This window comes from Dendrobium catenatum, unplaced genomic scaffold (assembly GCF_001605985.2).
Source record: "Dendrobium catenatum unplaced genomic scaffold, ASM160598v2 fragScaff_scaffold_1284, whole genome shotgun sequence".
NCBI classification, from domain to species: domain Eukaryota; kingdom Viridiplantae; phylum Streptophyta; class Magnoliopsida; order Asparagales; family Orchidaceae; genus Dendrobium; species Dendrobium catenatum.
Window position 1 is genome coordinate 2,353,870 of NW_021319746.1, and position 53,094 is coordinate 2,406,963.

The 53,094-nt window shown below is 35.8% G+C and overlaps 1 protein-coding gene across 1 annotated transcript; it reads right to left on the reverse strand.

Annotated features, from left to right (window-relative positions):
- Positions 1–23,390: 23,390 nt before the first annotated feature.
- LOC110102501 (serine/threonine-protein kinase Nek6-like) lies at positions 23,391–27,776 on the reverse strand. Its single transcript, XM_020830852.2, has 10 exons — positions 26,682–27,776; positions 26,559–26,604; positions 26,385–26,465; positions 26,033–26,075; positions 25,864–25,913; positions 24,757–24,838; positions 24,626–24,675; positions 24,455–24,528; positions 24,323–24,374; positions 23,391–24,256 (listed from the first exon to the last, which is right to left on the reverse strand). The coding sequence occupies exons 1-10, from the start codon at positions 26,756–26,758 to the stop codon at positions 23,519–23,521; spliced, it is 1,293 nt and encodes a 430-aa protein (XP_020686511.1). The 5' UTR covers positions 26,759–27,776; the 3' UTR covers positions 23,391–23,518.
- Positions 27,777–53,094: the final 25,318 nt, after the last annotated feature.

A 53,094-nucleotide genomic window follows, 5' to 3' on the forward strand; every position in this document is an offset into this window, starting at 1 on the left:
TAGTCGTACAGAGCGTCTCAGAAATACGAAACCCAACGACACCAAATTCAATTCAATCCGAGCCCAAATGAGCTCAAATCAAGTGCCCAAAGTGCTGTTGGAAAGCTCGTATCATAATTTGAGTTACCAAACGGTCTCCGATTTTAATGAGCTTATAGTCAAATCAAGTGGCTCGACGAGACAAATCTAACAAGCCCAAGATCACTGAATTCCGACATCACAAAAACCTTCAAATGTCTAACGAATGGTGCACGATCAAGGGATTCAATATGAGCCATTCATTCAATCACTCCCTATTTGCCCCTAATCTCACACCTATTTACAAGCTATGCCACTCAAGAAAATCTATAAATAGAGCCCTCTTTTCTTGTAAGAGGAGACTCAAGCAAGAGAAGGAAGAAGAAGAGAAGAAGGAGGAGAATCAGCTCCAGCTCGACCACCGCCGGAGTTCTTTCCGCCGCCTGAGTACGCCGGAATTCTGCTAGATATTCAGGAGACGCCAGAATTCTGTATAACTATGTAATTGAATTTCAATTCAGGAAAAACTTATTGTAATATGATCGTCCTGACTTGTGGGACGAATCAGCTTTTTGTAATTCACGCAACACTAGTGGAACTCTTCAACTGGGCGTGGCCCCATGGTTTTCTCCATCTTTCGGGTTTTCCACGTAAAAATCCTGGTGTTATTTTTCTTTCCTGTTTGTGTGCTAAATATTCATACAACACTCGAACGTAAAATTCCAAACTCTACCGCCGCGTATATTGTAGCCCGCAACAAAACTATAAGTGTTTATTAATATGAATTTCTTGTAAATAAAAAATATATTAAAAAAATAGGGGCACATATTTATCATGTTCACCCTTAAATCGGCCTTTCATCTTATATAAATTAATAATGACTATTATATTATTCATTTTCTTAATCTATATTATTTATGTGAGGATAATTAATTAAGATTTAAGTTTCATTTGGGACAATTTTCTTTCTGTTTCTTAAAGCTATTTTTTAATACAAAAGTTAAAATTTTTATATTAAAAAAATATTTTGAAAAACAATAAGAAAATCGTGTCAAATGAAACCAAGAGCACTTAATTTGTACATCATTAAGACACTTAAATGTTGCATGAATACTTTATAATTGAAGGAATCAATATGGGCGGTCCGATGATGCACTCCAAATTTTTCCTTAATCTTCTCCATATTTATAGAGTATGCCTCACTTTCCACATGAAAAGGGGCTTAGACTTTGAGGAGGCTTACAAGGTTCTGAAGAACAGGTTGGCCAATGAACGAGGTGAAAAGGAGGGGTTAACAGTTTAAAAGTTCGACCGCGGCTGAACCCTCAACGCAATAAATACTAATTTTATTTAAATTTAATATCATTGATGTAATAATGATGCAATCCATTAAAACATAAGATAAAAATAAATAATTATGATATGTATAAAATAGTGTAACATATATTATTTTTAAAATTAAAGACAAATTAATGAGTAACATAAATTATCATAATTTCTCCTCTAAATTTTATTTGAAATCTTCATTTCCTTTTATATAGTAAATGATGTTCTATAAATGAAATGAAAAGAAAATTAACCCCCAATAAGAGATATGCAATACAAATAGCATAATATAAAATACAATAAGCAAAAAATGAATGTACACTATTAAATTTATAAAGATGACAAAACTACATATTCATATTTATAAAAATAAATTATTAATCCACTTAAAAGTCCATATTTAATCATTTACTTAGGTTCACACATTAAAAAACTCAAAAAGACTAAGTGAATTTAATAATCTCCTAAATTTGTATCAACTAATAATGCATCTTCAAATCCTTCTCCCCTAAAATCTTCTACCTCAAATGCATCAACATCCTCACATCCAAGCACTTTGTCCTCATCATCAACATATTTCAAATGATATTTATGAGCAAACTAGGAATGCAAAATAATAAGTATTTATTTTAGTTTTCACCTAATTAAATTATATTTAATTAATTATAAACATACCTTGAGATGGTCTAGTAGAAGCTATATTTGACTCTTCAATAGGAGGTACTACATCATTTTTATAAATTTTTATCTCCAAATCCACTAAATTAAGTTATGGATTCAACTCTTCATCAAGCACCCAAAAGTCTTTCATTTTAATATTAACAAAATCTAAAGGATCAAAATTTTGCTTTTCAAGCTGTAGCCTACAAAGTTAAAATGAAATTTGATAATTGATAAATATGATATGCAATATTAATGAAAGAAATATAATAATATACATTAATGTAATACATATTCCTCAAATTGAGGTTATATTGTACATATACAAAATCATTAAATCTTTGATGTTTCTAGTGCTTTTGCCTTTTACTATGAATATGTTCATATACACTCTAATTTATTTCACATACAGATGACGATAATGTTTGGCTCAAGATTCGAACAACTAAGTTTAGTAAGTTTTGTGTACTATAGCAAAACATCTTTCACTATTCATCTACAATTTAAATAATATTAATAATTTTAAGCTGTATTTTATAAATTCAATATTAAATTATATGCATAAGTTCGTACCAGGCTATATTTCTTTTGCCTTTTTTAGAAGAAATGTGCTTCCAAAACTCTCCAAATTATCACGATAAAATCTCACCACATTCATTGTCAATAATGGTTTAGCACATATATCTTTATTACCAATCAGACCTACAAAACCTTGCATAACTTTCATTATGTTACAATAATTTTCTCTATCATACTAAAAAATGAGTATTATGGAAGTAAGCTATTGAGTGTATGCGTTGTCTTAACTGAGTATCTCATCTTCTCTTATTTATACTTGTGTAGGGCTTGTACATTTTTTTTTTATATTTTTGAATATTCTCTTTATAGGATTTCTTGCTCTATGCATGCCATCATAGAGATATCCTAGGGAGGGCTTTTCATAAGCATCAACAATTTCTTATTGCACTGGGCCTTACAATTTCTTTCCAACCCAGTCTTTTCTTGTCAGTTTTATAATGCAAGGCATGCTTCCAATGTCTTTGAGGATCAAGTTAATGCAATGTATTGCATATGATGACAAGTAAATATTTTTGTATTTATCGTTTAACAGCTCTCTAGCCTTTTTATAATTAAAAGCATTGTCAATTAGTAATTACACAACATTTTTTGGGTCAATCTAATAAATAAATTCACTAAATAATGAACAAAGTATTGTGGCATCTTTGGTTATATCAGAAGCATTAACAAACTTCAAGAAAGAAATTTCTTGTAGACAATGTATAAAAAAATTTATCAAAGTTTTGTTGCTTTCATATTGTTGACATCACTTTTATATGAGGTCACTATGACTTTATTTAGGCCCCATACCTACCTAGACACTAGGGTCACCCCAAACCCTAGAATCAATCTAGACCTCAAACCAGTTCAAACTTCAAGGACAATTCTGACCTTCAGTTAGCCCAGACTCAATCATTTTAACCTCTTATCCAACTCCAATATTATCTAAAAAATTAATGATCATTCAAGTGATTATTAATGATCGGGATAATCCATATCCATGCACTTAAATCTAGAATCCAATTTAAATTCAGAATATCCAGACCAAAATCCAGGGCTAAAGGCTTAGGTCCTGAGAGCCTTTCCTAGTGATTCTTGAGTTAATTGACCCCTGATTGAGAGTATATCAATTGCATATTGATAAGAAATGTGTCTGGGGTTAACCCTCCAAATTTGAGCTCAATCTTGCTCTAATTCCTATTGAAATTCTAAATCCATCTTTTTTGATATCACTCATACAAAATTTTAAGCAAAAATTTGTCACTATTTTAATCGAGAGTTTTCATAAAAAATTTCAATTTCTTATAATATAATTAACTATAAGGGCTAGTGCTCGTAGGAGATTTAGAATCCACATCCTCCTTTTTTAAAATCAATTTTCAAAACTCAAAATTAATCTTCTTTAAGAAATTGAAGTCAATAACGATCATTATCGTCATATCCCATTGATCAATAATGGGTGATATTTTCTCTCCTTGGAGGGACATATATATCATTCGCTATTATGATATGGAATATGAAATTAATGATCTCTCATCCTGATTATAATGGTTGAATATTGATAGAATCTCATTTTAACCCTTCAAGATCGTATATGATTCCTATTTGAATTCAACTATTATAATCGGGATGACAACTTTCATTTTTATCACCTGAACCCGTTAGTAAATAATGTCTTTTCTTTAAGGACAATATATCATTTATATATGAGGCGTTCGATTTTGAGACTATGAATTTAAAACTCAAATATCCCAAATAAGATTAACTCTTTCAAAAACCCCTTTTCAAAACTTCCACCAACAAAAAAATGGCACACCCGGTGGGAGTAAATCTCTCTCTCAATCTCTGATAATGGTGAAATTTTGTTTCATTGTTAGTCTTAACTACCTTTTCTTTTGTTGGTACCTCTACCTATTTCCCCCTTGGGTGAGTGTGGACAATATATAAAAAAAAAGACTTGTCAAAAAGAGAGGTGAGACCTCTATCGAAAAATTGGATTTTGACCTTCTGCCCCTAATTCGTTTGGTGGGGCGATAGCATCAAATTAGAGTTTTAAGATCTCCTTCCCAATTTTATGAACATGTGTTATATTGAATTTGACTCAATACATAGAGTTTTAAAATTGTAAGGAGCTCTGTTGATCTTGGTCCCAAGATCTTTAATTTCTCAATATTTTTGTCTTGACCTTCCATTTCCATTTGACTCATGGAATGGAGAGAGTTAGGCAACTAGTCTTTTTGAATTTTTGCCTTATTTTGTAAGCCTTCATATGTGATGAAAGTTTGGCCTGTTGTGTTTCAAAATTTGGAAGAAGTTCACTTTTAATTTCAAAATCAAGATCTTTTTAAAAATCCTTTTCAATCTTAATTTGAAATCTACACCATCTTTTACTATCCTTCAATGTCTCCTTGTGGGCTAGTATATGCTAAGAAGATTTCACCTCTCCTTAAACTCATAACTAACCTTTGTATTCTATCGTTATATATCAGTTTGCAGTTCTTTCAACCTGGCATATATGAGAAAACCTAGATTCTGTTATGACTTTCAATTTTTTAAAAGAAAAATTTTTCTTTAAAAAATATCTAATCCAATCCTCTTATTCAATTACAAAAACTCAAATTATGTGACAATGGTTGGCAAGTTGATCTTTTCCTTCGATAAAGGCCTAGCATGTAAGAAAATTGATTTGGGAAGCAAATACTGTATGGATGGGTTTCAGCACTCTTGAATTTTTAATGGATGGCCATAAGATAATTGATTTGGATGCTACTAAGGAAATCCCTCCTGTGGTAGAGATGATTGTATGGACGGGACCTATTCCCCTATTTCCAGTGATGAGGAGAAGCCACCTAAGTTAACTGTTGAGCCCCCTACTATTATTAAGTCTAGTTTTGAGGAGGGATCGAGCTCTTGGATCCCATTTACTAGTACAAATTAGAGAAGAACTACTTGAGAAGAGTAAGAAAGAAAATAGCTAAATCAAGGAAAGTTATTGCAGCCAAGACTTTAGGGTAGATTATTCTTGCTTCCTCTCCCCTCCTTAAAGGGAGTCATTTTTACGCCCTTGTCACTGTTGAAGGGGAAGAGAGGGAAGCTATAATAGCCAGCTCTCGACCATGCCCGTTTGACTACTCAACTAAAAGAACTCCTAAGGAAAAACATCTCCAAAGGACAAGAACTTTAAGGAATATAATCCATACTTGTGCTGCTCAATTTAGACAGATAAAAAAAGTGTACATGAGGCAGTTGAAGGGAGTTATCTCCCAGCTCTTCCAAAAGGAAATCTTGAAAGAGGAAAACCATGATACTAAAATACAAGTTGATAATTCTTCCCCTCCAAGTCAAAACTCAGCTGAGATCAATATGAATTTAAAAAAATCCAACCTTCCTGAATTGACCCTTCAAGGAGAAGTTGAGTTTGAAGCCTTATCAAAAAGTGACTTCCCTCAAATTGATTTTCAAGAAAGTCCTATCGTGATAAACCTCTCAGATTTTGACTCCCTTTCAAGAAATGATGACCCAATGCCCATGGTGAGTATAGGCACCATTTTAGTTTTCCCTCCTGAAGATGTTGAGCAGGTGTAACTTCATGGTGGTAAGGTATTACCCCCTAGGCTTTCCCCTCAAGATAAGGGAAAGTAAGCTATCTCTAAAGATCCAATTCTAAGTCCTCCTCAACAATTTGATTTTCCTTTAATTCTGCCAGGTTTTGAGTCTGTTATTCTTAAGGTTGACTATAACATTTTTGCCCATCTTAGGAAGTTCCCAGGCAAATTAAGTATCTACGACACCATCCGTATATCCAAAGAAATGAGGAAATCCTTAATTAAGTCACTTCTCGACCTCGAGATTTTCCTATCTCAGTTGGCTTCAACTTCAAAAGAGGAGGCACTCTACTTCAAGAAAATCCCCGGGGTGACATTTTCAGATGAATATTTACTCTTAGGAACTGCCGACCATAATCTCCCACTTTACATTATCGTAGACGTAGGCAATTTCAAGTTATCAAGAGTCCTTATTAATCTGGGTGCATCGATCAATGTGATGAACAAAAGACTCTCCCATACCTTAGAATTGATACTAGCAAGCTCTCAACCCACAATTTGGTGCTTCAAGGGTTCAATAAAAAGAGCAAGAAGGCTTTAGGCTCAATTACCCTTCTCTTAGAGATAAGAGATTTGAAAACAGAAGTGAAATTTCATATAATTGATTCGGCAATGTCTTTTAATGCACTTCTAGGTAGGCCTTAGACTTATGAATATAGAACGGTTCCATCTACCCTATACCAATGTATCAAGTACCAATGAGATGGCATTGAACATGTGATTAGGGATGATTTATAACCATTCTCCATTAAAGAAATTGGGATCTACAAGGATGATGCATATTTTATACCAAAAGGGTCCTCGTCCCATTCTAATATTGAGATCAAAATTGAGGAGAAAATGGGTGGATAAAGCTCCAACCAAAATCAAGAATCAAAAGAAAAAGAAAAGGAAAAAAGATCAAGAAGTGACAGAATTAGGTAGTGAAGATTATCTCGATATCATTATCCTTATGCCTCAAAACATGTTGCCTCAAAAAGGTGGGATGATGGCTTTAAGGGCACGCTGTTGAGGTTGTGCTTCATTTGAAAGAAGAATAACCCCTGCATACATTGATCTAGAATCAAGTTTCGATGAGGAGTTAGAATTATGGGGCGTTACAATTTCTTTTAATTACAAATTACAAATACTCCTCCAAAGTTTGATCTCACTTTAGATCAGGATAGTGACCATGAGGTTGATGTTCCAAAGTTTAAAAGTGATGAACCTGAATTAACCATATATGAAAAGTTTAGTAGAAGGATTGCGGCCCTATCCTTGATCTCACTGTCAGCTGGCAGGATCGTAGGGTTAGAGATTAAAGAGGCCCCCAACCTGAGTGGTGAAGTGAGGAAAGTCCAGAAATTTTTCTCTGACTCATCCTCCTTAAGGGATGAAAGTGATGTAAACCTCAATGAGGCAGATTTTAATGAGTTAATAGAATTAAGTTTTGACTACTTTCCTGTTTGTGTAAAAAATTCTTTTTCTAAAGGTCTTGTACAATATAGATGGACTAAGGGTCAATCTAAATACCACAAAAATATTTGGCAAAAAAAAATCAATAAAAATCTAACAAGTGGTATCAGTTTTGGTACCGTTAGTTCATTTGATGACTATGAATATTATTTAATGATAATGTACCCTCTTGAATCTCAGAATATCCCTACTGATGTCGTCAGTCCCCTTGATGGACTCTGTTTAGAGACTTTAAATGATCTCGATGAACTTCAAGTTCGGGATGCACCCTCTGAATTTGAGGAAGAGATTAAGTTGAAAGTCGATAGTTAAGAGAGATCAACTTGGGAACCGATGATTACCCTTGCCCCACTTTTATTAGTACCATGTTTTAGAGGATGAGTCTCATGTCCTAATTCAGCTTCTATCCGAGTTTAGGGATTGCTTCGACTGGATATATGATGAAATGTTGGGTCTGTACACCAACGAAGCAGTCTATAAACTTGGAATTAAATATGATGCCACTCTTGTTAAATAAACTCCTCGATGCATATTCCTAGAGATCGAGTAACAAGTCATTTCTGAAATTAAGAACTTGGCTGAGGCTAATTTTATCCGAGTGAAACAATATCCCTCTTGGGTGGCCAATATTATGCCAGGTTGAAAGAAAAATGTTCAAATTCAGATTTGTGTCAACTATAGGGATTTGAATAAGGCGTGTCCCAAGATGAATTTCCTTTACCCATACCTGAACTCATGGTGGACATAGCCTCCTAGCATTTTATTTTCTCCTTTATAGATGGCTCATCCGATTACAATCAAATCAAGATGACCCCGGAAGATAAGAGAAAGACTGCATTCAAAACTCCTATAGGAATCTTTTATTATAGGGTGATGCCCTTTGGCCTCAAAAATGCCAGTGCAACCTACCAAGGGGCTATGACTCATATCTTTGATGACTTAATCCACAATCAGGTCAAGTGTTACATCGATAATTTAGTTGTCAAGAACAAAGTTAAAGAGGCTTATCTGTATGACTTAAGAGTCATTTTTGTGGGTTGCATTGGTACGACCAAAAAATGAATTCTCTAAAGTGCACCATTGGTGTTACTTCAGGAAAGTTCTTAGGATTTGTAGTGAGGCACCGCATAAACGACATTGATCCCGTCAAAATTGAAGCCATCTTAGATATTCCACATGATGTAGTGGATCGTCGGAAGAATCAAACTGCAATAAGGATTTAATCTCAATCCAGGGAACAAGAGGAAGACAAGCTTTAAAGCTTCATAAAAGAGATAATATTCATTCAATAATGCCTTTCCTACTACAATGCATACATATATAAGCTATTTATAGAATCTTCTAGAAAAGCTTCTAACAAACTAGAGTAAGCTAGTCCTAAGGAACACTTAAGTGATGATGTTCCACATCATTCTCCCCTTGCTTCAAAAGAACTCGACTCTGTCGAGGCACGTTATAGAGAGGGAGATAGATGTAAAAATTATAATCAACCCTCCGGGATTGAAGATTTTGCATCTTCTAAAATTAACATATCTTTCCTTTAGGGACTTGGACTTTAGAAGGTCACCTAACATACAATTAGTAACACAACATACTGTGTGGAATATTGACCATCCTATCATATAAGTCAAATGCTGAGCTTGCCTTACAGCCTTAGATATGTCTCACCAACATATTTCATTTTCGTAATGCTGATCTAGATTCAAGTCAAGGAATCAACCATCAGGCCCATGAGCACCTTGATAAAGAGTGATATTGCCTCCCTTACTAAGCTGAAAATAATTACCTATAACTCTTTCACAGTTAGGACCTGCACCAACTCCTCAATAATTCATGCCCTGCTTCTCGATAAGGATATACTTAATTAGTGTTGCCTCGGGCTTGCAAGGTTTCTCATTATGACCAAGATTTGGGTAGATGCCTTCCACTTGATGTATTGATTTCTAAATTGTGTCTGGTGGTTGAGACAATATAGCAAGGTGAATAGACCGCCTTCTCTCCCAACAATTCCACCTTGCCTATGGAATATTGTCAACTTCGCACCATGTTTCTTGGCTATTTTTACGAGTTATTCTTGAGATTTATATAGTTGCCAAGCTAAATGCCCTTCATCTAGCTCTACTTCAGCAATTCCATCATGACCACCACCCATCCAAGAGGAGAATTGAATGAGGGGTGTATTGTATGGAATGCACTCATTTATCCCCATGTTTCTTAAAGGCGTATCAGCATAAACCTCTGTCAGCGCTGCAATGAACTTGGAATGCCCAACCGTGCTATCTTCTTGGTCCTCAAATGACTTGGAAGGTGTCATTTACATATCCAGTAGATCCTTCTCATTGACATTAGCTAAGAACTGCTCCAACTTTTCTTCCCCGGCTCCCATATCAACAACACCTACTCTCGGATGTTTTGATTCATCTGCTTCATTACCATGAAGACTTAACATCTCAAGTAGCCTCCTCACTAGGCAGCACAAAATTAGGATCTGACCCTTCATTGACATTATGTCGAACAACTTGGGAGCATTGCACAGGATCAACTTTATCAGTCAAATTCAAATGAGCTTTTTCATACCTGTAGTAAAAACTTTCCTAGTACCACTTCTAGCAGCTTTGCCACAAATTTCCACATCATATGAATTCATTTTAGCAATTCTGAGGGAAAGAAGACCGTGACATACCTCCATAAGATGGGCCTCATAGGAGATCGTGGGTAACAGCTGAAAGGAACTAGGAAGGGTTGGGGAAGGATTAGAAGTAAGAGGAAGAGTAGTAATCGAAGCTGGCGGTGGAGAACATGTAGGAAGATCGAAAGGAGCAGATGACAGGGGTTGTCTCGAATCTTGGGAGAAAGCTGATGCGGAGGTGGAATCCGGCCAAATGGAATCGGAGCCATCGATGACGTGAGTGTTAGAATGGACTAGAAGCGGAGTGTCGATAGCAGAGTTGGTATCACGGGAGCTGAGTGGCAGCGAAAGTGGGGGTTCTGTCTGTGTGGGCGGTAATGGCGGATTAGAAAAAACAAAATCAAAATGAATGTCGGGATAAAAAATGACATTATGCGGGTTAGGGAGTTCATGCGGACGGAAGACTTGGGCAACAGAACGATTGTTTACAGGAGCGGTCAGGTCAGGCGGGAGCGGAGGAGGTTTGGCCAATCGGACGAGGTTGGTGTTGTTGAGAGGACTCGTATTTGGGATATTATCTACCCCATCCTTCTTGAGCTAGAGCAGATCGGGCCGAGGATGGAATGCTCTCTAATGGCGGGAGCGGGAGTGGGATCAGCCAGTTCGGGTGAACTAAAATGAGTGTAAGCTCTCGGATCGCCACATGAGCGATGATTTGAATCATTAGAAGTGGTAGGAATAGAAGAAGATGGAGGTTCGGGAACATGGATCTGGCATTGAAGTGGAGGGGGGTCGTGCCACCAGAGCGGGAGTTTAAGTAAAGGGCAATCATGGGCGACTGCTGGTTGATTACAAATATGTTTGCAATCTCGTGAAGTGGACGAGAGGAGCGAAGACGAAGACAACGGTATGGTTGCCGATGACATTCACATTCTCCTTATGCATCGAAGGTTTCTGTCTATCTGATCAAGGTTTATGTCTACCTGATCAAGTGATTCATTCGCTTGAGCTTGATAGAAGGCAATCCAGCTTCGATCATCATTGACAACCCACCTTCTTGGGTGTCGATCATCATCGACCACCCTTCTTATTCTTTGGCTTCGATCGTCGTCGACAGCCAACCTTCTTCTGCAGTCCATCGATCTTCGTAAGCTTCAGGCTCTGATACAAACTAATATAGTGAATCATCTAAAGAATCGACCTGCAAGAAGGATTTAATCCCAATCCAGGGAATAAGAAAAACATAAGCTTCAAAGCTTCATTAAAGAGATAATATTCAACATTATCGTAGATGTAGACAATTTCAAGTTATCAAGAGTCCTTATTAATCTGGGTGCATTGATCAATGTGATGAACAAAAGACTTCTCATACCTTAGAATTGATACTAGCAAGCTCTCAACCCACAATTTGGTGCTTCAAGGGTTCAATAAAAAGAGCAAGAAGGCTTTAGGATCAATTACCCTTCTCTTAGAGATAAGAGAGTTGAAAACTGAAGTGAAATTTTATATAATTGATTTGGCAATGTCCTTTAATGCACTTCTAGGTAGGCCTTAGAATTATGAATATGAAACAATTCCATCTACCCCACATCAATGTATCAAGTACTATTGAGATGGCATTGAACATGTGATTAGGGGTGATTTATAACCATTCTCAATTCAAGGAATTGGGATCTACAAGGATGCTGTATATTTTATACTGAAAGGGTCCTCATCCCATTTTAATATTGAGATCAAATGTGAGGAGAAAATGGGTGGATAAAGCTCCAACCAAAATCAAGAATCAAAAGAAAAAGAAAATGAAAATGATCAAGAAGTGACATAATTAGGTAGTGAAGATTATCTCAATATCATTATCCTTAGGCATCAAAACATGTTGCCTCAAAGAGGTGGGATGATGGCTTTAAGGGCACGCGGTCGAGGTCGTGCTTCATTTGAAAGAAGAATAACCCCTGCATACATTGATCCGGAATCAAGTTCCGATGAGGAGTTAGAATTATGGGGCGTTACAATTTCTTTCAATTACAAAATTACAAATACTCCTCCAAAGTTTGATCTCACTTTAGATCAGGATAGTGACCCTGAGGATGAACCTGAATTAACCATGTATAAAAAGTTTAGTAGAAGGATTGCGGCCCTATCCTTGTCCCCACTGTCAACTGACAGGATCGTAGGGTTAGAGATTAAAGAGGCCCCCAACCTGAGTGGTGAAGTGAGGAAAGTCCAGAAATTTTTCTCTGACTCCTCCTCCTCAAGGGATAAAAGTGATGTAACCCTCAATGAGACAGATTTTAATGAGTTAATAGAATTAAGTTTTGACCACTTTCTTGTTTGTGTAAGGAATTCTTTTTCTAAAGCTCTCGTACAATATCGATGGACTAAGGTTCAGTCTAAATACCACAAAAATATTTGGTAAATAAAAATCATTAAAAATCTAACAAGTGGTATCAACTTTGGTACTGTTAGTTCATTTAATGACTATGAATATTATTTAATGATAACTTACCCTCTTGAATCTTAGAATATCCCTACTGATGTCGCCATTCCCATCGATGGACTCTGTTTTGAGACTTTAGACGATCTCAATGAACTTCAAGTTCGGGATGCACCCTCTAAATTTGAGGAAGAGATTAAGTCGAAAGTCGATAAGTTAAGAGAGATCAACCTGGGAATCGATGATGACCCTTGCCCCACTTTTATTAGTATCGTATTTTAGAGGATGAGTCTCATGTCCTAATTCAGCTTCTATCCGAGTTTAGAGATTGCTTCGACTTGACATATGATGAAATGTTGGGTCTATACACCGACGAAACAGTTTATAAACTTGGAATTAAATATAATGCCATTCTTGTTAAATAAACTCCTCGATGTATATGCCTAGAGATCGAGTAATAAGTCATTTCTAAAATTAAGAAGTTGGTCGAGGCTGATTTTATCGGAGTGAAACAATATCCCTCTTAGGTGGCCAACATTGTGCCAGGTTGAAAGAAAAATGTTCAAATTTAGATTTGTGTCGACTATAGGGATCTAAATAAGGCGTGTCTCAAGGATGAATTTCCTTTACCCATACCTGAACTCATGGTGGACACAGCCTCCTCACATTTTATTTTCTCCTTTATAGATGGCTCATCCGATTATAATCAAATCAAGATGGCCCCAGAAGATAAGAGAAAGACTGCATTCAAAACTACTATAGGAATCTTTTATTATAGGGTGATGCCCTTTGGCCTCAAAAATGCCAGTGCAAACTACCAAGGGGCTATGACTCATATCTTTGATTACTTAATCCACAATCAAGTCAAGTGTTACATCGATAATTTAGTTGTCAAGAACAAAGTTAAAGAGGCTTATCTGTATGACTTAAGAGTCATTTTTGTGGGTTGCATCGCTACGACCTAAAAATGAATTCTCTAAAGTGCACCTTTGGATTTACTTCAAGAAAGTTCTTAGGATTCATAGTGAGGCACCGCATAATCGATATTGATCCCACCAAAATTTAATCCATCTTAGATATGTCACCTAATGTAGTGGATCGTCGGAAGAATCAACCTGCAAGAAGGATTTAATCCCAATCCAGGAAACAAGAGGAAGACAAGCTTTAAAGCTTCATAAAAGAGATAATATTCATTCAACAATGTCTTTCCTACTACAATGCATACATATATAAGCTATTTATAGAATATTGTAGAAAAGCTTCTAACAAACAAGAGTAAGCTAGTCCTAAGGAACATTTAATTTATGATGCTCCACATCATTCTCCCCTTGCGTCAAAAGAGCTCGACTCTGTTGAGGCACGTTATAGAGAGGGAGATAGATGTAAAAATTATAATCAACCCTCCGGGATCGAAGATTTACATCTTCCAAAATTAACATATCTTTCCTTTAGAGACTTGGACTTTAGAAGGTCACCTAACATACAATTAGTAACATAACATACTGTGTGGAATATTGACCATCCTATCATATAAGTCAAATGCCGAGCTTGCCTTACAGCCTTAGATATGTCTCACCAACATATTTCATTTTTGCAATGCTGATCCAGCTTCAAGTCAAGGAAATAACCATTAGGCCCATGACCACCTTGATAAATAGTGATATTGCCTCCCTTAATAAGTTGAAAATAATTACCTATAACTCTTTCACAGTTAGGACCTGCACCAACTCCTCGGTAATTCATGCCCTGCTCCTTGATAAGGATATACTTAATTAGTGTTGCCTCGGGCTTGGGTAGATACCTTCCACTTGATGTATTGATTTCTAATTGTGTCTAGTGGTTAAGATAATATAGCAAGGGGAATAGGACCACCTTCTCTCCCAACAATTCCACCTTGCCCATGGAATATTATCAACTTCGCCCCATGTTTCTTGGCTATTTTTGTGAGTTCTTCTTGATTTATATAGTTGCCAAGCTAAACGCCCTTCGTCTAGTGCTACTCCAGCAATTCCATCACGACCACCACCCATCCAAGAGGAGGATTGAAAGAGGGGTGTATTGTATGGAATGCACTCATTTATCCCCAGGTTTCTTAAAGCTGTATCAGCATAAACCACTGTCAGTGCTGCAATGAACTTGGAATGCCCAACCGTGCTATCTTCTTGGTTCTCAAATGACTCGGAAGGTGTCATTTGCATATCTAGTAGATCCTTCTCATTGATGTTAGCCAAGAACTGCTCCAACTTTTCTTCCCCAGCTCCCATATCAACAACACATGCTCTCGGATGTTTTGATTCAGCTGCTTCATTACCATGAAGACTTAACATCTCAAGTATTTGAATATGGCTAAAACCAATAGCCTCCTCACCTGACAGCACAAAATTAGAATCTGACCCTTAATTGATATTATGTCGAACAGCTTGGGAGCATTGCACATGATTAGCTTTATCAGTCAAATTCAAATGGGGAGTTTTCATACCTGCAGTAAAAACTTTCCAAATATCACTTCTAGCAGCTTTGCCACAAATTTCCACATCATATGTATTCATTTTAGCAATTCTGAGGGCAAGAAGACCGTGACATACCTCCATAAGATGGGCCTCATAGGAGATCGTGGGTGAAAGCGGAAAGGAAAGGAAGGGTTGGGGAAGGATTAGAAGTAGGAGGAAGAGTAGTAATCAAAGCTGGCGGTGGAGAACATGTAGGAAGATCGAAAGGAGCGGATGACGGGGGGTTGTCTAGGATCTTGGGAGAAAGCTGATGTGGAGGTGGAGTCGGGCCAAATGGAATAGGATCCATCGACGATGCGAGTGTCGGAACGGACTAGAAGCGGAGTGTCGATCGTAGAGTTGGTATCACGGGAGCTGAGTGGCAGTGAAAGCGGGGTTCTGTCTGTGTGGGCGATAATGGCAGATTAGAAACAACAGAATCAAAATGAATGCCGGGATCATAAATGACATTATGCGGGTTAGAGAGTTTATTCGGATGGAAGACTTGGGCATCGGAAGGATTGTTTACAGGAGCGGTCAGGTCAAGCGGGAGCGGAGGAGGTTTGGCCAATCTGACAAGGTTGGTGTTGTTGAGAGGACTCGTATTTGGGATGTTGTTTGCATCCGTCCTTCTTGATCTAGAGCAGATCTGGCAGAGGATGGAATGCTCTCTAATGGTGGAAGCGGGAGTGGGATTGGCCAGTTCGGGTGAACTAAAATGAGTGTAGGCTCTTGGATTGCCACATGAGCGATGGTATGAATCATTGGCAGTGGTAGGAATAGAAGAAGATGGAGGTTTAGGAACATGGATCTAGCATTAAAGTGGAGGGGGGTCCTGCCACCGGAGTAGGAGTTCAAGCGGAGGGTAATCGTGGGCGACTGCTGGTTGACTGCGAATATGTTTGCAATCTCATGAAGCGAAAGAGAGGAGCGAAGATGAAGACGACGGTATGGTTGCCGACGATATTCGCATTCTCTTAATGCATCGAAGGTTTCTATCTATCTGATCAAGATTTATGTCTACCTAATCAAGTGATTCCTTCGCTTGAGCTTGATAAATGGCAATTCAACTTCGATCATCGTCGACAACCCACCTTCTTTGGTGTCGATCGTCGTCGACCACCCTTCTTATTCTTTGGCTTCGATCGTCGTCGACAACCAACCTTCTTCTGCATTCCATCGATCTTCGCAAGCTCCAGGCTCTGATACAAACTAATATAGTGAATCATCTAAAGAATCGACCTGCAAGAAGGATTTAATCCCAATCTAGGGAACAAGAGGAACACAAGCTTCAAAGCTTCATTAAAGAGATAATATTCATTCAATAATGTCTTTCCTACTACAATGCATACATATATAAGCTATCTATAGAATATTCTAAAAAAGCTTCTAACAAACTAGATTAAGCTAGTCCTAAGGAACACTTAAGTTATGATGTTCCACATCACCACCTCCTAGAATCCTTACTCAGTTGAGGTTTCTTCAAGGTAGGTTGGCATATATAAGGAGGTATATCTCCAATCTTTCTAGATGTCAAACCTTCTCCATCCTAGCAAAAAAGGATGCTAAATTCATATAAGATGAGAAGTGTCAGAATTCCTTTGATGACTTCAAATAATATCTTTCTAATCGGGCAGTTCTAATAGCTCCTGTTCCGAGAAAACCTTTGATTTTCTGTACTGCAATCCTAGAAGAGGCTTTTGGTGCCCTGTTAGCTCAAGTAAATGATGAGGGAAAATAATATTCTCTCTACAACCTTAGCCAAATACTCCTTCCTATTGAGATCTGATATCCTTCAATCGAGAAGCATTATATTGCTCTAATTTTTGCAACCTAAAAGCTAAGGCATTACATGTTGTCTAATTTGATCAGTTTGATTTGTAGAGTCAACCCTTTATAATATCTTTTGACCTGAATTACATAGTCAGGATGTTTGGCTTGGTGGTCTATGATATTACTCATTTTTTAGATCACTTTCATTCTCATGCATGTTGTGGAAGGACAGGCCATTGCCGACTTTCTTACGGTGCACCGCTGCCAGCGAATTCTCCTTTAAATGATGATTTACCTAATAAATAAATCATGAGTTTAAGATAATCTGATGACCCTGTCAGGGAATTACATTTTGATGGTGCAGCGTCCTCTCAATGAGGCACAACCCAAAAATCTATGATTCCCAGAAAAGATGTAATTAGCATGATTTTTGAAATGCTAGAAAAGGGAATAATGCATTTTTTTACCATTAATTAGAGCCTTATATGAACAATGAGGCTAAATATGAAGCTCTGATAACTGGTTTGGAACTTACAATCTTAATAGAGATTAAACATATTAAAATCTTTGGTGATTCTCAACTTGTGATCAACTATGTTGTAGGAACCTATGAGGTTTTGAATCCTAATCTTCTAAAATATCATCAATACACTACTCACTTGCTCAAGCAGATCCATGTCGTAACTTTGTATAGGGTTCCAATTGGATGAAATTATGCGACAGATGCCTTAGTGAAGCTTGCAAAGGAATTTGCATACTCGAAAAAAACTCCACCCCTATAGAGATTCAAGGTCATAAGGTCCTTTCCCCTATAGATTTGGAGAACATCAACAAGCAATATCCCCATATCATTTTTGCCTCTTCAATAATTGATGAAGAAGGCAACTGGAGATAACCATTGATCGACTATCTTCAAGAGGGAAAACTTCCCCAAGACAAACCCCTCGCTAACCAAGTTAAGAAGCGTGCCCTATCATACACACTAGTCAACAATATGTTGTACCATTGATTATTCGATCAGATGTGGCTACATTGTCCAGACAAATGAGAGGCCCTGAAGATTGTTAATGAAGCCAATTCTAAACTATGTTGTGCTCATTAATCGGATCCAAAAATGAAGTTGAGAATTAAAAGAATTAGATACTACTGGCCTGCAATGATTGACGATTACATGAATATTACAAAATATTATCATCATTGCTAGGTTCATGGTGTGGTTTTACATCAGCCACCTAATGTTTTGCATCCCATGATAGTATTATGTCCCTTTAAAAGTTGGGGTAAGAATGTTATCAGGCTAATTGATCATCCTCCTTCGAAGGGTCATCGCTTCATATTAGGTATGACTGATTATTTTTCAAAGTGGGTGGAATCAATTCTCCTACGTAATGTAACATCAAACCATGTTTTAAAATTCTTTTGTGTCTATATTGTATACTGATTCGCGTACCTTATAGAATTATATCTGATAATGGGTCCGCATTCAAGTCTACAAAAATTAATAGTTTTGTAAGACGCAATAACATTGATTAGAGATACTTAACAATTTATTATCCCGGGTTAATGGGTTGACGGAGGCCTTCAATAAGAATTTGGTGCAGATTATCAAGAAGACCCTTAATAATAATAAATGACAATGGGATGAGCAATTGGTGGAAGCTTTGGGGGTCTATTGTACCACTTATAGAATTCCGACCCAATCCACACCATTTGCACTAGTATATTGGTTTGAGGCAATACACCCCTTGGAGGTACAAACTCCTTCACTCAGAGTTGCAATCCAAAATCAAATCATAACTGAGCAAAATGCAAAACTCCAGCTAGAAGAACTCGAAGGCCTTGAAGAGCATCATCTCCAAGCTCAGCAGAGTCTAGAGTTGCATAATGACCGAATGGTTCAAGATCATGATAAGTTAGTGCGACCTACAACCTTCTAAGTAAGAGACTTGATCTTGGTTCTTCGGAGGCCTATCCTAACCTACCAAAAGATTGGTGGATAGTTTGAACCAACTTAGGAATGACCCTTTATTGTAGAGACTGTCTACGAAGGAGGCTCGTATCAGCTAGTGGATTATAAGAGAAACCACCCAATGTTGCCTATCAATGAGTGTTTTCTCAAGAAATAATATGATTGATGTAGCTCAATTTATGAATCAATAAAAATTTTCTTTTTCTTAAGTTTAAATCAAATCAACATGCTCTCTTGTACTTCTCAATATTCAAGCTCACTCTCCTTCTCCTTAGAATTGGGTCCTCCCTTCCCTTGGGGTTACGTCCACTATTGATGGAGTATGCACCTCATGGCTCCATCCTAGTTTCACTCTAGTTTTGATCATAGTGGTGGGCACATTATCTTACCCATCACCTGATCTTTGAAACTTTATGATGGTCGTATTATCTTCCCCATCATATGGTCATCCTCAGTCCTCTATGATGGTCGTATTATCTTCCCCATCATATGACCATCCAATTTCCATCATGGTGGTGGGTGAAATATCTTCCCCATCACCTGATCTTTGACCCTTTATGATGGGCACATTATCTTCTACATCATATGGTCATCCTTAGTTCTTTATGATGGGCGTATTATCTTCCCCTTAATATGACCATCCAGCTTCGATCATGATGGTGGGCGCATTATATACCCCATCACCTAATCTTTGACCCTCTATGATGGGCATATTATCTTTCCCATCATATGGTCATCCTCAATCCTCTATAATGGACGTATTATCTTTCCCGTCATATGACCATCCAGTTTTGATCATGGTGGTGGGAGCATTATCTTCCCCGTCACCTGATTTTTGACCCTCTATGATGGGCATATTATCTTCTCTGTCGTATGATTATCTAGTTTTGATCATATTGGTGGGCACATTATCTTATCCATGACCTGATTTTCAACCCTCTATGATGGGCATATTATCTTCCCCATCTTATGGTCATCCTCGATTATTTATGATGAGCATATTATCTTCCATGTCATATGACCATCCAGTTTCCATCATGGTGGTGGGCGCATTATCTTCCCCATCACCTGATCTTCAACCCTATATGATGGATATATTATTAGTTTAAACTTCAAGGACAATTCTAACCTTCAGTCAGCCCAAACTCAATCATTTTAACCTCTCATCCAACTCCAATCTTATCTAAATCATTAATGATCATTTAAGTGATTATCAATGATCTAGATAATCCAAATTCATGCACTTAAATCTAGAATCTAATTTAAATTTAGAAAATCCATACCAAAATCTAGGGCTAAAGGCTTAGGTTTTGTGAGTCTTTTTCAGTGATTTTTCAAACACTTCAAAACCCAATCAAATGACCCCTTATTCAGAGTATATCAATTGCACATTGATAAGACATGTCTCTGGGGTTAACCCTCCATATTTGAGCTCAATCTTACTCCAATCCCTATTGAAATTCCCAATCCAGCTTCTTTGATTTCACTCCTAAAAAATCTCTAAGAAAAAATTTGTCATTATTTTAATCAAGAGTTTTTTATAGGAAACTCTAATTTCCTATGATGTAATTACTTACGAGGGATTGAGCTCATAGGAGATTTAGAATTCACATCCACCTTTTTCAAAATCAATTTTCAAAACTCAAAATTAATCTTCTTTTGAAAAATGAAGTAAAAAATGATCATTATCATCATATCCCATCGATCAATAATGGGTGATATTTTCTCTCCTTGGAGGGATATATTATTCACTATTGTGATATGGCATATGAAATTAGTGATCTCTCATCCTGATAATAGTTGTTGAATATTGATAGAATCTCATTTCAACCCTTCGGGATTGTACGTGATTCTTATTTGAATTTAACTACTATAATCAGGATGACAACTTTCAGTTTCATCACCTGACCCATTAGCAAACGATGTATTTGCCTTAAGGGGAAATATATCATTTATAATGAGGCATTCGATTTTGAAACTATGAATTTAAAACTCAAGTTTCCCAAACTAGATTAACTCTTTTAAAAACCCCTCTTCAAAACTTCCACCAACACATATGTCCACCCATCAGCCATTAGTGTGCATATTTTTATAGGAATATACTAATAGTTTGCACTCATCCTTGAAATCTTATAGTAGGTTGTTGATCCCTAAATAAAAATATGCACAAAAAGGGGCAAAATTAGTGTTGTAATGCACTTGAAGGGTCAAACGACCTCTAATCGCCAAACAGACTGTGCCGTTGCGATCAGAGAATCTAATTAAACTAAGAGGGACCCCCTCACAGTCAAATCAAATGAGATTGATCAAAACAAATGACCAACACCCCAAATTGATGAGTGACGTTACTCAGACAACCTTCGTTCACAAAATGGACTCCTCCATTCCATTTGGAGCATCGTCAATACAAAAAATAGCCATGAATTTGTTCAATTAATATAGCGCGAGGAGATCAGCTGGATCCCAAAACAATGACACATAAATCAAGGAAATTGATGCACGATGTTGCACAAATGATGTCCGATCATAAAACAAACAACATCGATGTGTTCTAAACATTAACAATGTCCAAAATCGACAGTAATTTCACCCAAAGAAACTCAATCGAGGAAATTGACACCCAAAACGAGGCGAAAAGCATGCAAATTAAGGCAACAACACATTTTGAAATGTTTGAACTTTTATTGTTTTAAAATAATTATTTTAATAATAACAATGAAATTACCTCGTATGGTCAAAGTTCTGCTCAAATCTTCGATCAAAGCCCTGAAATCCCATAAGAAATCACGCTGAAATCCTCCAACACTGGTGACACCATCATTTCCCGTAAATCCCGCTTCTCAATCACTGTTATCATCTCGAACAAGGCTCTTTGTCAATTATCTAATTAACTCAAGATGAATAATCATTTTTTGTTAGAAGAGTTTTAATGTATAATATGTAAATTTTATAATACGTTCCCCTGTAGCATCGCCTCCTTCGACGGCGTTCCTTCTTGTCCCATTGGAAGTCAGACTTCCTCGCCATTCATCTTCATCTTTGCAGTCGTCATCTCCTCTAACCATGGCTTTCTCAAAAATAGTGATGGGAGCTCGCTTGCGATCAAGGTAACCTCCCTTTCACGCGCTTCTTCAGCCAAATCCCTTATATCCACCAAATTCCAGGATTTAATAGATCTAAGATTTATGACAAATAGAGGAAAATGGAGGATTTATTCTGCCGTGAGATCTATTGGCTGGCAGGAATTAGCATAAATCCCGCTCACATTTTGCATAAATCATTTCTCCAAATAGTCCCTAGATTTGACTTAGAGTTTGACTCTTAAGAGTACCCAATAGAGAAAAAAGATTCACGCAATCGACCCCATGTAGTGGGCCCCTGCTTTCCGTCGTTAGACCTGTGCACGTATTACCCTTCACCATCTTCTCAAGGAGTCATTGCTACTTATCCATATCCATCATACGTTCTGTTATTTTACTACCCACCACCTCCTCAGTCATTTGCAACTGGACCTTCAACCCTTACTGTAGCTAAACCTTCCACTTAGACTGGTACAACACCGACTACAAATCCTGATTTATAATGAGGGTGACTCGTACGCATGGGCGGATCCCCATGGTAGTGAGGGGGGGCAAATGCCCACCCTCAAAAAATTTTTTTTTTTAAGTTTTAGAGAGGATTTTGAAATATTTTGTATATTTTGGATATTTTGCCCTCTCTCAAAAAAATTTTTTGTCCTAATTTTATCAATCCTAACTATCTTTGCCCATCCCCCGCCAAAAAAATTTTTTTTTGCCCACCCTGAAAAAAGAAGCTGGATCCGCCCCTGCTCGTACGTAAATGTGTATGTTATATATTAGATATATTTGAGAAATAATATTTTTCAACTAGATATTTGTACAGATTTTATCCATCAAAGCAGCCCACACAAAAGATACTGGATATCATATGGAGCAGATTTGATACTCCATGTCTCTTGGAAGAAAATTTCGAAGAAAGTGTGTGACATTTGGTTCCAGGAGTTTGAGATTAGTAAGTTGTAATATTGTTAACAACTACCGTATTCTATTAAGATAATAAAGAATAAATTTTTTTTCTAATTAATTGTATTCAGTGAGATTTCTATTGGTTGCCTGGACATATACTCAAATCAAATATAATCAAGTTATAGACATTCCTTAACGTTTATAGTTAGTAGTCTTTCTTCTAAACAATCTTTACTAATTTACAAGAATGATTTTGGTAGAAGTGTCCTTATATTTAACACCAGTTAGCTGCTGTGAGGACTTCCCTATCAAAACAAAAGATTAAAAAACATAAATACCAAAAACGGGTCTGTAAGTTTCATTCATGTAGAAGATTATAATGTTTTTGCCGAGTTTATCTGACATGTATTTTTTTTTAATCCTGGTGAATTTCATGAGCAATTGAGAAAATCTGTTTATTAAATTTTGAATTTTGTGTTTGCCAAAAGTACTGGGGAAAATTTCTTTGTTTCATTATCTGTTCAAAGAACAAAAAAGCTAAATACAAGATAACCGCACACAAAAACTTCTTAAAGGAGTTCTTATCGCAGCAGATAATTGTAATTCCAAGGCTCTCTTACTGGATTTTAGCCTCCCTGTCAAATTTGGCATTAGAGATAAGACTTTTTGTAAGCCAGATTGCTGTTTCTCTTGAGGAAACTGCTTCCTCCCCAAATGGCCTTAGAACTCCAGCAAGTTCATCCAACCTCTCTTGCTGCAAAAGCTGAGCACATAGCTCCAGTAAAGACTCCAAAGCATCAGCTCTTTGTTGGATCACATTCAAGTTTTCCCACTCAGCCTGTGTGCTATCTGCGTGTACAATAGTTAGTGTGCTCGCTGATGATGCTTCTTCTGTGACCCCTCCCATCTCATCTAATTCAGTCTTTGTTCTTTGCAGATGTGGTAAAGTAGCTCCATCTGAGCTTTCATCTCCTCTTCTCAGGAGTTTTTCTGCCTTGTTTTGCTCTTTGGAATCAAAATTTTCTATTATTTTCTGATCATTATTTGATTTCCTTTGTTTTAGCTCCGTGCCAGGAAGCATGGGCACTACAAGAGTTGACTCCATTTCGACATTATTTGTTGTTTTATCTTGAGTTCTTAGTACTAATTCCATCGCAGGCGTCTCTGAAGAACTTATATCTGTCTCATTTCTTCTACTGGCTTTTGTAAAAAGTGGTTTTTCATCACTTTGCCTTTTGCCGTGTTTCTCTGGCGATGTTTTCATGGTAGGCTTTATTGGAAGGAAGAATGAAGAAGGATTGCAGGCTTTAGCGAGATATGGCTGCAAGTAGTTATCCCTCAACAGCTCTGCGGCCTAAAACTTCAATGCTGTAAGTAGACATTATTTTCGAGCTTTAGTACTGTTTATATAAGAACTTACCGTTGGTCTATGTTCTGGATTCTTTCTCAACATGCTTTTGATCAATCTCTTACTGTTATCACATAGAAAAAATCATCAGCCAAGTGCTTTGGATTCTTCCTTGGATATATTTGTTCTAATGAGGAAACTCACAGTGACGATGAGTATTTGGTTGGCATTGGAGATATAGATGATCTATTTATTTTGTTTATCAGTCCTGCCATGTCCTGTTTGGTTATTTTCAATAACAACAAAGGAAAGTTAGATCACTTCTTCTGCAATCTAACAAATAATCTAAGAAGAAGAAAGAACAAGCATACTTACTGGAGCTCTGAAAGCTGTTTGATGTGCTGAAATTTCAAAAATACAACAACCTGAAGTTTGTTTCAAGAGAATTGTTATGGGTAATCTCATCAAGGAAAAAACTTGAAGCAAATTAATGGTGAAAGTGTTACCTAATGACCAAATATCTGATTTATAGCCATAAGGTATATCTGCCAGGATCTCAGGACACATATAGTTTGGAGTTCCTACAATCTTGAGATTAAGCAACCAGAAATCACTAATAAATAACATTTAAGACCACAATATCATAACTAGATTAGTGTTTTGTGTTGGCTTAAAGGGATTCAAGAGCTCTTCATCTTGTTGTGATAGAACAATTGGAAAACATCACAAGAAACAGTAAGCAAACAACTAATTGTTGTTTTGAATGCAAAGATCTATTTTAGTTCATGTATGTAATAGGCATTATAGACACAGATGCAAAAGAAACACAACATTAATACCTTTTTTTTATCCTTGTGTTAGTACTTCGTAGAACACATGAGATTTAGGATTCCTTTGGTACAACTTTTGACCGTTTTATGTTCATGTTTTAGAAAGTAGTAACAAAGCTATCACAAACGAAGGCTTAGCATGCAACTTAAGCCTTTAGTGGAGAGCACTTGGTGCTCGCAAATGTTAATTTTAAAGGAATCAAAATTTTAAAACTAAGCATACTCTATTAGTCCCTTCTGTTGTTTCATGAAAATGTACACCAAAGAGTGGTTTAGGATTACTTTTATTTTATTTATTTATTTTTTTAATGTTTTTGTCTTATTTTATTTTATTTAATTTATGCTTTAACAAGAAATAAAAATTTGTTTATTATGTAAATTATAAAAGATTGTGATTGCAGGCAACAATAGTGGTCAACAATTATTGATAACTGATAGACAACTGTGGCGGGCCATTAGTGATTTATAGGGTTGTAAGTGAGCTGAGCCAACTCGAGCTAGATTCATTAACGAGCTCACGAGTCGAGCTTATCGAGCCACGAGTTTTAATTCGAGCCTAACTTGAGCTCAACCTGGCTTGGTTCGAAAGCTTATTGAGCCGTAAAAATAAATCAAGCATTATAAATCAGATCATTTTAATGTTATCTAAACAGAAACTAAAGTTTAAAAAAATATATATTTTGTTTAAAACTGAAATATTAGATCAGACATATTATAAGAAGAATATCATAATGTACTGAGAGATTCAATGCAACAAGTTCAAGCCAAGAGATTGTCCAGTACCGAGGAAGTGAGGTCTTCTGAATGAAGCAACTTTGCAAGTCCAAAGTCACCTTCAAACATCAAGGAAAATAAAAAATATATAGGCATCATTGAACTGTAAAATTTGAATGTTTGGTAGATCTGAATTCTGACCAAATATCTCTAAACACAAAGCTGGAAAGCTACTCACCTAACCGGACATCACCATCCTTTGTGAGGAATATATTTGAGCACTGAAATTAAATAGAAATTGGTCATTCTTTCATTTGTATACTCTATAATATAAATTTATATTGACATTTTCTCATATATATGATGTGCGAGAGCGACTCTTAGGCTTCATTTAGGACTGTTTTCTTAGTGCTTCCTAAAGCTGCTTTTTAGAACAAAAATATCTTGAAAGCAGGAAAAAAGTAGTGATCTAAAGCTGTTCCAAACGAAGCTTCAATCACTCTCTGATTCCACCACTGTTTGCTAAAATGTATTTTTTATATAGAAGCTAACAAATAGGCCATAAAAGGAGATCAATATCAGTTATTTACCTTAAGATCTCTATGTAGAACACGATTTGAATGCAGATAATCAACTGCTAGAAGCAGCTGGGTCAGCCATTTGCATATTCTCTGCAGTTTCAATACAGCATAGAAGAAAATGTGTTGTGGGTTCATTGGTTTGTAGAGTTCAGTATTGCAAAATTTTAGTTTCTCTCTTCTTACCTCTTCAGAAAAGAGTGATCCTCTTGCCTTCTTTATTTTGGCAGCCCTGCATCAATTCCTAAATATGGTGACGAGAAAGCAGATAGCTGAAAAGAAAAAGGATTTTTTGTTCTCATTACATACATGTCACCTCCCTCACAATAAGTAGTCACAATGCACACGTAGAAACCCTGCTGGAGAGGTAAAGAAGTGCTTAGCATTCCATGGAAATAGAAGGAAAATTACAAAATAATGAAGAAATTCCATTAGGGCGTCTCGAACCGAACCCCAAGCGAGCGTTTGCAATGGCCATAGAGCTCCAACCAAATGCCAAATTCAGTGCCATTTTATGCTAGGTGAACAGTGCGGTCTCAATATTGATGTCGCACTATTCACGTACGCCATTTTTTTTTCATTTCTTCTGGTTGTAGAAAAGAATATACTTTTTAAAGTTAAAAATAAAGTTCGGTTGGAGATGAATTACAACATTTTAGAGTATTACTATATTTTAGAGTGTAAAATGAAGTTTTCGGCTGCAGATGATTTTAGGGCATGTCCAACCGAAAATCTCATTTTTCATTAAAAAATGCAGTGAAACTCAAAAATGTCATCATTCATCTCCAATAGAACTCCATTTTGCGCGCTTCTGTGAAGATAACCGTCTTTCTCATTTTTCACGCATTTCTTCAGCAAATCCGATTGAGACAAAAAAAATCGCGTAGGTGAACAATGCAACACCAATATTGACGTCACACTATTCATCCTCCACTGATTAGAGATGTTTTTTCCTGTTCGAATGGAACAAATCAGCTATGCCTTACAGTTACAGAGAATCCTTTATCTTCTCATTTTTCAGACGGAAAATTTCCCAGAGAAGCATTTGTTCCTTCGTTAATCTAATTGATGTGATTGTCTTTGAGATGTTATTTATAGAAAAAAATCTTTTGACTTTCTTCAGAAATTTTTATCATACAGAGTATAATGAAGTAATGGAAGAATTTCGCTAAGACCCAAAAGCATTCAAAAAACAACCAAATGAGAAGCGCTTATTGATACACAGTTTCTGTGTTCTACAGCTTTTGAAATCGTTAGTTAGATGTTGGAAAGTATAATAATGCGCAGAGAATGTAAATCATCTAATTGAAACGCCTACTTTTAAGGAGTCTGTAAAATCATAAATGGATTAATATTTCCACTATTTTAAAAGAAAAAATTCCAATTATGGCTTCTTTGGGACAATTTTTTTATTGCAAAAAAAAAAAAAAAAGGTCATACATTTTTTTTTTTTGTTTGGTTGATAAAAAGTTGAGGGTGTTTTTGGATTTTTAAGCAGCTTTTTGTTTCACATTATAGCTAGATTTGAATAGAGAATTATAAGTGAAAAAAATAATATTGTTTCTACTGAAATTTAGGCTTCATATGAGATAATTTTTTTACTGTTTATGAAGTATTTTTTTAGCACAATTTTTTTTTTTTAATTTGAAAATTTTATACAAAAAATGCTTTAGTAAAAAAATTGTCCCAAACGAAGCTTAATTTATCTATTAATTATCTTGCAATCAAATACTGAATATAAAATTATAATGCTAAATGAATGTGTATTTCATGACTTCCTTCAACAAAATAGAGCCTAATGAATACTGTTTTTTTTAATAAAAAATGAATTTGCCGGGTATAAAAAATAAGCATGCATTAAAAGTGAGTTAAGCTAGATTAGATTGTATTTTAGGTGCAAGTCAGCTGAGTCGATTAGAACTCTACTCGTTAACAAGCTCATGAGATGAGCTTATCGAGCTACAAATTCGAGCTTGAGCTCAGCCTGACTAGGCTCATAACCTTGTCGAGCAAAACACAAGCTTTCCAAATGATATTCAATAATCAAGTCGTGCTCGTGCCTAATAATTTTTGAATGAGCTGAGTTCGGGCATAGTAAGAATTAAAAGATCTTAGCTTAATTAGGCAAATATTCAACTTGACACAACTCATTTACTCCCCTAGATTGTATTCCCTGCCTATTAATTTAGCAAATTAAATAATCTCTCTCTCATATAAATTGTTTTAATAAAATATCAATGTAAGGCTCATTTGATTGTTTGACGGCTTCTCTAATTTCTTTTTAAAACAGTTTTTTTTACCAAAATTTATTGCACTAAAAAAACTGTTTTAAAGAACAGTAAAAAGTTGTCCAAACAAAGTCAAAGTCAGACTACAGACTTTAATAAATAATTAAATAATTATTAGACTACTATTTTATTTGATATAGTCAGATGCTAATAGTAAGTTTATAATCTGTAAATACTGCAAAAAAAAAAAATTCCCATTTTTTTCTTAAATTTAACGTCCTAATTTTCATACAAAATAAGTGAAAATATTCCTTATTTTATTGAACTGTATGATGGCTCTGTTCGGTTTGAATGAATTGAAAGAGAAAAAACAAAAAGGAAATTAAAATGAAAATTGTAAAGAAACAGTTTTTATCAATGCCACCTCTTGATGAGCCGTGCGCTGGAACTTCTCCGTCTGCTGCGACAGCCTTATCTTCTTCATAACATATCTGCATCGAAAACAGAGAGCCATGGCTCCCTTTACTACACTACAGCAGAGATAGAACAGGTAAAAATATGAATGGAAAACTTACTTCTTCTTCTCTGTCTTATGAACCACAAGAAAAGCAGAGCCAAAAGCTCCTCTCCCAATCTGCTCCACAATCTCGTACGCTTCCTCTCCTCCTCTCTCCATCGTCTCTTCAACCATCCGCTCTGTTTCTTCTTCTCTCCCCATTTAAAACCAGAAACAGAGAGAGAAAGAGATAGATTAGAATCACGTTGGAGAAATGAATAAGTCAGATAGAGAGGAGAGGAGCTGTGATCGCAATAATGGCGCTGAAGTGGATGCTTTAAGGTTTAGAGAGTATTGTAATGTGAAAGGTGGAGCAAAAGTGAAGCTTGAAAAAGAAAAAAGGAGCATAGTAGTTTAGAAAAAAAGCTTGCTTCAGATAGGAGAATGGAGGTGAGGGAATAATTGCTGGATGGGACCATGGTTTCGGTTGTTGACCGTTTGATGATGGATGGACGGCAGTGATCGGTCTTGGGAGGTCGGTTGTTGCCTTCTGTTGATGTGGTGGGACTTTGGGTTTGGTTCGGCTATGGAGATTTTTGTGAGCTAATTTATGGCAATGGTAAATAGGAAATCTTTGGTAAGATTTTGTGGATGATTAGGACAGATGTTGGTGGGTTTGGTTGAGATGGGAGGGAGTTTATTTGCTAAATCTTGGGATCAAGAGGAATGAATCGAAATCATAGGGGTGTCAATATTTGTTGAAACTGAACCCGACCCATTTCGGGTTCGGGTTGACCCTAACCCGACTCGAACCCAACCCGAACCCGAAATGGGTATGGTTCGGGTTCAACATTTCGACTCGTTTCAAAAATTGGGTCGGATTCAGGTTAACCCGTTGACCCGAAAACACGATTTTGACCCGTTTTTTTTTTACCCAAAAAAGATGAGATAGACCAGTTTTTTACCCGAAAACTAGTAATTTTTTGTTGGAAACGGGTCATTCGAGTCGTGTCGGGTTGACCCGGACCCGAAGCGGATCGGTTCGGGTCAGAAAAACTGACCTGTTTTCAAAAATGGGTTGGGTTCGGGTTGACCCGAATAGTGCTGCGTCAATTTCGGGTTCGACCCGAACCGACCCGTGACCCGAAATCGACACCCCTACTAAATCATTATGGTGTGGTTCTATTTTTTTTTTAATAGAAATGGAAAATCGAATTGGACTGGTCGGTTCAATCATGTACTTGTCAATTGGCCAGTTCGGATAGCCTTAAAAATCGGTGTTATATCAAATCAACTACAATGCCCTGGTTTGACTGGGGCACTGATGAACGAACTTTTATTTCGTCCGGTGTAAGGATGCAGAGGAAGTTGTAGACAAAATCCCGCCTATACCGAGGTGTACCGAGTTTTTGGCAAAACCCCCGCCTATACCGAGGTGTACCGAGTTTTTTAAAAAAAACTCGGTACACCTCGGTATAGGCGGGATTTTTCCTACAATCGGATGTTCCTCTGCATCCGGTCGGAGGATGTAATAATTGCATGAACTGGCCTGTGTTATCTAGAATAGGCTAATTCAAATTAATTCTATTAGCGCTGTTGATTGAAGATCTAAGGCCAGAAAGTTTTATCATAGAATTTAAATATAAAAAATTTATTAATATATAATAACTAACTAGTTAATATAAAAAAACCACAACTCCATTTCCTCAAATTAATGAAATCAACATTAGCTGCTTTCCCTTGCATGCAACTTCGTTTGCCCATGATCTTCCCCATCTGAGGAGAAACTATTCTATGAGGAGTCCGGACAGAAAGTTCCCGTCCAGTTTGTGTCTGTACTTACTTTATATGAACAATGAGTACACAGTTTAAACTAAACTGTGTATAAAAATTATACACTCATAGTCCGGACGAGAACTTCCCGTCCGAACTCCGCACGGAATAATTTCTTTCCTTGAGGTGATCTTATTCCTCTCTTATCGTTGGACATCCGCCAACACAATTTCCTCGAAATTAGGGGTGTCAATATTTGACACGATCCGAAAACCCGACCTGAACCCGACCCGAAAATTTCGGGTTAGGGTCAACCCGAACCCGAAACGGGTCGGGTTCGGGTTCAGCATTTCGACCCGTTTCAAAAATCGGGTCGGGTTCGGGTTAACCCTTTGACCCGAAATTGACCCGAAAGTGACCCGAAAACCCTATTTTGACCCGGCAACCCGAGATTGACCCGTTTTTGACCCGAAAATTAGCCATTTTCTTGTTGGAAACGGGTCATTCGGGTCGGGTCGGGTTGACCCGGACCCGAAGCGGGTCGGGTTCGGGTTGACCAGAATAGTGCCAGGTCAGTTTCGGGTTCAACCCGAACCCGACCCGTGACCCGAAATTGACACCCCTACTTGAAATAATGCGATTCTCCTCCTCATTTGCTTTATACTTCAATTATTTATGTATAAGTTCAATTTATTTTTAATCAAATATTTGTAATATTGCAATATTATTGCATCACTATTATGTCAGTTAGATAATATTTAAATAATTTTAATATTTATTATAGTTCAGTCGAATATAAAATCTTGAATTTCTCCATTTATTTTTATATCAGTCTAATTTTCACAACTTTGAATATAAATATGTAAAGATTTTTTAAGTTTTCTTTTAAGATTTCGACACTTAATTTTCTTAGTTTATAATTCTATAGTAGGTTTAAGGTTTCGTTTGAGACAGCTTTCTTATTGCTTTATGAATCAGTTTTTTATAACAAATTTTTTTAATAAAGTTACTTTAAAACTCAATAGGAAAGATCTCTCAAACGAAACCTAAGTCGACAGTATGATGAAGAGTGCCCAAAATAGGTCTTAAATATCTATTAGATATAGCCTTACTTAATTAGCGAAAGACTTCTGGATTTGTAACATCACTTATGATTTCCATTGAGTGGATCAAATGCCTTTTAGGGGAAGACAAACAAGCTCCTTAGGTTGGAGAATCCATACTCTTTTGATCTTATTCTTGCTTGGTAACGGAAAGCAACCTAATCCACTAAGTGCTTTTTAAAACCATGGTGTTTAGATTTCGGCTTCATTTGGGACAATTTTTTTATTGTTTTCTAAAGAAGTATTCTGATACTTTTTTTTTTTTTTGAATTAGAAATTTTTGCACGAAAAAGATACTTTAGAAAGTAATAAAAAAGTTGTCCCGAATGAAGCCTTGGTCTCAATAAAAGATAAGCTATATATTGATTTAGAGATTTATAGGTTATTAGCCAATTGGTAATATACACTACAGGAAAATCGTAAGTTACCATAGGCAGTTTCCGGCGGTGTATGTCAATTTTTTGGCGGTTTTGAAAAAATATGTCAGTTTTAAAACCGTCGGATATTACAGAGTCCAAAACCGCGTAGGAAATAGAAGCCGGCAATATATTTCCAGCGATAATTTTTCCCGGCAGTTTCCGGTGGCTATAACAGCCGGAAATTACTGAGTCAAAAATCGCAGGTAAACCGTCAGAATATTACGGCGCAAATACCGCTGGTGTTTCTGGCGGCCAAACCACCGACGAGCCGCCGATTATTATTGATGGTAAAATAAAATAACCGTAGGTTATTATCTCTGTCTGATATCAAAGATTTTTTGGCAGTCTAACCGCTCGTAAATAGCGTCAGTTAGACTGTCTATATTTAGTGAATTTTTTGTAGTGATATCTGATTTCAACTTTTTTTTTTTCTTTAGTAGCCTTATCTACCCTTCCAGCAAATGGATAGAAAAAACATTGTCAATTTTATTGAAATGCTATTAGCTTTGTATAAGATTTACTCTTGTAAGCCTAATCATTTGTCAGTTCTAATCGTATTCCATGCATAAACATTTTAAGCACAAATTAAAAGAATAGACATTAGATTGTAAATAAAGTAAGCTAACATTAAAGCATTGTACTACTATTCACTTAGACTTTGTTTGAAGTATCTTTCTTACTACTTCTTAAAGCAAATTTTTTAATAAAAAATTTAATTTTGTACTAGAAAACTGTTTTAAAAAGTAGTTAGAAAGCCGTTCCGAATGAATCCTTAATTTCCATATTGTATTAAAGCCTTCTTAATACACTTCAAAAATAAATAAATAAATAATGAGATGGCTCCAAGGTTGTAGTACAATATCAAGACATCATTTCGGATAGTTTTCTTACTGCTTGCCACAACAATGTTTTACCACAAATTTCTTGAAACCAGTGAAAAAGCAATGACCGAAAGCTATTTCAAATGAAATTTAAATTACAAACTAAGGCTTCATTTGGAATGGCTTTCTTACTACATTATAAAGTTATTTTTTAGGTACAAAAATCTCTTAAAAGCTTGAAAAAACTGTTGTCTAAGGTTGTTCTAAACGAAACCTAAACCTAAGTAATTGATACAAATATTTTCATATAGAAATATCTTGGCCATGAACCTATAATCTCTTTATCATGGCTCTAACATTTCCTTACCTATTTCACATGCCTCTGTGGTACTACTAGAAAATAAAATTGCTAGGCATTTCCATCACATAAGCATAAAAAAAATTCCACAATTTAAAGTTAAATAACACATCACAAAAAATATTATATGCCTTTTTAGGCATAAAATTTAATAATTATGCCTTTTATCATAGCCTTTTAACAACATTTGAAACAATTTACATCTAATACATACAAAAATGCCAAATTACAAAGCCTACTAATGTTAATACAACACATTATAGAGCCACATTAGTTTCATAGGAATATCACATATTCGAGATTTTTATTAATGTTTTGTTTGGGACAAATTTTTAAATGCTTTCTAAAATAATTTTTTAGTACAAAAATTTTGGATTCAAGAAAATTTTTAACTAAAAAACCTATATTGTTTAGTCGAGATTAATTAGTTATATTAACTTCACAATTATTCAATTATTCATTAAATTATAATTTTAAATTGTATTATAATTTATAAATACGAAAATTCATATTTTTAGTTTATAAATTTGAATTTAAGATGTCATGAATAAACGGTTTACTACCATTTGATTAATGTTTCATGTGGGATAGCTTTCATACTGCTTTTTAAAACGAATTATGAAAATTGTTCCAAATGAATATTAAATTAGTTTTGATGAAATTTATCATTTAAACTTAGGAAATTTAATTTCTTAATTCTATTAAAAAAATTAAATTTTTGTGGGTTTCTGTTTATTAACTAGATTTATTTGACTTTAATAATTAACGTCTTTGGTTTTATAAGAAATTTAAAATGGGTAGGAAATTTATTTTCAGTTTTACTATTAATTAGACTGTCATTATTTTTTTTAAAATATTTAATTAGTAGCAACTTATGCAATTTTTATTTAAATTTAACTATTTGAAATTATGAGTGTTTAATAGTTTCAAAATTAGGATTTTATATTAAAAAAAAAGAATAGTATTTAGGACTTTCAACAATTTATATAATTTATTTTATTTTAGATGATTTATTAGTAATTTCTTAATGACATCTTGACGTATAAAATTAAAAAAAAAAGGATTTGTGTAATCATATGTTGAAAGTTCTGCCAACTGGCCCAATGTGGTTCACTAGATGTACATTGGATGTTTTTCATATAGTATCAAAAATCAATAATTGGCTTAAAAGAAGAAAAAGTGATGGACATGTGGCAGAAACTATTAATATGAGATTTGATACACATGGATTCAAATCAAGGGAAAGTGTTGGGGATTTTATACGCAAAAGAGCTTGTCAGTATGAATGTATGTATTATATGCTCCCAATTAGGCAAGTGGACATGCCGATCAAGTAATAAAATATATGAGTAAAGTGTCGATCCTGCTAGAAAATAAGTGTGATACTACTAACTCTAGTACTGTTTACTCAAATTACATAATATATCCTATACAACGAAATAAAGTATGATGTGTTGTCACTACTGAGAAATGCAACAAATAGTGAAGATAATCAGTTAAAGATGTTTTGGACTAATGATAATAAATAATCATATATTTCGCTAAGCAGACTGATCTACAATGGTTGTGAATCAAAGCTTATGCACCCTTAGATCTTTGTCGTGTTTGTAAGGGTGTGAATAAAAGTTTATGGCCTTTCAACAATGATTATATCTTCATAGACACTAGAATCATAATCATCCTATATCTAGGTATGAAAATATTCTATCTTATTTTTTCCAATATTCCTCCATCTAGACTACAACACTCCAGATGTTGGCACTTCGGTTAGACAGAGCACAGTCCGTAGTGGCATTCTTTTCTGGTGCTGAGGCACTAGCAGCGCGGTGCTAACACTTGTACAATCAGGGCGCTGAAGTAAATGATATTTTTATGTCATATATGGTTATGGCATCGAGGAGTTGAAGGCATTGGGGTGTAGGTGTTTGGGGCACTGTGCTGCTGGTTCAAACTTTGCAAATTTTAAAACTTTTTCTTAGATATCATTGCACAACATAAACTAAAACAAATATTTTTATTTGAATTTAACATAATAAAAGTAAACATAATTTTCACTTAACAAAGTATCATAGTTTTTTAATATTTGATCAAATGGTTATTATTAAAAATATTCACAAAATGAACTCAACATCTAATCCTAATCTTTAATAGCTAAAATTCTTATATTTTATGTTTAATACATCTGTATATCTTACCTTTGTATAAGTTGGAAGGTTTATGGAGGCTATTCCCTTCACTATCTCCTTCTTTATCATTCTTTCGACCAACCATGCTTTGGAGGCTCATTGGAGATGCTCACGGATGCACGTAGAGACTATAGGAAAAGGAAACAAGGGAAGCACTTGGGATTTACTTAGGAGCACTCATAAAATGAAATGGATACTAGTAATGGAACCAATTGATGCTGAAAATAAGTCTATTTATTGAAAAAGTTAGTGTCAATTTGTGCTTAAATGATTATGGTTAATTCATCTGTGTCTCTTACCTTTGGATATGTAAATGATTCCATGGATTTCATGATTTCATTTTAGCTTAAAAATGCTACAATTTCATCAATTCTAAAAAAAAAAAAAAACAATCGAATGGTACATCAACCACAAAAAGTTTTGGTGTGTGTTAATTGCACAATTAAAGCTGAGAGGAAATGTTACCTATCCAATGCCACATCTAAACAAATTTATTATTTGGACAATATGTGTAAGTTGGAAGGTTTATGGAGGCTACTCCCTTCACTAGCTTCTTCTTGGTCATTCTTTCGACCAACCATGCTTTGGAGGCTCATTGGAGATGCTCACGGATGCACGTAGAGACTATAGGAAAAGGAAACAAGGGAAGCACTTGGGATTTACTTAGGAGCACTCATAAAATGAAATGGATACTAGTAATGGAACCAATTGATGCTGAAAATAAGTCTATTTATTGAAAAAGTTAGTGTCAATTTGTGCTTAAATGAGTGCATCTTGATCCTTATCCAACTATTAATTCATTAAGCACTTGGGATTTAGCTTAGATTGAATTGACCACTTAATTACTAGGTCTCATCCATAGGCCATTTAGGTTAAGTTAGGTTTTTTAATCTTACATTAGGTGAAGTCCTATTTGTTCAATTAGATCAAATAAGTTGATCAAGTCCACTTAGGTCTATAGGGATTAACTTAAGTTTACTTTTGATGAAACACTAGGATGATAGGCTTCTATTGATTAATGGATGACTTGGGTCCCATTCAAGTTCATTTAAGGATAGATGTAATAAATTAGACCTTAAGATAACCTATTTTTTGGGTTGGTTTGAACCTTGGTTGATGTTAGATTTCGTAATGATAAGGTAATTTAGGGTTATTGACCACCTAGTTAGTTCATTATACCTAGGAACTATAATATCTTTAATTCGTAAACTATCTAGTTTTTTACAAGTTTAAGTAGATAAAATGTTATTTGAATCAACATAGGATGTGGCCGCATTAACTGTAGTTTTCCTAAGATGACCATGTCCTAGGTCAATATAGGATTAATAGCATTTCTGTGAAGCTTGGATAAGTTAACATAGATCGTAGGATTGTTTCTACGTTATTTGATTAAGATATTAGCTAAGATTCTTGCTATACTATGATTATTTCTAGAACTTATTTATATTAATGGATTGTTGGAGTCTACATAGTGTTGATCAATTATTAGGAGATTGAACGAAATGGGCCGAGTTCAAATCATAATGTCACTGGGGTCAACTTGAACCGAAAAAATTTGTGTTAGGGTCAACCTATGAAAGAAAAGAGTCGGTTTCGGGTCAACCCGATAACCCGTTGTCGACCCGACTAACCCGTATTAACATACCTCGCACGGCCATTCTCGTGTCTCCCATCTTATTAATCCCTTAGTTTTATTATATTAGGCATTTAACATTTTGGGGTTTCAGGTTTTTAGCAACTGCGCAAGTAAGGCTAGAGTCGTTCCCTCATTGGCCCTTATGGAGTTCTCATCTTCTTGTGATTCCTCCGGCTTCCTTTTTCTCGATTTCCCGTTGCAAGGTATATGCACCTCTTCTCCTATCTTGATCTGTATTATCTTGAATAACTCATCATGTTTTGGTGTTTTTGATTTCCATTGAATAACTCCTAATGTCTCTTTAAGATTTTGAAATTGAATTTTTTTTTTCGAAGATCTATTCTTTTGGTTTACCATACTTTGGCCATTTGAATTTTGGGATTTGAAAGTGAAGTTGAAAGGCTTTTGGAGATTATGGTTTTACTATTATACTATTTTAGATTTTTCAATTAATCAGTTATTGTACTTAAGGATTTTCGAAGTTTATAGGGGTTTGCTGTTGAGATGTTGTTGACATGTTGGTTTGGAGATTAGAGTTTGACGTTGAGATTAAGTTTTGTTGTTGAGTGATTTCCTTTTATGTTTTGCTGTTGTGATGGCCTAATGGGGTTAACATGTTGTTATGTTTATAATGAGCAGCTCTATTGCATAGTTGTAGGTTTTTTTTTTCGCACAATTGTACTATTTTTTTTTAAAAAGAATAGTCGTAGTGTTTTTATTTTTATTATTATTTTTTTTAAAGCGCAGTTGTAGTATAGTGTTGTTGTTGAGATTAGGATTTGCTACAGATTATAATGACATGCTCTATTGCACAGTTGTGTTGCTGTTGTTTCTCATATGGTTGAATGGTTCCACATTGATAATGTTGTTATTAATTGCATGTTAGACTATTTGTGCATTGACAGTGGTGTTAATATAAAACATATGCAGTTTTTATATTTCTTTGAGCTTCAAATTGCTATATAAGTGAAATAGGTAATTAGGCACATAAAACCTTTTTTTTTTTTGTTCTCTAAACGGTTCTTATTTGTATGGTTGAATGGTTCCACATTGAGAACTAAACTTTATGGATGATGTCATAAAAAGGAATCAAAGCTAAGCCTAATAAGATTATACTTAATTTAATTTTGTTTGATCCTTTGTCTTGTTATAAATGCAATTTCATATAGCTATAAAATTATTATTTTCAATTTAAGAAGTTACATTATCAATTTGATGACACTGACAGGAATCCATTGATGTTTTAAAATAAGTTTATATATATTTATTGATTTTTTAACCAAAATTTTAACTAAGTTAAGCTACTTATTTATTCCTTGCTAGAGTGGGAATACAGTCTATAGTCTCAGAATAAATTGCGAATATTCTACTCCATATTATATTTTAATGACCAAATTTATTCCTTATGATCTCTTCATTAAGTTCCTAATTATTGTGTATTAATTTTTTATGTTCAGTTCAAAGCTCGCAATCTTCATGATTGATTAATGGCTCCTTTGAACCATAAGTTTCAAACTTTAATTCATTTAATGATGGATATAATTAAGCAATGAAAAATTAGCAAAAAATTTTATATTTGAAGGAAAAGTAGAAAATTATCAAACACTTCAACTTTCATCAGTATTTTTGTTTTCATAATATATCAAATTTTGTTAATCCACAAGGCAATAATACAAGATATTAATGTTTCTTCTAGGATAGTTTTTTTACTATTTTCTAAATCAACAGTTTTTTTTTTTTTTAGTACAAAAAATTTTTGAATTAAAAATCTTTATACTAAAAAGTTGTTTTAGAAAAAGTAAAAGCTATTCAAAATGAAGCCTAAGGCTTCATTTGGGACAACTTTCTAGTTGCTTTTTGAAGCAACTTTTTAGTACAAAAATTTAAACTTTTATACTTAAAAGATGCTTTAAGAAACATCAAAAAAGCCGTCCCTAAGGCTTTGTTTGGGACAACTTTCTTACTCCTTTTCAAGGTAGCTTTTTAACACAGAAATTTCAAATTAAAAAATTTTCGTACTAAAAAGCATCTTTATAAAGCAGTAAGAAAGCTACTTTCTTTCTTCTACTTCAAGTAGCTTCTTAGTACAAAATTAAAAATTTTTGTACTAAAAAAATGATTTAAAACGCTGAAAGAAAGGCGTCCCAAAAGAAGTCTAAGGCTTCGTTTGGTACGGCTTTTTTACTATTTTCTAAAACGGAGTTTTAGCACAAAATTTTTTTTTTTGTACTAAGACTCCGTTTTAAAAAGCAGTAAAAAAGCCGTCCCAAACAAAGCCTAAATCTGCAGCTGTGCAACTATTAACTACCAGCATGATTAACAACTAATTTATTAGTTGTTCATTAGCACAATTATAACAAATCAATGTCATGTTTTGTCATTATGTTTGTCTTAATTATATAGTGTTGGTTCTAAGAATCTTAATTTATTTATTCTTATTAAAAATAACTTGAAACTTAAGCCAATTTTATTAATATATAATTTTAATTGTGTTGTCTATTGTTGTTTTCCTCTAAGCTTTTCACAAATCGCGTGATTAGGTTGATAACTTCATACGAAAGATTATTTAATAGAGAGCTACAGTAGAAGAGTTATGCTACGCATGTTTCGATTGAATTCTGCTATCATTGTCAGATAGCACTGTGAAGCTCTTTCTTGGATGTTATTACAAACAATCTATGAATTGATTTGCAAAATCGACTTTAATATTGCACAAATATTGTGTAGCTCTTGTAAATTCTGCTATATATATATAAGTGAGTGATTATTTGAGTGTAATTCCTTCTATGAAATAACTAGTTTATGAGAGCTCGGCTAGAGACGATCGGGAGACCACGAACAAAAACATAGACAAGAAAGAAAATGATTTCATTCATTACCTACGGTACAGACAAGCATATAAATAGAAATAGGGAGTGTACAATGTAATTGTGAAACAACTTAATTAGGTAAGTCCTATTTAGACTTAGGCGTATAACACCCCCTTGCAAACCGATGAGTCTGAGGACAAAGTTAGTTTGAGGTTGATGTGATGAAACCGAGCCATTAATAGAACTTTGGTAAATATATCTGCAATCTGATCTTTGGTGGAGATGTGGTGAATGTAAATTGTTTTGTTCTTGATGCATTCGCGGATGAAGTGGCAATCAACTTCAATGTTCTTGGTTCGAGCGTGGAATACATGAATACATGATTGCTGGCAAGGGAAATGGCATATGTGTTGTCGCAGAACAAGTTTGTTGGTTCAGGTTGTGGACATCCAAGCTCTTGAAGAAGTTGATAAAGCCATATAAGATCAACTACAGTGGTTTCTTCAATAGAAGATCTTGCAATGGTCTTCTTTTTCTTGACACTCCAGGAGATAAGAGATGATCCGAGAAAGGTGAAATATCCTGGTGTTGATTCTCTATCCTGTAGGTCTCCGGCCCAATCTGAGTCAACATAAGAGATTAGTTAAAGGGAATTGCGAGATAGAGGTAGGCCAAGATTTACAGAACCCTTGATATATCGAAGAATGTGTTTGACTCCCTCAATATTAGAGTCAGTTGGCATCTGCATGCATTAACAGGCTTTGTTTACCGCATAGGATATATCAGGTCGAGTTAGTGTAAGATATTGGAGAGATCCAAGTAGTTGCCTATACAATAAGGGATCAAAAACTAAATTGGAAGAGTTGGCGGTTTTGTGAGACTTAGCTGTTATTAACATGTTGATCGATTTACACTGAAGCATTCTTGTGCGTTGGAGAATTATTTGAGTGTACCGACTTTGATGAAGAAGATGCCCATCCTTTGTTGGAATTGCTGTTATACTTAGGAATTGAGACAATGTACCTAGGTTTCTCATGTTGAACCGCTGGTGTAGATTATTGAGAAGATGTTGTATGGCTTGGACACTATTACCTGTCACTATAAGATCGTCATCATATATAAGAAAAAAAATTATTTTTTGGAAGTACGATAGATCATGAGAGAAGGATCGAAATTTCTTATAGTGAAGCCTTGTTTATGCAAGAATCCAGTAAGCATCGCAAACCATTATCGTGGTGATTGCTTAAGGCCATAGAGAGCTTTGTTTAATTTGCAGACATGGTTGGGATGGATCTCATCTATGAATCTGGGTGGTTGACGCTTATAAACTGTTTCTTGGAGGGAGCCATGGAGGAAAGCATTCGATATTTCAAGTTGATGAATTTGCCAATTTTTATGTAATGCAAGAATAATGAGGATGTGGAAGGTAGGTATCTTGGCGACAAGACTGGAAGTTACATTATAGTATAGACCAAATTCTTGGTTATAATTGAGAGCCACAAGTCTAGCTAGGGCTGCAAATGAACCGAGCCGAGCCGAGTATGTGAGTGTTCATGTTTGTGTTCATTTAATATCAGCTTGTTCAAGTTTGGTTCTTGTTTGTTTGAGCTTTATTGTTCGTGTTAGTGTTTGGTTCATTTAAATTTATGAGTGTTCATGTTCGGTTCATGTTCAGTTCATGTTCGTTCGTTTAGTGCTTATCGAGCTTGTTCGCGAACATATTTAACGAATTTTTTTAACTATCAAACAAACATGTTCATGAACATATCTATGAACAAACATATTTATAATAAAAGCAATTGTTTATGTAACAAAGGCAATGATTATTTATATTTATTAATTTTATAGTCAAATATTAATTATTTTTATCGAGCTTATTCATATGTTCAAAATCGAACACTAATCGAGCTTCTTATCGAGCTTAATGTCGAGCTTGTTCACGAACTTCAAATGATGTTGTTCGCGAACATAAATGAGATGAACGCATTAGTGTTCAAGTTTGCTTATTTAAGAATCGAGTATTTAAAATATTGTTCAAGTTTGTTTGTTTAGTTAATTAAACGATCACAAACGAGCTTTAATCGAACCGAACAACGAGTAGCTCGTCGAACGTTTGGTTCGCTTGCAGCCCTAAGTCTAGCCTTGTGTCTAGCAGTTGATCCATCAGAGTGAAATCTTATTCAGAATTTCCATTTGCACCCTAGAGTATTTTGAGTAGGAGAGAAAGGCACAAGATCCTAAGTTCCTTGTGGTTAGAGAGCTTAGAATTCTTGCGACATGGCGGAGCGCCAATATTGGTGTTTGCAAGCTTGAGTGTATGATGTTGGGTCTTGATTAGTGATTTGGTGCGTAAGATTGAAAATGTGTTTGGGTTTTAGATTGCATGTTTGCGAATGGGTTATCATGTGATGTTTGGGAATGATGGGACTAGAAGATGTCGAAGTGGAGAGGTGGTCAGGTAAGTTACTACTAGTGGGAAGATCAGTGGATATAGATTGTTGGGACACAGCTGTGAAGAATTTTGATTGTAAACTGCAGACTTAGGTTGAGAGTTAATGACTGATGAAGGAATTAAAAGAAGAGGAGGAAGATTAGAGGATGACGGTGAGGCTATGGATGGAGCTTGGATTTGATTATAGGGAAAGACTTGTTCATTAAACACGACATGCCGGGAAGTATAGATTTTGCTAGTTAAAGGATCTAAGCATAGATAACCTTTTTGAGAGGTGTCGTAACCGACAAAATTGTAAGGCTTGGAAAATGAGTCAAGTTTTGATTTAGCATGCGGTCAGAGCCAAGCATAGTAAAGGCATCCAAAGATTTTAAGATGAGTGTAAGTGGGTAATTTGTTGTAAAGTAACTCATGTGAAGTTTTGTTGTGTAACGTACGGCTCTGTAGAAGGTTAATGATGTGAATAGCAGTGTAGAGAGCATGAATTCATATCCACTAAGGAGCATTTGAGTGGATTAGGAGACTTCAAATTGTCTCCAAGATGTGTCGATTCTTTCTCTCAGTGATGCCGTTTTGAGAGGGTGTGTAGGGGCAAGTGTATTGATGTTGCATACCCGATAGTTTACAGAAATTCTGGAATTGTTTATTAATATACTCTCCACCTCCGTCAGCTCGAAGAGTTTGAATATGTTTGTTAAATTAACATTTAATAAAATTATAAAATTTCAGAAAATTAGAAAAAAACTTTGGATTTCTTCAAAAGAGGATAAACATCAGAATGTACAATTTCAAAAGGAGAAGACAAACTAGAAATAGACTTAGTGAATGACGATCTATGACTTTTTGCAAGGTCTCTTCCATTCTTCCATCATCTCCTCTTATTCTATTGATGAAATTAGAATTTCTTCTAGAACTAGCATAGGAATTGAAAAAATTTGAGTTGCAATCTCCCTCTATCCACCATTTGATCTTTGCTCGTTGCTTCCACCAAGCAGTTTATCGAGCTAGAGTAGAATTTAGCTCATTGATTTTAGCTTTAAGAAGTCATAGTTCCTCCATTAAATGAAAGCCTTGTTCTCCTTCTTTAAGTTCTAAAATATCTTTTTTGAGAACCTCCTTTTGCTGATTTAGATTTGTCATCTTTTGTCTACTCCAAAAAAAAGAGATTTGATGGCTCTTTTTAACATAAGGTTCAGAATTTGAGCATGACTTCCAAATGCTTTCTTACTCCAAGCTTCCCTCACAACTTTGGTAGATGTTGGATATGAAGCCCAAATATCTTCAAATTTAATTGTTCTCTTGACCCTTGGACATGTTTGAAATAGATTTATCATTATTGGAGAATGATCAGAAGCTACCCTAGATAGGTGCCTTACAACCAAATGGAGAGACAAACCAAGAGTCATTGAATTTACAATGCACCTATCCAACCTTTCAAGGATGCGGCCTCCACCAGTCTTGTTATCACACCAAGTATACTTTGGTCCCACAAAGCCATTTTCATGAAGATCATTGCAAGAAAGGAAGGATTTCATTTCTTTGGAGCCTAAAGAAAAAAAAATCTTCTTCCACCCTTCTTATCATCTTTAGAAAGCAAATAATTGAAGCCACCTCCCATCAATAAAGGCACATCAATATTTGTATGAAGCTGTAATCTCTAACAGGGCATCCTTCTCTTATAAACATCTGTGCTTCCATAAGCAGTCGCAATCCTCCACTTTCCTTTATTGGGAATCTCCAATTCACCAAAAATGAATTGAGAAGAACAATCCATCACTTTAAACGTAGCAATGCTGCTCTTCCAAACTACCACAATTCCTCCTGATAAGCCATCCAATGGAACATGAAAGTAATCCCATCCATATCCTATTAAGGATTCAATATCCTTAACATTCATAGAAGACAATTTTGATTCTAGCAAACCCACGAAAAAATCATCATGATTTTTAACAACCTCCTTGAGGTATATAGAAGCTTTCCTTTTTCTAGCTCCTCTACAATTCCAAAAAATTAGAGAAGTCATTGATGGATAAGAGGGGAGGATTTCCCCACTTTTTCCTTAACATCATTTTCTAATCTCTTGTTCCTTGAAATTAGATTAATTGGACCAAGTCCTTTTAATTGTTTAACACCTTTTTTCTTTGCTGTAGAAGAATTCCCTTCATTAGTATCCATCTTTCCAGAAGCAGCATCCAAGTTGACAACATTATCAGATCCACCGTAAGCTTCCTTAATAATACAATTATTCTGTGTTGAGTCAATCTCACCAATTTCTCCTTCCTCCAATACAGAATTAAGAGCTTCAAATTTGTTTTTTGATCTTAACAATACTGCAATTTTTGGAACCATATCTTGATCTGGAGTTATTTTCTTGTTCAGAATGCTCAGATCTTCCTCAGCACCCTTGGTCTTCAAATCATCAGCAACTGTTTTGACCAATTTTTTTGAACCTTCATTAGTTTGTGTAGATAGTGTTTCTATGGATCCTCGTTCATTTCTAACAGTAGTTTCCATCCCATCAGCATAATGTTGCATTGTATACATCTCAGCAACATTCCCAGGTTTAGAGTTAGAAGTAACTTTAAAAACAGGCAAATTATGAAGACCTGTTTGCTTGGTCCTTGAATTTTTAAAGTTTTTCTTCCCATGTCTGAAATGGACCCAAGGTCCATATCTATTCTCATCCAGAATTCTAGCATTTACTTCTTTATCAACTGAAACAGAAGAATTCTCCAGATCTTGATTTAATTTTTTAACAGGACACTGAGTGGGAATTTGACCATTCTCAAGGCAGTCTTCTTGCAAATGTCCTAACTTCCCACACTTAAAACAAAAGGTAGGAAGCTTCTCATACTTAATGTTTTTATAGAACTTGCCCAAACTTCCTTGTAGCCATACTCCAAGGGGAAGTTTTTCATCAAGCTTTATGAGGACACAAATTCTTACGAATTCTCTTCTACTCCACTGGAACATGTTTCCATCAATCAAGTAAGGAGATCCAACCATAGAAGCAATCCTACAAACATTAATTTCATCCCAACAATGAAGAGGGAGATTTGGCATTCGAATCCATATAGGAGCTGCAAGGCCTTTGAATGAAGAAGGATTGAAAGATGGAGACCATTTGTCTATCCCTAAAATATTACCATTAACATACAAAGGTCCTGAAGTTAAGACTTTTTCCATTGGTTCAAGTTCTTCAAATGCACATAGAACCCAACCAAATCCAAGTAAAGTTAAGTGAAACTTCCCAAAAATGCTCCACTGTCTTCTCAGTTCAATACTGATAACATGAAATGGGATGTTTTCTCAATAAACTTTAATAACAATAGACTTCTTTAGCTTATTTGAGTTCTCCAATTCCTTATCATTATTAAGTTTGACAACTGAACCATCAGTAATGAAGACTTCTCCAAGCTTTAAGTTAGCTACTGGTATATTTGATTTTTTCCTCTAGGCATTCCCAACAGTCTTATTCATATCCGGCACATCCAAGCAGCTATTTTGTTGAATGGAATTGACTAAATTTTCAGGATTGCGTTCAAAAATAAGGTTATTTGAAACTACTGATTTGATTTTAGAAGAACCATTACCCTCCACCTTGTTGGGTTGGATCTTTGAATCTATTATCACTTTACTACAGTTTCCCAGATCAGCTGAGATACATTCACGGAGTTTTCCTGAAACACCATCAACCCTTTGCACATCCACCATTCCTTCAATTGGCTTCTCGACATTCCTTCCATCCGAAGCCATGACTGGGTGAACATAATTAGAAACAACAGAACTCGCCGCCATAATCATATTGATTTTTTAAACATCTGATTCAGTGACAACAGATTGGAATCCGACTTTTGCTTCTTTCTGCATAACATATTACTTGAATGATTCATCTGGGAATTCCATAAGAACCTTCTTTCCTTTTCCAGAATAATCTAGTTGTTTTTTTGGTTGAATAAAACCTCCTTCCTTGATAATCAATGCTCCATAAATTTTAAATCTCAGTTTGGGCTCCTGATCAAACATCCCATTTACATCACCAAAAGCTGGTGGAGACGTTCCGTGGATAGCACGGGGGTGAATACGAACAGCATTGGATGATGTCCGACGGCCATCAGTGGCATCGGAGTGTGGAGGCCGACGGCCCTCCACCGCCATTAGAGGTGAACAAAATTTGCGGGAATCGCAAATTCAAAAAACAACGGGGATCTTTCTCTCACTAGAAGCCAAACTTTCTCGCACTAGAAAATTGATTCTAGAAATTAAAGAAGAGGAATTAATCTCAAGGTTACAATTATTACAAGATTGAGCAGTAACATTGGAATGTATATGTGAATGTAACCGAGCAAGAGAAAGAAGCTTGCGTATGTCTAGGTGACCAAGACGTCCATGCTAGAGATCAAGAACGGATTGCATAGAAAGTAAAGCTAGCGAAGAAGGTGGAGTAGAGGAAGAAATCTAGTAGAGTCCATTATGTCATGGACCTTGAAGAAGAATTTACTTGGTCTTCAAGTGCTGGAATTGATAACCACGTGAAGAAAATATACCGATACAAGAATTATCACAAGTTAGTTGGTGAACTGATAATAAATTAAAAGATAAATTTGGTACATGATGAAGATTGTTTAGTTGGAGACTACTTGAGGGAGTTGGAAGAACCCCTTTACCCATATGATGTATGGGCACACGATAATCGTTGCCTAAAGTAACTTGTGAATTACCTTTATAAGGTTCAATGGAAGATAATTGAGAGGGATCTGATGTAAGATGTGTAGGTGCTGCACTATCTAGGAACCAATCAGATTGACGGGGTTGTTTGGTTGGACTAAAGAAGGCTTAATTGGGTGAATTTTCTTGATATGTGGTGTCGTGATGATACTAACACTTCACAGCAGAGTGACCTCTTTTGGTACAGATTTGTCAAATGATACTTTTATTTTTCTATTTTTTGGTTCGTCCAGAAGGAGCAGCTAGCCAAGTGTTACGAGCATAAGAGCGGCCACGATTAGCATTGTTATGCCCGCATCCACAACCTCGAGTAGCCGCAAGAGCCAAAGAATTTTCGGTAAGATGTAGAGATTGAAGTTCTTTGGAGGTTTCTTGGGCAAGATTCACTTCGTCACTACAAAGAAGTGTGTAGAAGTCATCAAGATTTATAGGTTGTAGATTTGTGTGGATAGCAGTTTTGAAGACTTGGTAAGTTGCGGGTAAGCCATTCAACGTATAGAGGATAACATCCTCCGGGTCTATAGTGCTACCAGCAACTGAAATCACATTAATCTTGGACTTGATGGTGAGTAGATATTGGGACATGGATTTCTCACCTTTTAGAAAGATGATAAAGCTCGTTCTTTAATTGAATGATTCAGAATTGAGTGGAAGCTTGCAATCGGTGATATACGGTAGCCCATATATCAGCGCAATTTTTCAGGGAGAGAACATAGGGTACAATGGAAGGTGTAATAATGGAGGGTAAAGCAGCAGAAAGATTTTGATCAAGAAGAGTCCATGAAGGGAGGGAGGGGCCATTGTCTTCGGGATGCTTATGCGATACATCAAGAAAGCCTTTGAAGTTGTTGGCAAAAAAGATTTTCTTGACTTGTGACCTCCATAAAGGGTAATTGTCGGCTGTTAGGGAATTAGAAACGAGATTCTTGATGTAGCTAAGAACAAATTTGAGTTGGGGCGGAATATCTACAGGAGGAAATGGATTTGAGGAGTTTGTAATAACGAGAGATGTGGTGGAGGATTCGGCCATGAAAGCAACGAAAGAAAACCAAATGAACAAGAAAAATAATGATCCGTAGAAGAAGAAGAAGTAGAAATGAAGAAGGTAGAAGAGGAAAACTAATCTTTTCTTTGATACCATGAGAGCTCATCGAGAGACGATCGGGAAACCACAAACAACAATAGGGACAAGAAAGAGAATGTTTTCATTCATTAGCTACGGTATAGACAAGCATATAAATAGAAATAGGGATTGTAGCATTTTATTGCAGAACAACTTAGTTAGGTAAGTCCTGTATAGACTTAGGCGTACGGGTTAACAGTTTAATGTCTTTTTTCTTAATTTTTATGTATGATTGTTTTATTTTTAATTAATTAATCTAAAATCTATTGTTAAAATGTTATATAATTTTTTCTTTAATCAAACATGTTGTCAAGTAGGGTTATGGTCATTCGGGTTAGTAGTAGGTCGAGTTCGAGTTCGAATATTTTGACTTGTTTATTAAACGAGTTAAATTCAGGTTGATTGGATTTAGATCGTGTCAATTTCAGATTGGACCCAATCTGTTTACTTATTTTGACACCCCTTTTATGTACACGAGTTTCTTCTTAACAAATCAAATTAAAAAAAAAAATTATAGAAGTCAACGGTGCTTTGCCAACAATTGATGCCGAATTGTGGGAAAAGTCAGCATTCTGAATGAACACTAATACTGACACTTTACACTATCTCCATCTTAACTCTTCCACATGAACAATTATTGCGTCCTTTGACCGGACGAAGAGCTACGTTCGGCCGCCAATAACATGTCGCCACGTGCTCTTACTCTTTATCGCGAGGCTCGATGACTTGACCCGGAGCGGAACCCAGGAATGCTATGTTCACGATTTTCTCGGTATTGCTCGGTATTTGCTCGGTATTGCTAGGTAGTGCTTTACAAAAATGAGAAATACCGCTCTGTGAAGACCAATACCATGCAAATACCGAGTTATACCGAGTTTTTCTACAACTCGGTATTTGCTCGGGATTTGCTCGGTATTGCTAGGGATTTGCTTGATATTGTTAGGTATTTGCTTGGTATTGCTAGAAAAAACTCGGTACAACTCGGTATTTGCTCGGTATTGCTAGGTATTTGCTCGGTATTGCTCGTATTGGTTATTGTAGTGCAAAATTGACCAATACCTAGCAATACCGAGCAATACCGAGGAATTTTGGGTCCGTTCCGGGTCGGGTTGTCAGGGCGCGCGGTAAATAATGAAAACGCGTGGCGCGATTCTACTGGTGGCCGAACGTAGAGTTGCGCGTTCACCGAACAAAATAAAAGTTCCTTCCACATGGGCACAAGTGCTCGGGTGATGGCTAAAAGTATATTTTTTTTATAACCTTCTAATTTTCCTTCAAGTGTATTTTTTTGTTATTAAATTAATTAAAGTTTAACAACACTTTCTATTTTGACACAAACTCTCTTTTCATGATGTGTTTATCATGTCATATTTTGGTTCTTATTTTTAGAGTTCTGACATTTTTATATGAAGCATGTGTGAATATATATATATATATATATATATATATATATAAAGCATGTTTGAACCCATCTTGGTATATCACAAAAAATTGATTTGACCGAGCATGAATCTCGAGATATATCCATCCAAGAAATTCTCAAAATTAAAATAAGAATAATCCAAACTCAGATTTTAACAAACTTATAGTCGAATTGAAAATTTTGAAGAGACAAACCCAATGACATTAAAATCAGTCAAATATGAGCCCAAACTAGTCCAAGTCAAGAGCTAAGGCATATTTGAAAGGCTAAAAACATTAATTGGATAACCAAATAATTGCAAATATATGACATGCTTATAGTCAAATCGAGCGGCACAACGAGCAATTCCAATAAGCTCAAGATCATTTAATTCAAACATCATTATGGAGCTTCAATGCTCAATCAATGGTCTATGAGGAAGCGATATCAACCATCCATTCTAACACTCCCGTCTTGACCTTGATCTCTTCCATATTTACAAGCCATACCACTCTTAAAAAAGGGAAATTATTGGGTGTGAAGTCTGAACTTCGTCCAGTGTCCAATAAAAATGTGCCACATCACCCAATATTTGGTGCTGAGCTCGGTACTGAACAGTACCGAGCTCAGTACTGCTCGGTACTGCTCACTATCGAGCTCAATACTGCTCAGTACATAGCTTGGTATTGTTCAATACTAGATAACGTGGCTACATCTTATTGGTCTCTGGACAGTAAGTTGTGTACGCTGTTCGGACCCAATAATTTCCCCTTAAAAAATTATAAATTCGCTCTCATTCTTCACATAAGGGGTGGAAGAAGAGAGAGGGAAGAAAAGAAGATTTGGAGAGATATCTTGCCGTCGACCACCGTCGACGTTCCTTCCAACCACCGACGTTCTTCTCCACCCCCGACATTCTTCTTCTTCTCCACTGTTGATGTTCTTTTGCACCACTGATGTTCTTCCTAAACATTAGTTCTTTCCAACCGCCAAATTTCTTCTCCACCACTGACGTTCTTCTCGATCGCCGTGGGAGTTCTCCTCAACCACCTTCAAAGTTCTACCTTACTATCACTAGACTCTTACACCATGTTTGAATATTGGTAGAAACTTTCAATATGTTGTATTCTCCCCATCCTCGAATTGGAGGACGGATTGACTTTTGTAATCTATCCATATTCTAGTGGAACCATTTCAACTGGGCAAGACCCCGTGATTTTTCTCTTTCTCAGGGTTTCCATATAAAATTCCTGGTGTTTTTATATTTCATATATTTGTGTGCTGAAATTTTGTGCATTGCTAAGATGTATTTTTTTTTTTTCTCTCTACTGCCACAAATTTCTCAGTCCACAACAGCTTAAAACCGTTTGTGGTAATCATTCCCAACACTTCTTCAATGGATGATCACAGTAACACTAACAATATATTTTCTTGCTCCAATACATATTGAACTAGGCTCCCATCTAGAAATCCTGGACGTTGTGATCACTCAAGGGAAGAATCTTAGTCCTTAGAAAATCGAATTTGAAGGATGGAGGAGCAACAAGCACAAAATTTGCAAATTCTAGAGGAAACTGGCCATCAAAGGATATCAATTAAAAATGATGAAGCTCATCTCCCACATCAGCATTATATGGGTGGTCAATTTGAAATTGCCCATTATCAGGCTAATGCTTCTCCTCCATAATATGATCTAGAAATAGATGATGGTGCAAGTTCAAAATATCCTCCACTTAAAACCCATCAGATGCAAAAATATTTTAAAAAGTTTAAAAAAATTTAATAAACTAAAATATATTTTTTAAATTTTAATTAAAACGAAAAATAAAATATTTTTATAAACCGGCTGGTTCTTTCCAATCCGGACCGGTTCAACGGTTCACCAGTTGAACCGCCAGTTCAATCTGGTTTGATCCGGTTCGATGCAGAGCCGGTTCTGAAGCTTGATTGGCCCAGCCACCAGACCGGTTCACAGTTGAACCGGCTTGTCCGGTCCGGTTTTCAAAACAGTGCTTTTATCAGTTATTGCATGCATTTATAAAATCATATTGTATGCATACAAAAAATGAAAATGAAAATACGGAATGAAATTTTCTATATTTCATTATGAAAAATGTTTTAATTCGATAAAAAAATAATTGTTTTTATTCATCTAATTCATTTCATAATTTATAACGAAATTATAAAATAAAAATGATAAACGATTTACGTGATTAATACGCCACCAAATATCATCTTGGGTGTGTTCAAAAAAAAAAAATTGGAAACTTCCAAAATTAAAATCGGGATCATCTGAGCTCCAATTTCATCAAATTTATAGTCAAACTGAACGTCTCAAAGAGACGAACCCAACGACAAAAAAATCGGTCCAATCCGAGCCTAAATGGGTGGAGGAAAAAGAGTAGAAAGCCTGGGTGTACATCTAAGCTCTAAAAATGTACAAAGCATTCATGTACGCTTTTTCAGAGGTTGATTAAGTTGATTCATAGTATTAGAACGAATTTTCTTTAGAAATATTCTTATGATCGATGTTGAAGGATTTTATTTGGCAAATTAGAAGTGTTATTTGTGGCCGATAAATTTTGGAGGTTTGGGTATTCTTAGGCTTCATTTTGGATGGGTTTATTATTGTTTCTCAAAACAATTTTTTAGTACAAAAATTTTCTTTTTTTTTACCTAAAAAAATTAGTTTAAGAAGCAGCAATAAAACTATCCCAAATAAAATATTAATCTTAAAAATTTCAATATACTCAGCAATAGGGGTGTCAATTTTGGGTCATGGGTCGGGTTCGGGTTGAACCCGAACTGACCCGGGTGCAAAACGGGTCGACCCTAACCTGACCCGGGTAGAGAAACTAGTCGAAAATCCGAACCCGGACCCGACCCGGCAGGTTGCTGGGTTGACCCGACCCGACAATATTAATCTTAAAAATTTCAATATACTCAGCAATAGGGGTGTCAATTTTGGGTCATGGGTCGGGTTCGGGTTGAACCCGAACTGACCCGGGTGCAAAACGGGTCGACCCTAACCTGACCCGGGTAGAGAAACTAGTCGAAAATCCGAACCCGGACCCGACCCGGCAGGTTGCTGGGTTGACCCGACCCGACACGGAACCTAGGGGCGAAGCGGGTGCGCGAGGAGTGCGGGACAGCGGGCGAGCGCGCGACTGCGCCAGCGGGCGAGCGC

Excerpts from the sequence above, each read along its gene's own strand:
- LOC110102501 (XM_020830852.2), bottom strand. The coding sequence starts at position 26,758 with ATGCTAAGCACTTCTTTACCTCTCCAGCAGGGTTTCTACGTGTGCATT. Across the intron at positions 26,605-26,681 it reads TATTGTGAGGGAGGTGACAT|GGCTGCCAAAATAAAGAAGG; the intron begins GTATGTAATGAG and ends GAATTGATGCAG. Across the intron at positions 24,257-24,322 it reads ATCCAGAACATAGACCAACG|GCCGCAGAGCTGTTGAGGGA; the intron begins GTAAGTTCTTAT and ends TTGAAGTTTTAG.